Below are 72,089 nucleotides of genomic sequence, written 5' to 3'. Positions count from 1 at the left end.
ATAATAACAATAACAATAACAACAGCAACAACAACAACAACAAAACAGTAATTCTGTCTTCCTTTATTTAGAAGGGGGCTGGACTAGATGATCCTTGGGGTCTCCAAAAGTTTCCTAAAGGAGAGGAGCAGCAGCATAGTACTTCTCTCTCTTTATGTTGGAAGGGGGCTGAACTGCATTGCCCTTGGGAGTCCCAACTCTAGGCATACAACAACAACAACAACAACATAGTAATTCTATCTTCCTTTATTTAGAAGGGGGCTGGACTAGATGATCCTTGGGGTCTCCAAAAGTTTCCTAAAGGAGAGGAGCAGCAGCATAGTACTCCTATTTCTTTATGTTGGAAGGGGGCTGAACTGCATTGCCCTTGGGGGTCCCTTCTAACTCTAGGAATACAACAACAACAACATAGTAATTCTATCTTCCTTTATTTAGAAGGGGGCTGGACTAGATGATCCTTGGGGTCTCCAAAAGTTTCCTAAAGGAGAGGAGGAGCAGCATAGTACTTCTATCTCTTTATGTTGAAAGAGGGCTAAACTGCATTGCCCTTGGGGGTCCCAACTCTAGGCATACAACAACAACAACATAGTAATTCTACCTTCCTTTATTTAGAAGGGGGCTGGACTAGATGATCATTGGGGTCCCCAAAAGTTTCCTAAAGGAGAGGAGGAGCAGCATAGTACTTATATCTCTTTATGTTATTAGGGGGTTGAACTGCATTGCCCTTGGGGGTCCCTTCCAACTATAGGAATACAACAACAACAACAACATAGTAATTCTATCTTCCTTTACTACAGGGTTTCTCAACCTTCCTAATGCCGTGTCCCCTTAATACAGTTCCTCATGTTATGGTCACCCCCAAACACAAAAATTATTTTCTTTGCTACTTCACAACTGGGATTTTGCTCTTGAATCGTCATGTAAATATCTGATATTCAGGATGTATTTTCATTTATTGGACCAAATCGGGCACAAATTCCCGATACGCCAAAATTTGTATACTGGTGGGCTTGGGGGGGGGGGGATTTATTTTGTCATTTGGAGTTGCTGGGATTTATAGTTCACCTACAATCAAAGAGCATTCTGAACTCCACCAACAATGGAATTGAACCAAAGTTCCCACAAAGAATTCCCATAACCGAAAAAAAAAATACTGGAAGGGTTTGGTGGGCATTGACCTTGAGTTTTGGAGTTGTAGTTCACCTACATCCAGAGAGCACTGTGGACTCAAAACAACGATGAATCTAGACCAAACTTGGCATAAATACTCAATATGCCCAAAAGTGAACACTGGTGGAGTTTGGGGAAAATGACATTTGGGAGTTGTAGTTGCTGGGATTTATAGTTCCCAGACAATCAAAGAGCACTCTGAACTCCATCAGCGATGGAAGTGAACCAAAAATTGGTACACAGAACTCCCACTGACCTTGAGTTTTGGAGGTGGGCATTGACCTTGAGTTTGAGAGTTGTAGTCCACCTACACCCAGAGAATGCTGTGGACTCCAAACAATGATGGATCTGGACCAGACTTGGCACGAATACTCAATATGCCCAAAAGTGAACAGTGATGGAGTTTGGGGGAAATGACATTTGGGAGTTGTAGTTGCTGGGATTTATAGTTCCCCGACAATCAAAGAGCACTCTGAACTCCATCAGCGATGGAACTGAACCAAAAATTGGTACACAGAACTCCCACTGACCTTGAGTTTTGGAGGTGGGGATTGACCTTGAGTTTGAGAGTTGTAGTCCACCTACACCCAGAGATGGATCAATGATGGATCTGGACCAAACTTGGCACGAATACTCAAGATCCCCAAATGTAAACACTGGCGGAGTTTGGGGAAAACAGAGCTTCACATTTGGGAGTTGTAGTTGCTGGGATTTATAGTTCACCTACATTCAAAGATCATTCTGAACCCCATCGATGACAGAATTGGGCCAAACTTCTTACACAGAACCCACATGACTAATGGAAAATACTGTGTTTTCTGATGGTCTTTGGCGACCCCTCACGACCCCCCCCCCAGGGGTACTGACCCCCAGGTTGAGAAACACTGCTTTATTAGAAGGGGGCTGGACTAGATGGCCCTTGGGGGTCCCTTCCAACCTGATCATCGTAATAACATCCATTGAAACACTAAGAGCAAAATGTGCTAGAACAGGATGTCCTTCCTGCAAGGTATAAGAAGATAATAATATAATAATAATATAATCTAATAATATGGGTATAATATAATAGTGTTACATCGTGTACTCCTTTCATTCCTTAAATTTGAGTTTCAAAACATGATGTAAAGCACACGTATTTTTTAATGAAATACGTACATTGAAATGCACGCAGAGCAAAGATGAAAACATGCCTCAAACGAGAGCCTTGCATTGGCCTGCCAAGCCAAGGGCGTCTGCAATGATCGGCATGTCGGGAAATGGGAAGCGCATGTGTCAAGGTGAGTCACCAATGGCGGGAGGAGGAGGAGGAGGAAAAAAACAAGCTTGAGTGAGTGCGCCTTGAAACATGTACGCTCCTGTGCGTCAGAGGCACTCGGGCCGGGCCTGCCTGCCTGCGGGATGCCTTCCTTCCTGACTCAGTGATGATGATGATGATGATGATGGCAATAATAATAATAATAGCAAGTGTATCTTCCTGCTTGGCAGAATGAGGTTGGACTAGATGCCCCTGGGGGGTGTCTTCCAATTCTAGGAAAATAATAATAATAATAATAATAATAATAATAATGATAATAATAATAATATGAATCCATGCGCCTTTCTCATGTGCCCGCCGCATCCCATGCCTTTCTCTCTGGCACCTGCCTCCTCTCTGCCCTTAGCCTACATGCGCACAGCATTGCCCTGAGTGAGTGAAACCCAAGCACAGCTCATGCGCGCTCCCACACGGGCTGAGGATGTGTTTGCTTCACCGACTGGGCTTCTCTGTGTGTGGGAACTTGGGTGGCGGCCAAGCCGTCATAAAGGCCTCTGCCCCACATGCCATGCCCTTGCCATGCGCTCTCTCTCTCTCTCTGTCTCATCCCACACACCTTTGCAGGGCTTGGCAAAGAGGGTGCCGCCGGTTCCCACTCCCGCGCATGAGTGCCAGCGTCCGATGCCACGCCGAAAGGGCGCCACGGCACCACAACACACCCGCGCAGCATTGGCATGACCTATCTTCGGTTTGGGTTTGGCCTTCCCACGTGTATCTGTGCCCTACCAATGTGCAGTTATGTGACTGCCCAAGGGGAACATACACAAACACAGACCTAATAGAGCAGGGGTCCTCAAACTATGGCCCGGGGGCCGGATACGGCCCTCCAAGGACATTTACTCGGCCCTTGCTCAGGGTCAACCTAAGTTGGAAACAACTTGAACGCACACAACAACAATCCTATCTCAACAGCCAAAAGCAGGCCCACACTTCCCATTGAAATACTATACTAATCTATACATATAATAAAAGATCACTGAGACCCTAATCCAATGACTAATCAAGACCAAACTTAGCACACAGAGCCCCCATGACACACTCTACATCCTGCTGCAGGTTGAAGGAGGATGGACTTTGGATGATGGGACTTGCAGTACCTTCACTCACTTACTGAAACCACTACCACCCTCATCCAATGACTGATAAAGACCAAACTTGGCATACAGAGCCCCCATGACCCACTCTATATCCTGCTGCTGTTTGGAGGAGGGTGGACCATGGATGATGAGACTTCAAGTACCTTCACTCACTTCCTGAAAACAATGCAGCCGTTATCCAATGACCAATAAAGACCAAACTTGGTATACAGAACCACCATTACCCACTTTCTCTAATAACCCGGGCAGCGCTGGGTCCCCAAGCTAGTAAGTTTATATTTCTTAAAATTGTTCTTCATTTTAATTATTGTGTTGTTTTTAAGTGTTTTTTGCACCACAAATAAGATATGTGCAGTGTGCATAGGAATTCATTCATTTTTTTTCAAATTATAATCTGGCCCTCCAACAGTTTGAGGGACTGTGATCTGGCCCTCCATTTAAAAAGTTTGTGGACCCCTGTAATAGAGGAATCCTATTATTATTATTATTATTATTATTCTGACACAAAAGCACAGTATGTCACAGCAAACGAGATCTATATGATGGATTTCGTAGCACAAAAACACAAGTCGAACACTTCCCAAGCATCTACTATTATTTTCCCCATAGAGGGGACCCCAAGGACCATCCAGTCCAGCCCCCTTCAGCCAGGAAGGTAGAATTTATTGTATACTAGCTTGGGGACCCGGTGGTGCGTGTGTTCCCAGCTGGCAAGCTATTCAACATCAGCAGACTGAAAGCCAAAACCAAGGTTACAACAACATCTATTATAGAACTCCAGTATGCTGATGACAACGTCGTCTGTGCGCATTCAGAAGAAGATCTACAAGCCACTCTAAACACCTTTGCAGAAGCATACGAGAAGCTTGGCCTGTCATTGAACATTGAAAAAACCAAGGTGCTGTTCTAGCAGACACCAGCCATCCCCTCCCCAATGCCAGTGATACAGCTTAATGGTGTAACATTAGAAAATGTTGATCATTTCCACTACCATGGCAGCCACCTCTCCACAAAAGTCAACATCGACACCGAAATACAACACCGTCTGAGCTCTGCGAGTGCAGCATTTTCCCGAATGAAGCAGAGTGTGTTTGAGGACCGGGACATCCGTAGGGATACCAAGGTGCTTGTTTATAGAGCTATTGTCCTCCCAACCCTGCTCTATGCCTGTGAGACGTGAACTGTCTACAGACGTCACGTGCAACTCCTGGAACAATTCCATCAGCGCAGCCTCTGGAAAATCCTGCAAATCTCTTGGGAAGACAGGCGGACAAACGTCAGCGTGGTGGAAGAAGCAAAGACCACCAGCATTGAAGCGATGGTCCTCCGCCATCAACTCCACTGGACCGGCCACGTTGTCTGGATGCCCGACCACCGTCTCCCAAAGCAGTTGCTCTACTCCGAACTCAAGAACGGAAAACGGAATGTTGGTGGGCAGGAAAAGAGATTTAAAGATGGGCTCAAAGCCAACCTTAAAAACTCTGGCATAGACACTGAGAATTGGGAAGCCCTGGCCCTTGAGCGCTCCAGCTGGAGGTCAGCTGTGACCAGCAGTGCTGCAGAATTTGGAGAGGCACAAATGGAGGGCGAAAGGGAGAAGCGTGCCAAGAGGAAGGCACGTCAAGCCAACCCCGACCGAGACCGCCTTCCACCTGGAAACCAATGCCCTCACGGTGGGAGAAGATGCAGAGCAAGAATAGGGCTCCACAGCCACATACGGACCCACAAAAACACTGGAAGACAATCCTCGGAAAACGAGGGATTGCCTAAGTAAGTAAGTAAGTAAGGTGCCTGTGTTATTTGAAAAAGGCACTCTTTGTTTGGGGGTGTTAGGTCATATCATTTGATCAATTAGTAACAGTATTTATTAGGAAAAAGGGAGAATGTGATTTCATTTTTTATGAATGCTCCCATTAGAAAATACATAACAATGTGGGTGAACTACAATTCCCAGAATCGTGGGTCAATCCTCCCCAGGCCAGGCCTGTATGTACAGCTGGGCATGTTGGGTCTGTGTGCCAAGTTTGGTCCAGATCTGTCATCGGCTGGGTTCAGTGCTCTCTGGATAATGGTGAACTACAACTCCCATATGCCAAGAGTAGTCAAACCCAAATCCTGCCAGTATTTACAGTTGACTTCCGTCCCTCAAACGCCTCCAGTCTGTTGAGTTACAGATCAATACCTCTCTGTTTGCTGTGTACTATGGGAAAGGGTTAAAGGAGAGGCAGTGGGCGGGATCATGCAAATTCCACACCAATTGAGAGAGAAAGGAACCCTGGGATGCCTGCCTGTGGTGGAGGAAACACATCAAATCTAGGATGAAATTTTCCCAGAATGAAAGCATTCCTTGGGTGGTGGGCCATAGTGTTTGGGAAGGACATTGGCAGTGTTTGCGCTACATGTTCATGGCACTCGCTATAACCTGCAATGTCAGTGGAGGGAGTGCCTTTGGAGGTTTCTCAGCACTTGGAACTATTGCCCGTTTGTGGAGGTAGGAGGCTGCCCTCACAACAGATGGCCAACCAGTTGGAAGGGAGCCCTAAAGGCCATCCGGCCCAACCCCCTCCTTCCCTCCCTCCTTCCCTCCCTTTCTCTCCTTCCTTCCCTTCCCTTCCCTCACAACACAAGGAGTGACCATCACTCAAAAAATTATGATTTTGTCATTTGGCAGTTGTAGTTGCTGGGATTTATAGTTCACCTACAATCAAAGAGCATTCTGAACTCCATCAACAATGGAATTGAACCAAACTTGGCACAGAACTCCCTTGAGCAACAGAAAATACTGGAAGGGTTTGGTGGACACTGACCTTGAGTTTGGGAGTTGTAGTTCACCTACATCCAGAGAGCACTGTGGACTCAAACAATGATGGATCTGGACCAAACTTGGCACAAGCACTCAATACGCCCAAATATGAACACAGGTGGAGTTTGGGGCAAATAGACCTTGACATTTGGGAGTTGTAGTCACTGGGATTCACAGTTCACCTACAATCAAAGAGCATTCTGAAACCCACGAACGACAGAATCGGGGCAAACTTCCCACACAGAACACCCATGACCAACAGAAAATACTTAAGGCCCTCCAATCCAACTCCCTTCATCAGGGCAAGAAAACATAATCAAAGCCCTCCTGACAAAGAGCCATCCAGCCATAGATATAGACAGATATATATGATTCACACACACAGATATAGTATCATAGATTTGAAAGAGGCCCTTCAAGGACAATGATATATTGCATGTTCCAAAGTAGGCAAACCAGACACTCTCCACATCAACACTGACAAAGAAACCGCAAGAAATACTGTTTACCCACAAGCAGAAAGAAATTACATATATTAGAAACCAACACTTTCTCATTATTTTATTTTCCAGATCAACAGACTGGGCCACAGCAACGCGTGGCAGGGGACAGCTAGTATAATATAATGTTACTACTATATATTACTATATTAAATAGACTCATAGAATAGACTTAGAAGGGACTCTAACATGGTATTGGGGGAGAACAGACAGGAAGGAAGGAGAAAAGAAAGGAGGGGGGAAAAGAAAGAAGGAGGGAAAGGAGGAAGGAAGGAAAGAGAGAAGGAGGGAGGGAAAGAAGGAAAGAGGGAAGGAAAGAGGGAAGAAGGGAAGGAAAGAAAGAGGTACTGAAGGAAGGAAGAAGAGAAAGTAGTAAGTAAAGGAAAAGGGAAGGGAAGGCAGGAAAGAGGTAAAGAAGGAAGGAAGGAGAAAAGGAAATAAAAAGTGAAAGAAGGAAGGCAACAGGAAGGGAAGAAAGGAGACAAAGAATTAGAGAAAGGGGGAGGGAAGGAAGGAAAGAGAGAAGGAAGGATGAAACCAAAGAGTGAAAGAAGGAATGAAAGAAAGAGGTAGAGAAGGAAGAAAGGAGAGAAAGGGGAAGGGGAAGAAAAAGGGGGGAAGGAATAGGTAGGTACCTCTCTTTCATAATAGTTCAGATATCTATCTCTACTTCAAAAATTCTTACTATAGGCCACAGCAACGCATGGCAGGGTACAGCTAGTTTAGTATATTATTATTATTATTATTATTATCATCATTATCATCATCATCAACCTCAGAAGGGACCCCAAGAGCAATCCAGTCCACCCTCATTTTGCTATTATTATTTGTACCCAGCTCTTCTCTCCCCAATTAATGCAAAGCAGCTATGTACCTATTATTATTATTATTATTATTATTATTATCATTATTATTTTACTGACACAAAAGCACAGTGTGTCACAGCAAAGGACATCTATATGCTGGATTTCATATCACAAAATCACAAATCGAACACTTCCCAAGCATCTAGGACTGTGTGATGTATTTTCCAATTCAAAAATTATGATTATTGTTGTTGTTGTTGTTGTTGTTATTTGTACCCTGCTTTTCTCTCCACCAGGAGAAGCAACATGACCAATGACGTAAGACTTAATAGAAGTCCTCACGGAATGGATGTCTGCTTATGGACACCACCACGCACTTGTAAACATTCTCCCCTCTCACACAAAGAATTCTGGGAAATGTAGTTTGATTATATCAGGTGGCCAAATGGGGCGCCTATGGTTAGAACAAACCTTGGACAAGGGTGTATCTGACACTGTGGAATGAATACGGTGTAACCCCACTTTAGCCGCCATGGCCCAACGCTTTGGAATGATGAGTTGTAGTTTGGTGAAGCACCAGCACTCTTCACTAAGGAAGGCTAAGGCTCAAGGCTTTGTAAAACTACAACTCCCATACTTCCATAGTATAATATATATGTATGTATGTATGTATGTATGTATGTATAACAAAAGTCCAGATTTCGAATGACGAATTGAAACGTCTGTTCACACAACCCCACAAAGAAGCTCTTTGTGGTGGGGTCAGACTAGATGGCTCCTGGGGGTCCCTTCCAACACTGTTTTGGCAGGGATCCCAAGAGATGCCATGAATTCAAGGAATCCAGAGCCGAAAGGTTGAACTGGACGGATCTCTTGATCCCTTTCAATGTATCTCAATGCATGAGGGTAGGGCACGTGTGTGTTGTGACTTCCCTCATTCCCAGTTCACACAGCAGATAACCACAAGTGATTGGAGTTGTCGCTCAACGACATCTAAGCACCCAAACGGGGTAAAAACTAGAAGGCGAAATACCTCTGAATGAACTATGCCAAGGAAATGTTTCGATAGGTTTGCGTTAGGGTCAGAAATGACATGGAGGCACAAAGCAATATAAACAAACATAAAAACACAAACATAATCATGTTAAGAACAATAGGCCTTTGCTTACCTGCCCATAGTGGATCAATATGGACACCCAACAACCAAAAGAAAGACCAAACAATATTTTAATGTGTATGTATATATGTGTAAATATATATTATTATATGTATGTTAATGTGTGTGTGTGTATATATAGTATACTAGCTGTGCCCTGCCACGCGTTGCTGTGGCCTATAGTAAAACTTATCAAAGTTGAGGTAGATATCTGGACTATTATGAAAGAGAGGTACCTACCTATTCCTTCCCCCTTTCTCTCCTTTCTTCCTTCTCTACCTCTTTCTTTCTTTCACTACTTGGTTTCATCCTTCTCTCTTTCCTTCATTCCCTCCCCCTTTCTTCCTTTGCCTTTCTTCCCTCCCTGTTTGCTTCCTTCTTTCTCTTTTTATTTCCTTTTATTTTACCACCATCATAACAATAACAATAATGCAATGCATTGCCTCTGGGACCTGACACCTCTCCCATTCCCCCTAAAAGGGTCTCATAGGAACAATAGCATAATAATAATAATAATAGAAATAACAACCTTTACCCGCCACGTGTTGCTGTGGCCAATCTTCCCTCTTTCTCTCCTTCTTTCCCTCCTTCCTTCCTTCCTTCCCTCCCATCTTTCTTTCTCCTCTTCTTTCTCTATCTCTTTCCTTCCTTCCCCCTTTTTCTTTCTTTTCTGCTGTCTCTCTTTTCTTTCCTTCCATCTTTCCTTTTCTTTCCTTTTCTTCTTCCTTCTTTCTCTAACTTTCCTTCCTTCCCCCTTTTTCTTTACCTCCCTTTCTCTTTCTTCCTTCTTTCCTTCCTTCCTGTCTTTCCTAGATTTTGACAGGGTGGGAAGGGGCGGGGTGGGGTTTGGAGGGGGCGTGAAGTAAAAGGAGGTAAGATTGGGGTGGGGGAATGATGGAGCGTGGGGTTGCGTGTGTGTGTGCGGCGGCGGCGGGGGGGGGAGTGATGGAGCGTGGGGTTGTGTGTGTGTGTGCGGTGGCGGGGGGAGTGGGGTTGCGTGTGTGCGTGCGGCGGCGGGGGGAGTGGAGCGTGGGGTTGCGTGTGTGTGCGCGGCGGCAGGGGGAGTGGGGTTGCGTGTGTGCGTGCGGCAGCGCGGGAAGTGATGGAGTGTGGGGTTGCGTGTGTGTGTGCGGCGGCGGGGGGAGTGGGGTTGCGTGTGTGTGTGCGGCGGCGGGGGGAGTGATGGAGTGTGGGGTTGTGTGTGTGTGTGCGGCAGGGGTGTGTGTGTGTGCGGGAAGCGGCGCGGCGGGGCTTGGAGTGGGCATGGTTTCCGCAGAGGGAACGTTGGCCGGAAGGGCATGTGCGCGCGCCAGGGAACTTGCGGCTGGGCGCCAATGCGCATGCTCAGTTGTTTTGCCGTTTTGTGAGTGTGTTGTTGTGTTGTTTTTCATTTTGAGTAGATACGTTTGTACCTTGTGGGTTGTGTTATGGGCATGGGAATTTTGGTTAAGTTTCGTTGGGGGGTTTTTGAGTTTTGTTTTTTTGCCATTTTGAGTGTGTTGTTGTGTTGTTTTTCATTTTGAGTAGATATGTTTGTACCTTGTGGGTTGTGTTATGAGCATGGGAATTTTGGTTAAGTTTCGTTGGGTTTTTTTTGAGTTTTATTCTTTTTCCCGTTTTGTGAGTGTGTTGTTGTGTTGTTTTTCATTCTGAGTAGATATGTTTGTACCTTGTGGGTTGTGTTATGGGCATGGGAATTTTGGTTAAGTTTCGTTGGGGGATTTTTGAGTTTTGTTGTTTTGCCATTTTGTGAGTGTGTTGTTGTGTTGTTTTTCATTTTGCATAGATATGTTTGTACCTTGTGGGTTGTGTTATGGGCATGGGAATTTTGGTTAAGTTTCGTTGGGGGATTTTTGAGTTTTGTTGTTTTGCCGTTTTGTGAGTGTGTTGTTGTGTTGTTTCTCATTTTGAGTAGATATGTTTGTACCTTGTGGGTTGTGTTATGGGCATGGGAATTTTGGTTAAGTTTCGTTGGGGGGTTTTTGAGTTTTGTTTCCTCGTTGGATGCCCCTAACAAATTTATATATATAGATATTCATATAAGTATATATGTGTAAATATAATGTATTTATATTTTAATGTGTAGATATATTAACAGTATATATTATATTAATATATAATGTATATATATGTATAGGTAAAGGTTTTCCCCTGACATTAAGTCCAGTTGTGGTGATGACAGCATTATTGCCGTGGAGGTGGTGGAAGCGCAAGTCACTCCCGGAGGCGATGGAGGAAGGGCTGCTCTGGGGTGTGGTGCTCATCTCCATTTCCAAGCCAAAGAGCCGGCGTTGTCCGTAGACACCTCCAAGGTCATGTGGCTGGCATGCCTACATGGAGTGTCATTACCTTCCAGCCGGAGTGGTACCTATTGATCTACTCCCATTTGCATGTTTTTGAACTGCTAGGTTGGCAGAAGCTGGGGCTAACAGCGGGAGTTCACGCCGCTCCCCAGATTTGAACCTGCGACCTTTCAGTCAACAAGCTCAGCAGCTCAGCAGTTTAACCCACTGCGTCACCGGGGGCTCCGTATATACATTATATATATAATTAATGTATTTTAATGTATATTTTAATATTACATGTATATATATTAATATCACTGTATATACTTTAATGTGTACATATATTAATGTGTGTATATATAGTATATATGTTAATGTCTATATATTATATTAATATTTAATATATATGTATGTACATATCAATGTTTAAATCTATATATTAATATTATATAAAGCATATAAATATGTGTATATAGTAATGTATGTATATTAGTACATATTAATATTGATATAATAAAAATATAAATTACGGCATTAATATTATATGTGTATATATTTTAAGGTATCTACTTTAATGCATGTGTATAATATATATTTGTGTGTGTGTGTATTTGTATGTATATATATAGGGTTCCTGGTTAATTTGTTGCATCTTATAAATGCAACTTGGTGAAATCCAGCCCAAATGCAGATAGCGAAAGCAATGGAATAAATCAGACAGTTCTATTAAGTGACTTTTTCTTTGTAATTCTTTAATTAGGAAGAGCAGTTGTACGGACCGTGCCAAAGAGTGGTGAGGAGGAGGAAGCAGAGGAAGTTGTCGATGGCCGTTTTCCTTGCAGCCGAGGGCGGGACTTCCTGGAATAGACAGAGGAGGAAGGAGATGTTGACATATCTGGCAAGGAAGAGGCACACAATGGCTTCAAAGGCCTCCCCCACCCCATATGGCACCGTTACAAAATACCTATTAATAATAAGTATTATTATTATATTTAAGACCTGCCTCACTTTGCCGGAAATATTCTAGTATAGAAAATATATGCAAAGCTGTAAACACATCATGTATACACACACACACACACACACACAAGAAATACATATGCGTAAGTGTATACACATCATTCATATACACAAAATATAAATATACCCGCATACGTGTATACACATCATTCATATACACACACAATAGAAATATGTAAGTGTATACACATCATTCATATACACACAACAGAAAAACACACGCATATATACACATCATGTATATACACACACAATAGAACTATATGCGTAAGTGTATACACATCATTCATATACACACAACAGAAATATACACACATAAATACACATCATGTATATATACACACACAATCTATATAAATAAAAATGTAATGTCCGTTTGTGGGATTAACACAACTCAAAAACCACTGGGCGAATTGCCACCAAATTTTGACACAAGACACCTAATAACTCAATGTATGTCCTTCACTCAAAAAAAAACAAAACAAAACAAAACAAAACAAACGTGGCACACAGGACTCCCATGACAGAAAACACTGGAAGGGTTTGGTGGGCATTGACCTTGAGTTTGGGAGTTGTAGTTCACCTACATCCGGAGAGCACTGTGGACTCAAACAATAATGGATCTGGACCAAACTTGGCACGAATATTCCATTTGCCCAAATATGAACACGGATGGAGTTTGAGGAAAATAGACCTTGTCATTTGGGAGTTGTAGTTGCTGGGATTTATAGTTCACCTACAATCAAAGAGCATTCTGAACCCCAACAACGTTGGAATTGAACCAAACTTGGCACACAATTCTCCCATGCCCAACATAAAATAATGGAAAGGTTTGGTGGGCATTTACCTTGAGTTTTGGAGTTGTAGTTCACCTACATCCAGAGATCACTGTGGACTTAAACAATGATGGATCTGGACCAAACTCTACACAAATACTCAATATGCCCAAATGTGAACACTGGTGGAGTTTGGGGAAAATAGAATCTTGACATTTGGGAGTTGTAGTCGCTGGGATTTATAGTTCACCTACAATCACAGAGCTTTCTGAACCCCACCAATGATAGAATTGGGCCAAACCTCCCATACAGAACACCTACGTGGGCCACCGCAACGAGTGGCAGGGGACAGCTAATAGAACTATATATACCTAAGTGTATACATATTATTCATATACACACACATATACATGATGTGTATATACACACACAATAGAACTATATGCGTAAGTGTATACACATCATTCATATACACACATATATACACATCATGTATATATACACACACAATCTATATAAATAAAAATGTAATGTTCGTTTGTGGGATTAACACAACTCAAAAACCACTGGGCGAATTGCCACCAAATTTTGACACAAGACACATAACAACCCAATGTATGTCCTTCACTCAAAAAAACAAAACCCTGGTTTTGTCATTTGGGAGTTGTAGTTGCTGGGATTTATAGTTCACCTACAATCAAAGAGCATTCTGAACCCCAACAACATTGGAATTGAACCAAACTTGGCACACAATTCTCCCACGCCCAACATAAAATAATGGAAAGGTTTGGTGGGCATTTACCTTGAGTTTTGGAGTTGTAGTTCACCTACATCCAGAGATCACTGTGGACTCAAACAATGATGGATCTGGACCAAACTCTACACAAATACTCAATATGCCCAAATGTGAACACTGGTGGAGTTTGGGGAAAACAGAAACTTGACATTTGGGAGTTGTAGTTGCTGGGATTTATAGTTCACCTACAATCAAAGAGCATTCTGAACCCCACCAACAATGGAATTGAACCAAACTTGGCCCACAGTTCTCCCATGACCAACAGAAAATACTGGAAGGGTTTGGTGGGCAGTGTCCTTTGGTTTTGGAGTTGTAGTTCATGTACATCCAGAGATCACAGTGGATTCAAATAATGATGGATCTGGACCAAACTCTACAGAAATACTCAATATGCCCAAATGTGAACACTGGTGGAGTTTGGGGAAAATAGAATCTTGACATTTGGGAGTTGTAGTCGCTGGGATTTATAGTTCACCTACAATCACAGAGCTTTCTGAACCCCACCAATGATAGAATTGGGCCAAACCTCCCACACAGAACACCTACGTGGGCTACCGCAACGCGTGGCAGGGGACAGCTAATAGAACTATATATACGTAAGTGTATACATATTATTCATATACACACACATATACATGATGTGTATATACACACACAATAGAACTATATGCGTAAGTGTATACACATCATTCATATACACACAACAGAAATATACACACATATATACACATCATGTATATATACACACACAATCTATATAAATAAAAATGTAATGTTCGTTTGTGGGATTAACACAACTCAAAAACCACTGGGCGAATTGCCACCAAATTTTGACACAAGACACCTAACAACCCAATGTATGTCCTTCACTCAAAAAACAAACAAACCCGGTTTTGTCATTTGGGAGTTGTAGTTGCTGGGATTTATAGTTCACCTAAAATCAAAGAGCATTCTGAACCCCAACAACGTTGGAATTGAACCAAACTTGGCACACAATTCTCCCATGCCCAACATAAAATAATGGAAAGGTTTGGTGGGCATTTACCTTGAGTTTTGGAGTTGTAGTTGACCTACATCCAGAGATCACTGTGGACTCAAACAATGATGGATCTGGACCATACTCTACACGAATACTCAATATGCCCAAATGTGAACACTGGTGGAGTTTGGGGAAAACAGAATTTTGACATTTGGGAGTTGTAGTTGCTGGGATTTATAGTTCACCTACAATCAAAGAACATTCTGAACCCCACCAACGATGGAATTGAACCAAACTTGGCCCACAGTTCTCCCATGACCAACAGAAAATACTGGAAGGGTTTGGTGGGCAGTGTCCTTTGGTTTTGGAGTTGTAGTTCATGTACATCCAGAGATCACTGTGGACTCAAATAATGATGGTTCTGGACAAAACTCTACAGAAATACTCAATATGCCCAAATGTGAACACTGGTGGAGTTTGGGAAAAATAGAATCTTGACATTTGGGAGTTGTAGTCGCTGGGATTTATAGTTCACCTACAATCACAGAACATTCTGAACCCCACCAATGATAGAATTGGGCCAAACCTCCCACACAGAACACCTACGTGGGCCACAGCAACGAGTGGCAGGGGACAGCTAGTAGAACCATATATACGTAAGTGTATACATATTATTCGTTTACACACACCAGAAATATACACACATATATACATGATGTGTATATACACACACAATAGAAATATATGCATAAGTGTATACACATCACTCATATAAACACAACAGAAATATATACACATAAGTATATACACATAATGCGTATATACACAAAATATAGAAACATATAAGCATAAGTGTATACACATGTATTAGTGTAGACCTGGGGTCCTCAAACTTTTTAAACAGAGGGCCAGGTCACAGTCCCTCAAACTGTTGGCGGGCCGGATTATAATTTTTAAAAAAAATGAATTAACTCCTATGCACACTGCATATATCTTATTTGTAGTGCAAAAAACACTTTAAAACAATACAATAATTAAAATGAACAATTTTAACAAATATAAACTTATTAGTATTTCAATTGAAAGCGTGGACCTGCTTTTGGCTGATGGGATAGGGTTGTTGTTGTTGTTGTTGTTGTTGTTGTTGTTGTTGTGTGCTTTCAAGTTGTTTCAGACTTAGGTTGAGCCTGAGCGAGGGCAGGGTAAACGACCTTGGAGGGCCGTATCCGGCCCACGGGCCTTAGTTCGAGAACCCCTGGTGTAGACACATCATTCCTATACACACAACAGACATATACACACCTAAAAGTATACACATAATGCGTATATACACAATAGAAATATATACGCATACGTGTATACACATATATATACACACACAATAGAAATATATATGCGTAAGTGTATACATATCATTTGTATACACACAACAGAAATATGCACGTATTATTATTATTATCATCATCATACACACCATGTACATACACACACAATAGAAATAATGCATAAGTATATACATCATTCATATACAGACAACAGAAATATACATGCATAAGCGTATACACATAATGTGTATATAGACACAATAGAAATATATACGCATAAGTGTATACACATGTATACACACACAAAAGAAATATATATGTGTAAGTGTATATACATCATGTATATTAATATACAGCCTCCCTCCATTGACCTGTCCGTCTACGCCCTCTAGTGGCAAACACTGGTAGAAGCAACAGGCAGCATTGAATCTAATTCTTTCAATGGTTTTGTAAAAGGCATTAGTAAAAAAAAAAAAAACATGACACTGGTGGGCTTTGGATATTCACCCTTTTTTAATCTTGACTCTTCTTTGTGTATAATAGAGGAAGTGAACTACAGTGTAAGCACAGAGTTGGAGAAGCCCGATAAGGGCCACCCCGTCCAGGAACAGATGCATGATTCGTATTTATAATATTGCATTTATTTGCATTTAGATAAATGACCTCTAATTAGAATAGAAATGCCATAGACACAGGATGCCTGCCATAGATGCAGGCCAAACATCAGGAGACAATGCTTCTGGAACATGACCATAATGTTCGTTTGTGGGATTAACATAACTCAAAAACCACTGGATGAATTGCCACCAAATTTGGCCATAAGACACCTACTAACCCAAGGGGTGACCATCAGTAAAAAAAAATTGATTTTGCCATTTGGGAGTAGTAGTTGCTGGGATGTATAGTTCACCTACAATCAAAGAGAATTCTGAACTCCACCAATTATGGAATTGAACCAAATGTGGCATACAGGACTCCCATGACCAAAAAAAAAATACTGGAAGGGATTGGTGGGCATTGACCTTGAGTTTGGGAGTTGTAGATCACCTACATCCAGAGAGCACTGTGGATTCAAAAAATAATGGATCTGGACCAAAGAAAATACTGGAAGGGATTGGTGGGCATTGACCTTGAGTTTGGGAGTTGTAGATCACCTACATCCAGAGAGCACTGTGGATTCAAAAAATAATGGATCTGGACCAAACTTGGCTCGAATATTCCATATGCCCAAATATGAACACAGATGGAGTTTAAGGGAAATAGACCTTGACATTTGGGAGTTGTAGTTGCTGGGATTTATAGTTCACCTACAATCAAAGAGCATGCTGAACCCCACCAATGACAGAATTGGGGCAAACTTCCCACACAGAACCCCCATACTTAAGGCCATCCAGTCCAACCCCCTTCACCAGGGCAAAAAAATGTAATCAAACCCCTCCTGACAAAAAGCCATCCAGCCATAGATATAGATATATATGATTCACACACACACACAGATATAATATCATAGATTTGAAAGGGACCCCTAAAAGAAGGACAATTATATGATGCATATTTCAGAGTAGGCAAACCAGACAATCTCCACATCAACACTGACAAACAACAAGAAATACTGTTTACCCACAAGCATAAAGAAATTACATATATTAGAAACCAATACTTTCTCATTACTTTATTTTCCAGATCACCAGACTGGGCCACAGCAATGTGTGGCAGGGGACGGCTAGTTACAATAATAAAACCACAACTGAACATAAATCATAATTAAAAAAGAATACATCAGCAATCATTAAAACAGTAAAACAGTCTCATCAGCCATATCACCGTTCCAGTCAATGTCCCTCTACTGTCCTAAAGCCTGGTCCCAAAACCATGATTTTAATTTCTTTCTAAAAGCCAGGAGGGAGGGAGCAGATCTTACCTCATTTGGGAGTGTGTTCCATAGGTGGGGGGCCACATCCGAGAAGGCCCTGTCTCTCATCCCCATCAGACACATTTGTGCTGTTGACGGGAGCGAGAGCAGGGCCTCCCCGGATGATCTTACATTATGAGGTGGGACGTAGGGGTGGATGCGTTCGGACAAGTAAGCTAGGCCAGAACCGTATAGAGCAGTGGTTCTCAACCTGGGGTCCCCAGATGTTTTTGGCCTCCAACTCCCAGAAATCCTAATAGCTGTTAAACTGGCTAAGATTTCTGGGAGTTGTAGGCCAAAAACATCTGGGGACCCCAGGTTGAGAACCACTGGTATAGAGCTTAATAATAATAATAATAATAATAATAATAATAATAATCTTTATTTATACCCTGCCACCATCTCTCCAGTGGGGACTCGGAGCAGCTTATATGGGGTCAAGCCCAGACAACATATTACAATAAAATAAAAACCAAGGCATAACATCAAAACAACATCAACAAAATTACATAGGGAAAAAAAAGTATAAACACAATCATAAAACAACATTTCAATAAGGTCAAAACCTAGGTACCACTCTGGCAGGAAGGTAATGGCACTCCATGTAGTCATGCTGGCCATATGACCTTGGAGGCGCCTACAGACAACGCTGGCTCTTCGGCTTAGAAATGGAGATGAGCACCAACCCCCAGTTGGACCCAACTGGACTTAATGTCAGGGGAAAACCTTTACCACTATTTATTAGCAAAAAAACAGTTTTTTATTTTGGTTTTTATGAATGCTCCCATTAGAAAATACATAACGATGTGGATGAACTACAATTCCCAGAATCGTGGGTCAACGCAGGGTGAACTACAACTTCCATCCTGTTGAGTCAGTCCCCCAAATCCCTCAATTCCTCTCTGTTTGCTGTGTTCCATAGGAAAGGGTTAAGGGAGAGGCGGTGGGCAAGATCATGCAAATTCCACACAAGGAACCCTGGGATGCCTGCCTGTGGTGGAGGAAGCACCTAAAATCTAGGATGAGATTCTCCCCGCATGAAAAAATTCCTTGGGTGGTGGGCCATAGTGTTTGGGGAGGACATTGGCTACATCTTCCTGATGCAATGTCAGTGGAGGGAGTGCCTTTGGAGGCTTCTCAGCACTTGGAACTATAGCCTGTTTGGTGGAAGTGGGAGGCTGTCTGTGTAAATAGACACCTCCGAAACATACACATTTTTCACTTTTAGTGTATAGATAGATATTTGTGCTTCAATTTCTATTGTATTATGTTGTGAATCACTTTGGGTTCTATTAGGGAGAAAAGCAGAATATAAAAAAATATTGTTGTTGTACATTATTGTATTATTGATATATATTACATTATACCTTATTATTACATTATTTTAATATTATTATTGTACATTATTATTATTTCACATTATTATTATTAGTATTATTATTGTATTATTGATATATATTACATTATACCTTATGATTACATTATTTTAATATTATTATTGTACATTATTATTATTAGTATTATTATTGTATTATTGATATATATTACATTATACCTTATTATTACATTATTTTAATATTATTATTGTACATTATTATTATTAGTATTATTATTGTATTATTGATATATATTACATTATACCTTATTATTACATTATTTTAATATTATTATTGTACATTATTATTATTTCACATTATTATTAGTATTATTATTGTATTATTGATATATATTACATTATACCTTATTATTACATTATTTTAATATTATTATTGTACATTATTATTATTTCACATTATTATTATTAGTATTATTATTGTATTATTGATATATATTACATTATACCTTATTATTACATTATTTTAATATTATTATTGTACATTATTATTATTTCACATTATTATTATTATTATTATTATTATTTTTATATACCCATATTTACTCGAGTCTAATGTGCCACTGAATCTAATGCGCACCTCAATTTTCAAATGTATTTACCATAATACGTGAATCTAATGCGCATCCTAATTTTGGGAAGGTAATTTAGTCAAAAAGGTGAACATTAGAATTGAGTAAATATGGTATAATTATTACACTATACATTATTACCTTATTTTAATATTATTGTTGTACATCATTATTAATTTACATTATTTGACATTATTTTTATTATCATATATTATTTATAATATCATTATAACAATTATAACTGAATTGAGAATGCTGCCAACTGAAAACAGATCCTGTAAGAGACAGAAAAGGAGGACGGTGTGGTGCAAAGCTCACATGCAAAACATATCGACTTGCTTACCTTCCTCCTCACTCCAGTGCCTTCACCAGGGCTTCATTGGCCTCCACGCGTATCTGGGCCTCTGCTTTGGAAGATTCGTCGGAAGTGGCGGCCAACTCAGACAAGGCCTTCTCCAGGTTAGACTTGGCTGCCTGCGAGAGTCAGACACGGAAGTTGATGTGAAAACTCCAAACTCATTCTCTCTCAATATATATACAAATTCAGCAGCCCATTCATGGGGATGAGGGAAGCAAAATCATAGAGTTGGAAAGGACTCTAAAAAGGCCATCTAGTCCAACCCCCTTCTGCCATTATGCAGGAAAAGCACAATCAAAGCACCCCGACAGATGACCATCCAGCCTCTGAATCACAACAACAACAGTACTCCTGACCATAATAACAACAACAACAACACTCCTGACCTCATGATTGTGTTAAAAAACAAAGTATGGATTGTCGATGTTGCAATCCCAGGTGACAGAAGGATTAACGAGAAACAACTGGAAAAGACGACATGATATGAGGATTTAAAGATCGAACTGCAAAGATTCTGGCACAAGCCAATAAAGGTGGTCCCAGTGGGGATCGGCACACTGGGTGCAGTGCCTAAAGACCTTGGCTTGCACTTAAACACAATCGGCGCTGATAAAATTACCATCTGCCAGCTGCAGAAGGCCACCTTACTGGGATCCGCACGCATTATCTGCCGATACATCACAGTCCTAGACACTTGGGAAGTGTCCGACGTGTGATCTAATACAACAGCCAGCAGAGTGTCTGCTGTGGATTCAACTTGTGTTTCTAATAATAATAATAATAATAATAATAATAATAATAATAATAAATGGAGCTGGAAGAGACCCCAAAGACCATCCAGTCCATCCCTTTTCTTCCATGCAGGAAAAGTAAAATGAAAGTACCCCTGACCACAACACCAACAGAACCTGCATAATAACGGCAACACCAACAACATAGTTCTATCATCCTGCTTGGAAAAATGGGAGTGGACTGGATTGCCTTTGGGGTCTCCTCTGACTCTATGATGACGACGATGATGATAATAGTAATAATAATAATAATAATTATTATTATTATTATTATTATTATTTCTATCTTCCATCCAGTCTGAAATAGATGGCCTTTGGAGGTCTCTTCCAACGTTAGGAATATAATAACAACAATAATATAGAATGGAAAGAGATCCCCAAAGCACTGAGACCTTGAACATCACTAAGACCCTCTTCATGGCACCCAAATAGTTCTTTCCAGGATGAAAAGGAACCATTGGAGAGAAGCGCCCTTTGGGTTTGGCTCCTTAACCACCAACAAATAACAGTAACTGTATTGTTTTATTAATCTTAACAATTTTATTATTCATTAATTATATAAATTATATAAATTCCAAGGAAGCCCCCCAGATCCTAGACCAGTGCCTGGCTGCTGTGATGGGCTGGATGAGGGTTAACAAGCTGAAACTTAATCATGACAAGACAGAGGTTCCCCAGGTCAGTTGCTCGGCCGATCGGGGAACCTGTGCTGATGGGGTTACCCCCCCCCCCCCCGAGGACACAGGTCCGCAGTCTGGGGGTCCTTCAGGACTAAGTGCTGACACTTGATGCTCAGGTGTAAGAGGTTGCTGAAATGGCCTTTAGCTCGTGCACCAGCTGCAACCATACCTTGAGAAGTCTGACTTGGCCATGGTAGTCCATGCCTTAGTTACCTCCAGGTTGGATTACTGTAATACACCCTGCGTGGGACTACCTCTGAAGACGGCCCGGAAACTGCAGCTAGTGCAAAGGTCAGTGACCAGGTTGTTAACTGTAGCAAATTATAGGGAGTGGTCAACCCCCGTTCAACCAGCTCCACTGGCTGCTGATAAGTTTCCGGTCCCAATTAAAGTTGCTGGTTATTACCTATAAAGCCCTAAACGGTTTGGGACCTGTCTATCTTTGCGACCGCATTTTCCTTTATGAATCTGCACAATCTATAAGATCTCTTCTCTCGCTCCCACCTCCGTCACAGGCATGGTTGGTGGGGATGAGAGAGAGGGCCTTATCGGTGGTGGCCCCTCAGCTCTGGAACTCCCTCCCGAGGGAGATTATTGGTTCGATGGTTGCTCTTATATTTTGTTATAATGTTGTTTTATTCTGTTTTATGCTGTTGTTTATGTATTTTACTGTGTTATATTTCAACTATGTTGATTGGGCTCGTCCCCATGTAAGCCGCCCCAAGTCCCTGGAGGCAGGGTACAAAATATAAAGTTGTAGTTGTTATTATTACTAGCCGTCCCCTGCCATGTGTTGCTGTGCCCCAGTCTGGTGATCTGGAAAATAAAGTAATGTGAAAGTGTTGGCTTCTAACATATGTAATTTCTTTATGTTTATAGGTAAACAGTATTCCTTGTTGTTTCTTTGTCAGTGTTGATGTGGAGACTGTCTGGTTTGACTACTCTGGAACATGCAACATATAATTGCCCTTCTTTAGGAGTCCCTTTCAAATCTATGATACTATATCTCTCTGTGTGTGGATCATATATATCTATATCTATGGCTGGATGGCTCTTTGTCAGGAGGGCTTTGTTTACGTTTTCTTGCCCTGGTGAAGGGAGTTGGACTGGATGGCCTTAAGTATTTTCTGTTGGTCATGGGAGTCCTGTGTGGGAAGTTTGCCCCAATTCTATCGTTGGTGGGGTTCAGAATGCTCTTTGATTATATGTGAACTATAAATCCCAGTAACTACAACTTCCAGATGTCAAGATCTATTTTCCACAAACTCCATCCGTGTTCATATTTGGGCAAATTGAATATTCGTGCCAAGTTTGGTCCAGATCCATTATTGTTTGAGTCCACAGTGCTCTCCGGATGTAGGTGAACTACAACTCCCAAACTCAAGGTCAATGCCCACCAAACCCTTCCAGTGTTTTCTTTTGGTCATGGGAGTCCTGTGTGCCACGTTTGGTTCAATTTAATCATTGGTGGAGTTCAGAATACTCTAGATGTGCTATAAATCCCAGCAACTACAACTCCCAAATGACAAAATCCTTTTTTTTAGTGATGGTCACTCCTTGGGTTAGTAAGTGTCTTATGGCCAAATTTGGCGGCAATTCGTCCTGTGGTTTTTGTGTTATGTTAATCCCACAAACGAACACTACATTGTTATTTATATAGACTAGCTGTCCCCTGCCAGGCATTGCTTTGGCCCAGTCTATGTATATGTGTTTTGTTATATGTTGTTGTTCCAGTCGCTTCCGACTCTTTGTGACTTCATGGACCATCCCACACCAGAGCTCCCTGTCGGTCGTGGCCACCCCCAGCTCCTTCAAGGTCAATCCAGTCACTTCAAGGATGCCTTCCATCCATCTTGCCCTTGGTCGGCCCCTCTTCCTTTTTCCTTCCATTTTCCCCAGCATCATTGTCTTCTCTAAGCTTTCCTGTCTTCTCATTTGTGTCAGTAAAATAATAATAATAATAATAATAGTAAACCTGGATCTATACTGCCATATAATGCATTATAAGAGTCCAGGTAAGGGTGAGATTTTGCCTCGGATCTGGCCACGGTGGTCTACGCTCTTGTTACATCCCGATTAGATTACTGCAACGCACTCTACGTGGGGTTGCCTTTGAAGACTGTTCGGAAACTCCAACTAGCCCAGCGGGAGGCAGCCAGACTGCTCACCGGAGCATCATACAGGGAGCATACCACCCTCCTGTTGTGTCAGCTCCACTGGCTGCCGATCCAATTCCGAGCACAATTCAAAGTGCTGGTTTTGACCTACAAAACCCTATCCGGTTCCGGCCCAGTGTATCTGTCCAAACGGATCTCTCTCTACGTCCCACCCCGGAGTCTAAGATCTTCTGGGGAGGCCCTGCTCTCGGCCCCGCCTCTATCACAAGTGAGATTGGCGGGGAAGAGGAGCAGGGCCTTCTCAGTGGTGGCCCCTCACCTATGGAATTCACTCCCCGGGGAAATTAGATCAGCGACAACCCTCCTTTCCTTTAGGAGAAAATTGAAAACATGGATTTGGGACCAGGCATTCGGATAATCGGGCAGATAAAGAAAGGACTTTGACGATTGACAAGAATGGACAACGTGGAATGAAATTTTGGAACTCTGAAGAACGAACACTGAGCATGAGATTAGTTTTATTGATTGTGTTATATATTGACTGTTTTAATTGTTATAATTGTTTTAATTGCTGTTTTATATGTATGTGTATTACTGTGCAGGCATCAAATTGTGCCGTTTGTAAGCCGCCCTGAGTCCCTCCTCGGGGGTTGAGAAGGGCGGGGTAGAAGTACCCGAAATAAATAAATAAATAAAATTTTCTTCTCGTGATGTGGCCAAAGTACTTCATCTTTGCCTCTACTAGCCTTCTCTCCAATGAGCAGTGTGTATATGTGTGTGTGTACGTGTATATATGTGTGTGTTCGCGTATATATATGTGGTTTTGCCCATGCGTTGTAATATAATTTTTGGGGTTTTTTTTTGCTTTTTAAGTCTCTTCTGCTGTATTTTTCAGTGTTTTTATGAGTGATGGTCACTCGTTGGCCTGGTAGGTGTCTTGTGTCCAAATTTGGTGTCAATCCGTCCAGTGGTTTTTGAGTTCTGTTAATCCCACAAACTAACATTGCATTTTTATTTATATAGATTATTAATGATTAACAGTAGCATTGCCTAGCCCACATTTGAGTAGTTTGTTTGCAATGTCATGGGGGAACCTTGTCGAAGGCTTTACTGACATTGTTTTTTTCACTCTGAGAGAACCCTCTTAAGATCTTCCACCGAGACTCTGTGCTCTGGACGGCCCTTAGAAAGGCCTGCACCATGTGGAAGACTGACCACATTAAGGCTGCCTCGAAACCAGGCAGTCCGGGTAACTCTCAATCATAATAAGATGAGGTTGAAGAGGCCACAATGAAGGAAAACAGGGACTCACCGCTAGATCGAGTTGATCCAAGAGTGCGACTTCCTCTGCGAGGAGTTGGACGGAAGAGTCTGCGTTCACTGTCACAGAGCCACTGCTGACTGCAAAGGCAAAGCAAGAAAAAAGATATGTGTTAATGAGGAGTCCTACAAATCCCATTGTCTTGATTCAAATACAGGGATATTTGACCCATAACTGCAGAATCATATCCTGGGCTCTGCAAGGTGTGAGCAGGTCCTTTAGGCTGTTCTATGGCATGTTTCCCCTTGGTTGCTTCTATGAGAATAATAATAATAATAATAATAATAATAATAATAATGGGAAAGGAGGCAAACGCACGCAAGTTGAACAAATGATAAAAAGAAAGAGCTACGGGAGGATACCATAAACTGAAAGGAATAACCAGCAAATTGTACAAGGTGATAATTGATATTAAGGAGGAAAAAATAAAAGACGCAACACTAAGAGAGATATGGAAGGAAGACCTAGGGATTAGAATAAAAGAAGCGGATTGGGTACAATTATGGGATCAAAGATATTTAAAGAATTTATCGATACGTGTTAAAGAAAATGATTATAAATTGGTTTGGAAATGGTACTTAACACCAGTGAAGATTGCAAATATTAATAGGAATGTCACAAAAAAATTGTTGAAGAGGTTGCCAGGAGGTGGGTACATATATACATATGTGGTGGCAATGTAAATATGTAAATGAATTTTGGGGGAAGGTATTTGGAGAGATAAAAGCTATAATGGATATGAAGATAGGGGAAAGTGCAAGCATTGCATTGTTGTCACTAAATAATGTTAAGAAATTGAAAAAAACAGAGAAATATGCAATAGATAACATGTTAACCGCAGTAAGATCAGTGATAGCGAAGAACTGGAAAGGTAAATTAAATATATCAATTGAAGAATGGTAAAAAGAACTATGGAAAATAGCAAAAAATGATAAATTGACATGTAGGTTAAGAGTCAGGAAAGGGGTATGGAAGGAAAACGACTTTGATGAAGTTTGGTGAAAATTTATTGAGAATGGCTTAATAGAAGTAGATGGAAAATTACCTCCACAAGAAGAAATGGTATTTTGGAAAGAGAATGTAAATTGAAGTGGCTCGGAAGGGGGGGGGAGGGCACAAAGGTGAAATATATATATATACAAGGTACATATACACTTATAGTTGATGTAATGAATTAAGGATGGAATATAAGAGTATTGTAGGTATTGATGTATTCTAAGAAAATCAATAAAAAATATATATTTTAAAAAAGAGAATAATAATAATAATTTTATTTCTTACCTGCCTCTCCTCGAGGCAGGCCACAGCATAATTAAAACACATACGATTTGCAAACACAGCTTTCATTGCAGCTAGAATGATAATAGCGATATCCCGGAAGGGTGAAAGTACAGCAATCTCAAGGGAGATTGGAGAGAAAAGTTACAGGGGGAGGGGGGGGGTATTTAGTCAGATACCAATTGTACAAGTTCTCATGCTTAAAAAGATAAGAGAAGCCTGTAATTTACATCATAGGTAGACCTCAACTATGGGGGACAACATGAGAAAATACATCCAGAAAATCACATTGTCTGATTTTTAACGAATTTATTTGCAAACTAGCAGTCTCCTGCCATGCGTTGCTGTGGCCCAGTCTAGTGATCTGGAAAATAAAATAATCAGAAAGTGTTGGCTTCTAATATATGTAGTTTCTATATGTTTGTGGGTAAACATGAGGGTTCTGTGTGGGAAGTTTGCCCCAATTCTGTCTTTGGTGGGGTTCAGCATGCTCTTTGATTGTAGATGAACTATAAATCCCAGTAACAATCACTCCCAAATGTCAATGTCTATTTCCCTCAAACTCCATCTGTGTTCATATTTGGGAATATGGAGTATTTGTGCCAAGTTTGGTCCAGATCCATCATTGTTTGAGTCCACAGTGCTCTCTGGATGTAGGTGAACTACAACTCCCAAACTCAAGGTCAATGCCCAACAAAGCCTTCCAGTATTCTCTGTTGGTCATGGGAGTTCTGTGTGCCAAGATTTGTTCAATTCTATCACTGGTGGAGTTCAGAATGCTCTTTGATTGTAGGTTAACTATAAATCCTAGCAACGACAACTCCCAAATGACAAAATTAATTTTTTGAGTGATGGTCACTCCTAGGTGTCTTGTGGCCAAATTTGGCGGCAATTCGTCCAGAGGTTTTTAAGTTATGTTAATCCCACAAACGGACATTACATTTATATATAGAGAGATTATAGTAGAAAATTAAGTATTGAGTCACCTACAAACAAGCAAGATTTCTGAGTCCCACAGGCAGGCTCCTCTGCCCTCCACTCATTACCTGTAGTAATGGCACCTATTTGAACTTGGTATCAGTCTAAAAGACACCTGTCCACAACCTGAAGCAGTCACACTCCAAACTCCACTCTGGTGAAGGCCAAAGAGCTGTCGAAGGACACCACAAACAAAATTGTCACCCTGCACCAGACTGGGAAGACTGAATCTGCAATAGGCAAGCGGCTTGGTGTGAAGAAATCAACCGTGGGAGCAATAATCAGAAAATGGAAGCGATACAAGACCACTGATCATCTCCCTCGATCTGGGGCTCCACACAAGATCTCACCCTGTGGGGTCAAAAGGATCACAAGAACGGTGACCAAGCATCCCAGAACTATACGGGAGAACCTAGTGAATGACCTGCAGAGAGCTGGGACCAACGTAACAAAGGCTAAAATCAGTAACACACTACGCCACCGCCAGGGACTCAGATCCTGCAGTGCCAGACATGTCTTCCTGTTTAAGCCAGTACATGTCTGGCGCTGACTGAAATTTGCTAGAGAGCATTTAGATGATCCAGAAGAGTATTGGGAGAATGTCATATGAATGTCAGATGAAACCAAAGTAGAACTGTTTGGCAGAAACACAACTCGTCGTGTTTGGAGGAGAAAGAATGCTGAGTTGCATCCAAAGAACGCCATCCCTACTGTGAAGCATGGGGGTGGCAACATCATGCTTTGGGGCTGTTTCTCTGCAAAGGGACCAGGGCAACCGATCCGTATACATGAAAGAATGAATGGGACCATGTATTGTGAGATTTGGAGTGCAAACCTCCTTCCATCAGCAAGGGCACTGAAGATGAAACATGGCTGGGTCTTTTAGCATGACAGTAATATTTATTTTATTTATTTCACAGTTTTCTATACCGAGCTTCTCAACCTCATTGAGGGACTCAGCCCGGTTTACAGCCATAAAAAACACCAAGCACACCGTAATACCAAGCACACTGCCAGGGCAACGAAGGAGTGGCTTCGTAAGAAGCATTTCAAGGTCCTGGAGTGGCCTATAGAAAACCTTTGGAGGGAGTTGAAAGTCCGTGTTGCCCAGCGACAACCCCAAAACATCACTGCTCTTGAGGAAATCTGCATGGAGGAACGGGCCAACATACCAGCAACAGTGTGTGCCAACCTTATGAGGACTTACAGAAAACATTTGACCTCTGTCATTGCCAAAGGATATATAACAAAGAATTGAGATGAACTTTTGTAATGGACCAAATACTTATTTTCCACCACAATTTGCAAACAAATTCGATAAAAATCAGACAATGTGATTTTCTGGATGTGTTCTCTCATGTTCTATCTCATAGGTCTACGTATGATGTCAATTACAGGCCTCCTTCATCTTTTTAAGTGGGAGAACTTGTACAATTGATATCTGACTAAATCTCCCCCCCCCCCCACTGTATTAGAAAATATACAAATGGCCAAGTTGTCTAACGGACTTCAAGTTAAACATTAATAGAAGTTTCTAAATATACGGAGCCTGGCTTTTTGCATATATATTGAAAGGAAGGCAAAAGTGGATTTTAGGGAAAGCTGCAAGGAGAAGAATTTAAGGAACATACTAGGGTAGATATAATAATAATAGAATTTATTACATAAATAATAATAATTATTATTAATATTATTATTATTATTATTATTAATAATAATAATAATAATAATGCTATCTTCCTGCTTGGCAGAATGGGGATGGACTGGATGACTCCTGGAGTCCCTTCTGGCTCTATGAGAATAACAATCATAGTTATATTTCTTACCCACCCCTCCTTGTGGCTCGAGGTGGGTCACAGCATAATTAAAACATATAGAGGTTGCAAAAATTCTAAAAATACACATATTAAAATGTACTTCTATAAAAGATAAATATTAAAGTGTATTACGTAACTTCCTGGCCCCAAAACATTTGCTAATCCCAACAAAAAATATGTGTGGTAAAAGCAGTACATTCCATGGCATTGGCCCCACTCTGCAGACCCACCGAAGTACTTTGTGGAGGCCCCGTCCTCAGCGAAGACCGTCACCACACCGGGCCTCAGGACTTGCAGGGTTGGGACATGGGCGGCCAAGATGCCAAAGGCCCCGCTGAGCGTGGGGACATCCACCTGTTTCACGGGGGCTGCGTTGTAGAAGACCTGTGGAGGGGAATAATAACAATAATAGTTATAATATCCATGTAGTGGAGGTTCCACATTCCCACCTCTAACAACAACAACAACATTAATGTGGGTGAGGTTGCACATTCCCACCTCTAACAATAACACAATAACAATAATATTCATGTGGGTAGAGGTTCCACACTCATACCTCCAATAATAATAATAATAATAATAATAATAATAATAATAATAATAATATCAGTCACAAAATCCTTTTGCCAATTAACTGACACAGCTATCTCTTAGTTCACTGTTTAACATTTAAAATGGATAGACATGTTACTCCTTTAGAGTTTCACCCACAAGAACATTTCAAATAAATGTCTTTATTTAGATTTTGCTTATGTTTATTAAGTCTCTATTCTACTTTGGTTAGACCACACCTGGAATATTGTATCCAATTCTGGGCACCACAACTGAAGAGAGGTATTGGCAAGCTGGAATGTGTCCAGAGGAGGGCGACTAAAATGATCAAGGGTCTGGAGAACAAGCCCTATGAGGAACGGCTTAAGGAGCTGGGCATGTTTAGCCTGAAGAAGAGAAGGCTGAGAGGAGATATGATAGCCATGTATAAATATGTGAGAGGAAGCCACAGGGAGGAGGGAGCAAGCTTGTTTTCTGCTTCCTTGGAGACTAGGATGCGGAACAATGGCTTTAAACTACAAGAGAGGAGATTCCGTCTGAACATGAGGAAGAACTTCCTGACTGTGAGAGCCGTTCAGCAGTGGAACTCTCTGCCCCGGAGTGTGGTGGAGGCTCCTTCTTTGGAAGCTTTTAAACAGAGGCTGGATGGCCATCTGTCGGGGGTGATTTGAATGCAATATTCCTGCTTCTTGGCAGGGGGTTGGACTGGATGGCCCATGAGGTCTCTTCCAACTCTTTGATTCTATGATTCTTGGAATATGTGGTCTCGCAATTCCAGGCGTTCTTGGAAGAAACTGATTATCTAGACCTGTCACAGTCTGGCTTCAGACTGGGACATGGAACTGAAACAGCTTTGGTCTCCTTGGTGGGTGATCTGCATAGGGAATTTGACAGGGGGAGTGTTGGTTCTCCTGGGCCTCTCAGAGGCCTTCGATACTGTAGATCACAGTATCCTTCTGAGACGTCTCACGGTTAAGGGGCTTGGTGGCACCGTTTTGCAATGGCTCTAGTCCTTCCTGGAGGGTTAGTCTCAGAAGGTGTTGTTGGGGGACACCTGCTGGGCCCCACAGCCTTTGTTCTGTGGTGTCCCGCAGGGCTCAGTACCGTCCCCCATGTTGTTTAACATCTACATGAAGCCGCTGGGAGAGATCATCCAGAGTTTTGGTCCACGCCTTGGTTACATCCAGACTGGACTATTGCAATGCCCTCTACATGGGGCTGCCCTTGAAGAAGGCCTGGAAGTTTCAATTGGTACAACGGGCAGCAGCCAGGCTCCTTACAGGGGCAAACTATAGGGAGCATACAACACCCCTATTAAAACAGTTTCATTGGCTGCCGATAAGTTGCCAAGCCAAATTCAAGGTGCAGGTTATGACCTTATAAAGCCCTAAACGGTTCAGGCCCCGCATATCTTCGCGACTGCATCTCCTTCTATGAACCAGCGCAAAATCTAAGATCTTCTAGGGAGGCCCTCCTTTCGCTCCCACCACCGTCACAAGTACGGTTGGTGGGGACGAGAGGGCTTTCTCGGTGGTGGCTCCCCGCCACCGTCACAAGTACGGTTGGTGGGGACGAGAGGGCTTTCTCGGTGGTGGCTCCCCGCCACCGTCACAAGTACAGTTGGTGGGGACGAGAGGGCTTTCTCGGTGGTGGCTCCCCGCCACCGTCACAAGTACGGTTGGTGGGGACGAGAGGGCTTTCTCAGTGGTGGCTCCCCGCCTCTGGAACGCCCTTTCAAGGGAAATAAGACAGGCCCCATCCCTCCCCTCCTTTCGTAGGACCTTAAAGACCTGGTGGTTTCAACAAGCCTTTTTTTTTTGTCGTGTCAGGAGCGACTTGAGAAACTGCAAGTCGTTTCTGGTGTGAGAGAATTAGCCGTCTGCAAGGACGTTGTCCAGGGGACGCCCGGATGATTTGATGTTTTTATTATCCTTGTGGGAGGCTTCTCTCATGTCCCCGCATGGGGAACTGGAGCTGATAGAGGGAGCTCATCCACCTCTCCCTGGATTTGAACCTGCGACCTGTCGATCTTCAGTCCTGCCGGCACAGGGGTTTAACCCACTGTGCCACCGGGGGCTCTCAAACAAGCCTTTGAGAATGACCAGTTCTAGCCCAGCCCCAAACATTGCTTAATTCTATTTTAAAATATTGGTTTTAAAATGTACTTTAAAAAAAAACATTCACAGTCCCTTTGAGTCTCTATTGTTGTTGTTATGTTTCTTTTTCTCAATTGCTAGGATTGGCAGATTGCTCAAAAGGATGCCATATACAATTCAAATCTCAAGACTATAAGCACTAAAGCTAGAGCTTTCAAAAAAGGAAGAAACTAAAATATACAATACTTATATATTGTTATATTATCATATGAATTCCCCAATGAGTTCCCTCTTGGATGGCATTGGTTCTAATGGCTTGTTCTTAGGCTGCAAGAATCAGGCCCTCCATTTTTTTTCCAAAGTTCCATTTGTGAGTCACATTCATGTTTTTTCTTTGTCAAATTTGCTCTCAATTTTTTCCCAGGAACTGTCCAGGGAGAGCCTTCTTTTGCCAGTTCTCTCTTCTCCTCTACATTGTATTTCTATGGTACTCCCTCTTTGTCTTTTGCACTTCAAGCAGTAGAGCCCCCGGTGGCACAGTGGGTTAAACCCTTGTGCCAGCAAGACTGAAGACTGACAGGTCGCAGGTTCGAATATGGGGAGAACGCAGATGAGCTCCCTCTGTCAGCTCAGGCTCCCCATGTGGTGACATATGAGAAAGCTTCCTACAAGGATGGCAAAACATCAGGACAATGTCCTTGCAGACAGCCAATTATCTCACACCAGATGAGACTTGCAGTTTCTCAAGTCACTCCTGGCACAAAAAAATTACATTATTATCGTTTACTTTATTCTAATGATAAATTATTATAATTACGTTGTTGTTGTTGTGGCAAAAGTATGATAGCTGGGACCCAATGACAAGACAGCGCAGCGAGTGGGAGACACAGGTGAGACAGAGTTATGGCAAGATAGCTCACCAGAAAGGGGGGGGGGCAGGAAACAGTCTGTCGGCCCCCCAGTCCAGCCTGTCCGGATTTGTTGTTGTTCATTCGTTCAGTCGCTTCCAACTCTTCGTGACCTCATGAAGAAACACACGCCAGAGCTCTCTGTTGGCTGTCACCACCCTCAACTCCTTCAAGGTCAAGCCGGTCATTTCAAGGATGCCATCCATCCATCTTGCCCTTGGTCGGCCCCTCTTCCTTTTTTCTTCCATTTTTCCCAGCATAATTGTCTTCTCTAAGCTTTCCTGTCTTCTCATGATGTAGCCAAAGGACTTCATCTTTGCCTCTACGATCTTTCCCTCTAATGAGCAGTCGGGCTTTATTTCCTGAAGTATGGACTGGTTGGATCTTCTGGTGGTCCAAGGCACTCTCAGAACTTTCCTCCAACACCACAGTTCAAAAGCATCTATCTTCCTTCACTCAGCCTTCCTTATGGTCCAGCTCTCACATCCGTAGGTGACTACAGGGAATATCATTGCTTTTACTATGCAGACCTTCCTTGTCAGTGCGATGTCTCTACTCTTCACTATTTTATCGAGATTGGTCATTACTCTCCTCCCAAGAAGTAAGCATCTTCTGATTTCCTGGCTGCAGTCTGCATCTGCAATAATCTTTGCACCTAGAAATACAAAGTTTGTCATGGCCTCCGCATTTTCTCCCTCTAATTGCCAGTTATCAATCAGTCTGGTTGCCATAATCTTGATTTATTTGATGTTTTTGTAATTCTAATGATAAATAATTATTATTATTACGTTGGTGTTGTGGCAAAAGTATGATAGCTGGGACCCAATGCCGAGACAGCGCAGCGAGTGGGAGACGCAAGTGCGACAGAGGCGTGGCAAGATAGTTCACCAGAAAAGGGGGGGGGGGGAGACACAGGAAACAGCCTGTCACCCCCCCCCTCTCCAGTCCGGCCTGTCTGGATAGCTTAAGGCAGGGGTCCTCAAACTTTTTAAACAACGGGCCAGGTCAGAGTCCTTCAAACTGTTGGAGGGCCGGATTATACTTTGAAAAAACATGAATGAATTCCTATGCACAATGCACATATCTTATTTGTAGTGCAAAAAACCACTTAAAACCAATACAATAATTAAAATGCAGAACAATTTTAACAAATATAAACACATTAGCATTTCAATGGGAAGTGTGGGCCTGCTTTTGGCTGATGAGCTAGGATTGTTGTTGTTGTTTGCTTTCAAGCCGTTTCAGACTTAGGTTGACCCTGAACGAGGGCCGGGTAAATGACCTTGGAGGGCCATATCCGGCCCCCAGGCCTTAGTTTGAGGACCCCTGGCTTAAGGCTATCCAGATATCGTATGCAAACACGTTCAAAAATGTAACATTTTCGCTTCTCTCATTCTGACCCGCATTGTGCAACCAGCATTGGGCCCCAGCTATGGTTTTAAGAAAGACCTAAAAACCTGGCTCTTCTGTTGTGCTTTTGGAGAATGACCACTCACCCCATCCGGTTGTCTTAGCCTACAGCTGCCCTCAGAATCAAGCATCTTCCCACCCCTAAAATGGCTATTTTTTTTTCTCTTTTTCTATGCAATTTTGATGTTGTTGTTTGTTGTTTATGTTTTGGTTTTATTTTGCTGTAACATGTTGTCCGGGCTTGGCCCCATGTAAGCCACTCCGAGTCCCCATTGGGGAGATGGTGGAGGGGTATAAATAAAGTATTATTATTATTATTATTATTAATCCCATGGTTCCTCCCTGTTGGGCTCCTACTCCTCCTTTTATCCCTATCTCACCCAGAGTTTTAACATTTTATTATTTATTTATTTATTTACCTTACTTATATACCACTGTTCTCAGCCCGAAGGCGACTCACAGTGGTTCACAACAAATACGAACAGCAAAAATTCAGTGCTACAGTATAGAAACAGTTAACAACCTAACACATTACACAATTAATAAACAGTTACTACAATACCCATTCACTGTCGCCTCGTCATCAAAAACATGTTTACCTCATACATTTGGCTCGCCCTCCGTGTCTGGTTTTACTATGCTGTTTTATATTGTTGATTTTGTTATTTCATATTTTGTTATGATGTATTTTCCTATTGTGTGTTTATTATGTTGTATTGTATTTTGGGCTTGGCCTCATGTTAGCCATCCCGAGTCCCCTTTGGGGAGATGGTGGCAGGTTATAAATAAAGTGTTTTATTATTATTATCATACTTTCGCCATTGTTAATCTCAAGTCGCTCCTGACACCAAAAAAAACCCCAAACCTTTAAGCAGTAGCTGTTGCTGTTATTATCATCATCTTATTCTCTGCCTTCCCCAATACGTTTCTCCCCTAACAATCCTATATTATCTATATAAATAAAAATGTAATGTTGGGAGTATGTATGTTGGGAGGGCCTGAGGCTGTGAGGAATGGTGGGAGTTGGAGTCCAAAACACCTGGAAGGAAGGAGGGAAGGCCCAAATTGGCCCAGGCCTATGATGTTCTGATCGCTACAATCACAGAGTATTCTGAATCCCACCAACGATAGAATTGGGCAAAACCATCCACACCGAACCCCCATGTGGGCCACAACAACGCATGGCAGGGGACGGCTAGTCTATATAAATAAAAATGTAGTGTTCATTTGTGAAATTAACAGAACTCATAAACCACTGGCCGAAATGACACCAAATTTGGACACAAGACACCTAACAACCCAATGTATGTCCTTCACTCAAAAAACTGATTTTGTCATTTGGGAGTTGCAGTTGCTGGGCTTTATAGTTCACCTACAATCAAAGAGCATTCTGAACCCCACCAACGATGGAATTGAACCAAACTTGGCACACAGTTCTCCCATGACCAAGAGAAAATACTGGAAAGGTTTGGTGGGTAGTGTCCTTTGGTTTTGGAGTTGTAGTTCACCTACATCTAGAGATCACTGTGGACTCAAACAATGATGGATCTGGACCAAACTTGGCACAAATACTCAGTATGTCCAAATGTGAAAACTGGTGGAGTTTGGGGAAATAACCTTGACACTTGGGAGTTGTAGTTGCTGGGAGTTATAGTTCACCTACAATCAAAGAGCTTTCTGAACTCCAGCAACAACGGAATTGAACCAGTCGTGGCACAAAGAACTCCCATGACCAACAGAAAATACTGGAAGGGTTTGGGTTAGCGACTATCACTAAAAAAAAAAAAAGGATTTTGTCATTTGGGAGTTGTAGTTGCTGGGATTTATAGTACACCTACAATGAAAGAGCATTCTGAACTCCACCAATGATTAAATTGAACCAAACGTGGCACACAGTTCTCCCATGACCAACAGAAAATACTGGAAGGGTTTGGTGGGCAGTGTCCTTTGGTTTTGAAGTTGTAGTTTATCTACATCCAGAGAGCACTGTGGACTCAAACAATGATGGATCTGGACCAAACTTGGCACAAATACTCAGTATGCCCAAATGTGAACACTGGTGGAGTTTGGGGAAAATAACCTTAACACTTGGGAGTTGTAGTTGCTGAGAGTTATAGTTCACCTACAACCACAGAGCATTCTGAATCCCACCAACGATAGAATTGGGCCAAACCTCCCACACAGCACCCCCATGTGGGCCACAGCAACGCATGGCAGGGGACGGCTAGTCTATATAAATAAAAATGTAATGTTCGTTTGTGGGATTAGCATAACTAAAAAACCACTGGACGAATTGACACCAAATTTGGACACAAGACACCTAACAACCCAATGTATGTCCTTCGCTCAAAAAATTGTCATTTGCGAGTTGTTGCTGGGATTTATAGTTCACCTACAATCAAAGAGGATTCTGAACCCCACTAACAATGGAATTGAACCACACTTGGCACACAGTTCTCCCATGACCAACAGAAAATGCTGTAAGGGTTTGGTGGGCACTGACCTTGAGTTTGGGAGTTGTAGTTCACCTACATCCAGAGGTCACTGTGGACTCAAACAATGATGGATCTGGACCAAACTCTACAGGAATACTCAATATGCCCAAATGTGAACACTTGTAGAGTTTGGGGAAAATATAATCTGGACATTCGGGAGTTGTAGTTGTTGGGATTTATAGTTCACCTACAATCACAGAGCATTCTGAACCCCACCAACGATAGAATTGGGCCAAACCTCCCACACAGAAACCCCATGCGGGCCATAGCATCGCGTGGCAGGGGACGGCTAGTTACTACATATAATTATTCTGCAACGGGCCTGGGCCAGCTTGGTCCTTCCCTCCCTCCCTCCTTCCAGGTGTTTTGGACTCCAACTCCCACCATTCCTCTCAGCCTCAGAATGAGGGGGGAAAAGCAAGGGCCTGAGGCTGTGAGGGTGAAAATTGCTGGAAGAAACATTAACAACCTCAGATATGGAGATGACACCACTCTGATGGCCAAAAGCGAGGAGGAGCTGAGGAGCCTTCTAATCAAGGTGAAAGAAGAAAGCGCAAAAGCTGGGTTGCAGCTAAACGTCAAAATAACCAAGATTATAGCAACAAGAATGATTGACAACTGGGAAATAGAGGGAGAAAACGTGAAGGCCGTGACAGACTTTGTATTTCTAGGTGCAAAGATAACTGCAGATGCAGACTGTGGCCAGGAAATCAGAAGACGCTTACTTCTTGGGAGGAGAGCAATGTCCAATCTCGATAAAATAGTAAAGAGTAGAGACATCAGACTGGCAACAAAGATCCGCCTAGTCAAAGCCATGGTATTCCCTGTAGTAACCTACGGATGTGAGAGCTGGACCTTAGGGAAGGCTGAGCAAAGGAAGATCGATGCTTTTGAGCTGTGGTGTTGGAGGAAAGTGCTGAGAGTGCCTTGGACTGCGAGAAGATCCAACCAGTCCATCCTCCAGGAAATAAAGCCCGGCTGCTCACTGGAGGGAAGGATACTAGAGACAAAGTTGAAGTACTTTGGCCACATCATGAGGAGACAGGAAAGCCTGGAGAAGACAATGATGCTGGGGAAAGTGGAAGGCAAAAGGAAGAAGGGCCAACCAAGGGCAAGATGGATGGATGGCATCCTTGAAGTGACTGGACTGACCTTGAAGGAGCTGGGGGTGGTGACGGCTGACAGGGAGCTCTGGCGTGGGCTGGTCCATGAGGTCACGAAGAGTCGGAGACGACTGAACGAATGAACAACAACACCAACGAGGCTGTGAGGAATGGTGGGAGTTGGAGTCCAAAACACCTGGATGGAAGGAGGGAAGGCCCAAATTGGCCCAGGCCTATAATGTTCTGATCTCCCTCCCATCTGCCCCTGGGGTGCCTATCTTGCGGCAAGGTCCCGCTGGCGAGTGGCCCGGATGTGCCCCCTCCTTGCCTGGCCGCCATCTTGCTCCCTTCAGCAACCCCGTCCTGACCTGTGAGGGTGAGGCGAAGGTGAAGGCCATCTGGGCCTGGGAAGCGGAGGCAGGGGCGGCGGCCTCTGCGTAGCACCTGGCGGGGGCCCGGGCGGACAGGGAGAGGGCCCGGAGGCGGAGGAAGCAGCGCCCGGCTTGGAAGACCATGATAGCTGGAAGGGCAAGCGGTAGGAAGACAAGCAGTAACCGGAAGTACAACCCCGCCAGGACCGGAAACCCCTCCTCCTCCGCCATTTTGGAGTGACGTCACCCCTGGAAAGCTTGCTGTATTTACTACCATCCCCATCAGGCACCGCGGCGCAATCACCCGCATTCCATGCCTCCGCGCGCTGCAATGCCCCATGGGAAACCGAGTACAACTTTACTATTACTTACTTAGGCGATCCCTCGTTGGCCAATTAGGATAGTCTTCCGGGATCAGTATTCTTGTGGCTGTGGAGCCCTATTCTTGACCTGCATCTTCTCCCGCAGTGAGGGCATTGGTTTCCAGGTGGAAAGTGGACTTGGGGTGGGCTTGACGCGCCTTCCTCTTGGCACGTTTTTCTCTTTCGCCCTCCATTAGTGCCTCTTCAAATTCTGCAGCACTGCTGGTCACAGCTGACCTCCAGCTGGAGCGCTCAAGGGCCAGGGCTTCCCAGTTCTCAGTCTCTATGCCAGAGTTTTTAAGGTTGGCTTTGAGCCTGTCTTTCATTCTCTTTTCCTGCCAACTAACATTCCGTTTTCCGTTCTTGAGTTTGGAGTAGAGCAACTGCTTTGGAAGACGGTGGTCGGGCATCCGGACAACGTGGCCGGTCCAGCGGAGTTGATGGTGGAGGACCATCGCTTCAATGCTGGTGGTCTTTGCTTCATTCTCCTCCATTCCTGCCTCTTCAAATTTTGCAGCACTGCTGGTCACAGCTGACCTCCAGCTGGGGCACTCAAGGGTCAGGGCTTCCCACTTCTGTGTCTATGCCACAGTTTTTAAGGTTGGCTTTAAGCCCATCTTTCAATCTCTTTTCCTGCCAACCAACATTCCGTTTTCCGTTCTTGAGTTTGGAGTAGAGCAACTGCTTTGGAAGACGGTGGTCGGGCATCCGGACAACGTGGCCGGTCCAGCGGAGTTGATGGTGCAGGACCATCGCTTCAATGCTGGTGGTCTTTGCTTCATTCTCCTCTATTCGAGCCTCTTCAAATTCTGCAGCACTGCTGGTCACAGCTGACCTCCAGCTGGAGCGCTCAAGGGCCAGGGCTTCCCACTTCTCAGTGTCTATGCTAGAGTTTTAAGGTTGGCTTTGAGCCCATCTGGGCAAGGTGGTTGAGAGGGCAGCAGTGGAACAGTTGCAGCAGTTCCTAAATGACACAGCCGGACTCGATCCCTTCCAGTCCGGCTTCCGTAGGGGGCACGGGACGGAGACTGTACTGGTTGCCATCACAGATCAACTGCTTGTGTTATTGGACCTCACAGCAGCATTTGATACGGTCGATCACAATCTATTGACCCACCACCTAGCCATGACTGGGGTTAGGGGGATACCCCTTAAGTGGGTGTCCTCCTTCCTCCAGAATCGGGGACAGCGTTAGGTGAGGGGAGGGATGGTTTTCGAGAGATCTCCGCTAACTTGCGGGGTCCTGCAGGGAGCTATTCTCTCTCCTCTATTATTTAACATCTATATGCGACCGCTTGCCCAACTGGTGCGGAGCTTTGGTCTTGAGTGCCACCAGTATGCTGATGACACTCAGCTCATTCTGAGGATGGAGGGCCGGCCGGACTCTGTACCCGAAAATTTCCATCAGTGCCTTGAGGCCGTTACTGGATGGTTGCATGCCAGCAGGTTGAGGGTGAATCCAGCGAAGACAGAGATCCTTTGGCTGGGCCGTCCGGGTGGGAGGGAGATCCAGCTGCCTACCCTGGATGGCGAGACACTACGTCCGTCATCTTCTGTAAAAAGCCTTGGTGTCTTATTGGACCCGCTGCTCACAATGGAGGCCCAGGTCTCTGCTGTGAGCAGATCTGCGTTGTTTCTAGCACCCACTTTTTGCTTGATGTTCAGACAGTGCTTCTTGTAGGTCAGAGCACCTTCAGGATGAGAATCAATATCTCTTTTAAACTGGTTTGCCCAGAATCGGACACAGTGTGGTTCCAGGTAAAGAGGTCTGACCAAAGTGGAATGGAGCAGCACCAGGGCTTCCCTCGATCTGGGCACAAGCCTCCTTTGGATGCAACCTAGTTTCCCACTGGATTTTTTGAGCTGCTGCATCTCACCCTTGGCTCATGTTCAGCTTGTTCCCCACAAAGATTCCAAGATCTTTCTCACCTGTATCTCTGTTGTTGAGCCAGGCATCACCCAACCTGTCTCTTTGCATTTCATCTTTTCTGCCTAAATCTGTGTCGTATCTTACATTTGTCCTCGTTGAAATTCATGTTGTTCGTTTTCGCCATTCAGCATTGCCTACTCAAGGAGGACACCATCTGATCCCTCCTGACAGAGGGACATCTAGACCCCTCCCCACCAAAGGAAAAAAGAATGCAAAATCCAACACAAGAGGAAAGTTTCCCCAGATGCCTTTATTATTTTGGGAATCACAGTTTTGCCTGAGGATCGGGGTTGGAGCGAGGCAGAAGTGGGGAGGGGGCTATAAATATAAATAAATAGGCGGTCAGTAGTTGGAAGCCCCCTCCCTCCAGTGGCTATTGTTGGGTCTCAGAGCATCTGGGCACTCTGGGCATGCTCAGAAACCCTTGAATTATTGAGTTGGAAGAGACCTCGTGGGCCATCCAGTCCAACCCCTTTCTGCCAAGAAGCAGGAAAATCGCATTCAAAGCACCCCTGACAGATGGCCAGGGGCCACCCTCAGATTCGGGGGCCACCCTCAGAGTTGGGGGGCACCCTCAGGGTTAACCAGCCAGGCAAGGAGAACCCATCCGAGCCCTCCCAACAGATGGCCATAGACATGATCAATAGAATTCCAGAGAGAGAAGTGATAGATGTATCATAAAAGTCAGGGGAGACCTCAAGGGAAAACACCATCCAATCCCTCCCGACAGATGGCCATCACTCTGCTTCAAAACCTCCATAGAAGCAGAAATCTCTACTTCTCTGTTCCAGGAGAGTTATTATTATTATTATTATTATTATTATTATTATTATATTAAATAATAATAAGGGAGGCTCTTTGAGTATCTCATTTCAAGAGCATCCAATAATAATAATAATAATAATAATAATAATAATAAAGAGGGCTCTTTGGGCATCTCATTTCCATACAAGGTGAGGAGTCATAGCCCCATCCAGGGATGGGTGTTTTTTGCTTTTTTTGGAGGGGGGTCTTCCTGGGCAAAGGGCCTTCCTCATTCGGCCTTCTTGGCCTTGCGCTTGCGGGTGCCCTCGTTCAGCTCCTCCCGGGACTTGGCTGGTGGCTCGTGCTGGGCATGCTGACTGGGCTCATGGTGGTGCTGGTGGGGGTCTTCGTGGGAGGGGGTCGCCGAGCCAAAGAGGATGGAGCAGAGGGCGCCTTCCACCAGGGCAAATGGGGAGCCATGCGAGTGTGTGGCCGTCATGAAGACCTGCAAGAAAAGAAAATCCCTGTCGTAAGCCCAGCAAAGGGCATCTAGTCCAACCTCCTCCTGCCAGGCAGGGAAGGTGGCCAGAACGGCATAAAAAAACCTCCAAACAGTATCAGGCCAGACTTCGAATGATGCAAGAAAGGGCAAAGATATCAAGAGCGGCCATCCAACCTCTGAATAATAATAATAATAATAATAATAATAATAATAATAATGGCCATCCAGCTTCAATATTGATGATGATGACGACAGTTAGAAGAGTCCACATGGGCCATCCAACCTCTGAATAATAATAATAATAATAATAATAATAATAATAATAATAATAATAGAGTAGGAAGAGACCCCAAGGACCATCTAGTTCTGCCCCCTTCTGCCTTCATGCAGGAAAAGCATAATCAAAGCCCTCCTGACAGATAGCCATCCAGCTACTGATGATGATGATGACAGTTGGAAGAGACCACATGGGCCATCCAACCTCTGAATAATAATAATAAGAATAATAATAATAATAGTAGTAGTAGTAGTAATAATAAAATAATAATAATAATAGAGTTGGAAGAGACCCCAAGGACCATCTAGTTCTGCCCCCTTCTGCCTTCATGCAGGAAAAGCACAATCAAAGCCCTCCTGACAGATGGCCATCCAGCTTCAATATTGATGATGATGATGATGACAGAGTTGGAAGAGACCACATGGGCCATCCAACCTCTGAATAATAATAATAATAATAATAATAATAATAATAATAATAATAATAATAATATAATAATAATAATAGAGTTGGAAGAGACCCCAAGGACCATCTTGTTCTGCCCCCTTCTGCCTTCATGCAGGAAAAGCACAATCAAAGCCCTCCTGACAGATGGCCATCCAGCTTCAATATTGATGATGATGATGCCAGTTGGAAGAGACCACATGGGCCATCCAACCTCTGAATAATAATAATAATAATAATAATAATAATAATAATAATAATAGAGTAGGAAGAGACCCCAAGGACCATCTAGTTCTGCCCCCTTCTGCCTTCATGCAGGAAAAGCATAATCAAAGCCCTCCTGACAGATAGCCATCCAGCTACTGATGATGATGATGACAGTTGGAAGAGACCACATGGGCCATCCAACCTCTGAATAATAATAATAATAATAATAATAATAATAATAATAGAGTTGGAAGAAACCCCAAGGTCCATCTAGTTCTGCCCCCTTCTGCCTTCATGCAGGAAAAGCACAATCAAAGCCCTCCTGACAGATGGCCATCCAGCTTCAATATTGATGATGATGATGATGATGCCAGTTGGAAGAGACCACATGGGCCATCCAACCTCTGAATAATAATAATAATAATAATAATAATAATAATAATAATAATCTATATAAATAAAAATGTAATGTTCGTTTGTAGGATTAACAGAACTCAAAAACCATCGGACGAATTGACACCAAATTTGGACACAAGACACCTAACAACCCAATGTATGTCCTTCACTCAAAAAAAATTGATTTTGTCATTTGGGAGTTGTAGTTGCTGGGATTTATAGTTCACCTACAATCAAAGAGCATTCTGAACCCCACCAACGATGGAATTGAACCAAACTTGACACACAGATCTCCCATGAACAACAGAAAATACTGGAAGGGTTTGGTGGGCAGTGTCCTTTGGTTTTGGAGTTCTAGTTCACCTACATTCAGAGATCACTGTGGACTCAAACAATGATGAATCTGGACCAAACTCTACACGAATACTCAATATGCCCAAACGTGAACACTGGTGGAGTTTGGGGGAAATAGAATCTTGACATTTGGGAGTTGTAGTTGCTGGGATTTATAGTTCACCTACAATCACAGAGCATTCCAAACCCCACCAACGATAGAATTGGGCCAAACGTCCCACACAGAACCCCCATGTGGGCCACAGCAACGCGTGGCAGGGGATGGCTAGTAATAATAATAATAATAGAGTTGGAAGAGACCCCAAGGTCCATCTAGTTCTGCCCCCTTCTGCCTTCATGCAGGAAAAGCACAATCAAAGCCCTCCTGACAGATGGCCATCCAGCTTCAATATTGATGATGATGACGACAGTTGGAAGAGACCACATGGGCCATCCAACCTCTGAATAATAATAATAATAATAATGGCCATCCAGCTTCAATATTGATGATGATGACGACAGTTAGAAGAGTCCACATGGGCCATCCAACCTCTGAATAATAATAATAATAATAATAATAATAATAATAATAATAATAGAGTAGGAAGAGACCCCAAGGACCATCTAGTTCTGCCCCCTTCTGCCTTCATGCAGGAAAAGCATAATCAAAGCCCTCCTGACAGATAGCCATCCAGCTACTGATGATGATGATGACAGTTGGAAGAGACCACATGGGCCATCCAACCTCTGAATAATAATAATAATAAGAATAATAATAATAGTAGTAGTAGTAATAATAAAATAATAATAATAATAGAGTTGGAAGAGACCCCAAGGACCATCTAGTTCTGCCCCCTTCTGCCTTCATGCAGGAAAAGCACAATCAAAGCCCTCCTGACAGATGGCCATCCAGCTTCAATATTGATGATGATGATGACAGAGTTGGAAGAGACCACATGGGCCATCCAACCTCTGAATAATAATAATAATAATAATAATAAAATAATAATAATAATAATAGAGTTGGAAGAGACCCCAAGGACCATCTTGTTCTGCCCCCTTCTGCCTTCATGCAGGAAAAGCACAATCAAAGCCCTCCTGACAGATGGCCATCCAGCTTCAATATTGATGATGATGATGCCAGTTGGAAGAGACCACATGGGCCATCCAACCTCTGAATAATAATAATAATAATAATAATAATAATAATAATAGAGTAGGAAGAGACCCCAAGGACCATCTAGTTCTGCCCCCTTCTGCCTTCATGCAGGAAAAGCATAATCAAAGCCCTCCTGACAGATAGCCATCCAGCTACTGATGATGATGATGACAGTTGGAAGAGACCACATGGGCCATCCAACCTCTGAATAATAATAATAATAAGAATAATAATAATAGTAGTAGTAGTAATAATAAAATAATAATAATAATAGAGTTGGAAGAGACCCCAAGGACCATCTAGTTCTGCCCCCTTCTGCCTTCATGCAGGAAAAGCACAATCAAAGCCCTCCTGACAGATGGCCATCCAGCTTCAATATTGATGATGATGATGATGACAGAGTTGGAAGAGACCACATGGGCCATCCAACCTCTGAATAATAATAATAATAATAATAATAATAATAATAATAATAATAATAAAATAATAATAATAATAATAGAGTTGGAAGAGACCCCAAGGACCATCTTGTTCTGCCCCCTTCTGCCTTCATGCAGGAAAAGCACAATCAAAGCCCTCCTGACAGATGGCCATCCAGCTTCAATATTGATGATGATGATGCCAGTTGGAAGAGACCACATGGGCCATCCAACCTCTGAATAATAATAATAATAATAATAATAATAATAATAATAATAATAATAATAATAGAGTAGGAAGAGACCCCAAGGACCATCTAGTTCTGCCCCCTTCTGCCTTCATGCAGGAAAAGCATAATCAAAGCCCTCCTGACAGATAGCCATCCAGCTACTGATGATGATGATGACAGTTGGAAGAAACCACATGGGCCATCCAACCTCTGAATAATAATAATAATAATAATAATAATAATAATAATAGTAATAGAGTTGGAAGAGACCCCAAGGTCCATCTAGTTCTGCCCCCTTCTGCCTTCATGCAGGAAAAGCACAATCAAAGCCCTCCTGACAGATGGCCATCCAGCTTCAATATTGATGATGATGATGATGATGCCAGTTGGAAGAGACCACATGGGCCATCCAACCTCTGAATAATAATAATAATAATAATAATAATAATAATAATAATAATCTATATAAATAAAAATGTAATGTTCGTTTGTAGGATTAACAGAACTCAAAAACCATCGGACGAATTGACACCAAATTTGGACACAAGACACCTAACAACCCAATGTATGTCCTTCACTCAAAAAAAATTGATTTTGTCATTTGGGAGTTGTAGTTGCTGGGATTTATAGTTCACCTACAATCAAAGAGCATTCTGAACCCCACCAACGATGGAATTGAACCAAACTTGACACACAGATCTCCCATGAACAACAGAAAATACTGGAAGGGTTTGGTGGGCAGTGTCCTTTGGTTTTGGAGTTCTAGTTCACCTACATTCAGAGATCACTGTGGACTCAAACAATGATGAATCTGGACCAAACTCTACACGAATACTCAATATGCCCAAACGTGAACACTGGTGGAGTTTGGGGGAAATAGAATCTTGACATTTGGGAGTTGTAGTTGCTGGGATTTATAGTTCACCTACAATCACAGAGCATTCCAAACCCCACCAACGATAGAATTGGACCAAACGTCCCACACAGAACCCCCATGTGGGCCACAGCAACGCGTGGCAGGGGATGGCTAGTAATAATAATAATAATAGAGTTGGAAGAGACCCCAAGGACCATCTAGTTCTGCCCCCTTCTGCCTTCATGCAGGAAAAGCACAATCAAAGCCCTCCTGACAGATGGCCATCCAGCTTCAATATTGATGATGATGACGACAGTTGGAAGAGACCACATGGGCCATCCAACCTCTGAATAATAATAATAATAATAATAATAATAATAATAATAATAATTTTCATGTCAGGAACAACTTGAGACTGATAGGTCGGAGGTTCAAATCTGGGGAAAGCACAGATGAGCTCCCCATGCAGGGACATGAGAGAAGCCTCCCACAAGGATGGTAAAACATCAAAAACATCAGGCGTCCCCTGGGCAACGTCCTTGCAGACGGCCAATTCCCTCACACAAGAAGCTACTATAACAACAACAATAATAGAGTTGGTAGAGACCCCAAGGGTCATCTAGTCCAACCCTGCCTTCACACAGGAAAATCACATTCAAAGGCCCCCTACAGATAGCCATCTAGCCTCAATTAATTTTAATGATGATGATGATAGAGTTGGAAGACCCGCATGGGCCATCCAATCTCTGAATAATAATAATAATAATAATAATAATAATAATAATAATAATAGAATTGGAAGAGACCCCCCAAAGGCCATCTAGCCTCAATTAATTTTAATGATGATGATAGAGTTGGAAGACCCGCATGGGCCATCCAATCTCTGCATAATAATAATAATAATAATAATAATAATAGAATTGGAAGAGACTCCCATCCCCCAAAGGCCATCAGACTCAATTAATTTTAATGATGATGATGCTAGAGTTGGAAGACCCGCATGGGCCATCCAATCTCTGCATAATAATAATAATAATAATAATAATAGAATTGGAAGAGACTCCCATCCCCCAAAGGCCATCAGACTCAATTAATTTTAATGATGATGATGCTAGAGTTGGAAGACCCGCATGGGCCATCCAATCTCTGCATAATAATAATAATAATAATAATAATAGAATTGGAAGAGACTCCCATCCCCCAAACGCCATCAGACTCAATTAATTTTAATGATGATGATGCTAGAGTTGGAAGACCCGCATGGGCCATCCAATCTCTGCATAATAATAATAATAATAATAATAATAATAGAATTGGAAGAGACTCTCATCCCCCAAAGGCCATCAGACTCAATTAATTTTAATGATGATGATACTAGAGTTGGAAGACCCGCATGGGCCATCCAATCTCTGAATAATAATAATAATAATAATATTGAAAGAGACCCCCCAAAGGCCATCAGCCACAATTAATTTTAATGATGATGATGCCAGAGTTGGAAGACCCGCATGGGCCATCCAATCTCTGAATAATAATAATAATAATAGAATTGGAAGAGACTCCCATCCCCCAAAGGCCATCAGCCACAATTAATTTTAATGATGATGATGCCAGAGTTGGAAGACCCGCATGGGCCATCCAATCTCTGCATAATAATAATAATAATAGAATTGGAAGAGACTCCCATCCCCCAAAGGCCATCAGCCACAATTAATTTTAATGATGATGATGCCAGAGTTGGAAGACCCGCATGGGCCATCCAATCTCTGAATAATAATAATAATAATAATAATAGAATTGGAAGAGACTCCCATCCCCCAAAGGCCATCAGCCACAATTAATTTTAATGATGATGATGCCAGAGTTGGAAGACCCGCATGGGCCATCCAATCTCTGAATAATAATAATAATAATAGAATTGGAAGAGACTCCCATCCCCCAAAGGCCATCAGCCACAATTAATTTTAATGATGATGATGCCAGAGTTGGAAGACCCGCATGGGCCATCCAATCTCTGCATAATAATAATAATAATAGAATTGGAAGAGACTCCCATCCCCCAAAGGCCATCAGCCACAATTAATTTTAATGATGATGATGCCAGAGTTGGAAGACCCGCATGGGCCATCCAATCTCTGAATAATAATAATAATAATAATAATAGAATTGGAAGAGACTCCCATCCCCCAAAGGCCATCAGACTCAATTAATTTTAATGATGACGATGCTAGAGTTGGAAGACCCGCATGGGCCATCCAATCTCTGAATAATAATAATAATAATAATAATAATAATAGAATTGGAAGAGACTCCCATCCCCCAAAGGCCATCAGACTCAATTAATTTTAATGATAATGATGATAGAGTTGGAAGACCCGCATGGGCCATCCAATCTCTGAATAATAATAATAATAATAATAATAATAATAATAATAGAATTGGAAGAGACCCCTCTACAGATGGCCATCCAACCTCAATTAATTTTAATGATGATGATGATGATGATAGAGTTGGAAGACCTGAATGGGCCATCCAATCTCTGAATATTATTATTATTATTATTATTATTAATAATAATAATAATAGAATTGGAAGAGACCCCCCCAAAGGCCATCAGACTCAATTAATTTTAATGATGATGATCGAGTTGGAAGACTCGCAAGGGCCATCTAATCTCTGAATAATAATAATAATAATAATAATAATAATAATAGAATTGGAAGAGACCCCCCTCCCCCCAAAGGCCATCAGACTCTTGAATAATCATAACAACAACAACAATAGAGTTGGCAGAGACCTTTAAAGGTCATCAAAGCCAACCTCTTTTCTTCTGCCTTCATGCAGGAAGAGCACAATCAAATCACCTCTGACAGATGGCGATCCAGCCTCAACATTAATAATAATGATGTTGATCATAATAGTTGGAAGACACCCCCAAAGGCCATGCAGTCCAACCCCCTTTCTTCTGCCTTCTTGCGGGCTCCGCCCATTGCTCACCTTGCAGACCATCATGAAGAGGGTGAAGGAGAAGAGGAGGGTGGGCTTGGAGACGGGCAACCAGTGGGTCTGTTGGAGGGTAAAGAGCAGGGCGCCGTAGAGGCTGGCTTTGGAAGGGCTGCAGAAACAGGGAGAGAGAGAGAGAGAAAGAGAGAGATGAGGGCAGGGTGGGCTAGATGGCCTTTGGAGGTCCCTTCCCAACTCTAAGAGGCTGTGTTCCTCCCATCCCATTGACAAACTGGGCTGGGCAATGTTACTCATAGGCAATGGCCTCTTAGGTCCATAGAGGACTGAGACCCAAAATGGTTTGGATGGCCTCATGTTGCCCCCCAAAAGGAGGAAAAAAACTCACAAGGTCATATGGAGGAGCTCATTGGTCTCCGGCTTCCAAACGCCGCGTAGAAGCTGCTCAAAGTTGGACATTAAGGCCACGCCGGACCCTGCGGGGACAGGAAGCACATACTGTACGTTAGGCATGTGTAAGCGATAGAAAGATGGTTCGAAGGCCATCTAGTCCTACCACTTTCTTCCAGGCAGAAAGGCACCATCAAAACTCTCCTGAGAGATGGCAAAGCAGTCTCTAAACTAATTGATATGCTTCCCCTAGTGAGTTGGAGGGGACTCCCAAGGGCCATCTAGTCCCATTACCTTCAAGGCAGAAGGGCACCATCAAAACTCTCCTGACAGATAGCCAAGCAGTCCCTAAACTAATTGATATGCTTCCTCTAGTGAGTTATATTTATTATTTTACTCTATTATTGATTTTATTATTACATTTATTATTTTACTCTATTTATTATTATTATACTCTATTGTTACTGTTATTTTAGTTATTATTTTTCTCAATTATTACATTTATTGTTTTACTCTACTTCGTATTGTTATAATATTTATTATTTTACTCTATTGTTATCTTTATTATTACATTTATTGTTTTACTCTATTGGAAGGATACGTAAGCACATTTGCATTGAAGAAGGTTAGAATGATGGTTTAATCAGAATTGGAAAGTATTATTTTATATTAGAGCTTTATGTAAATATTAAAAACATTTTACCTACTGATGCCTCAATTAATGTAATTTTATTGGTATCCATTTTTATTTTGAAATTTGCCATTCGCGGCTGCATTTTCCACCCTCGGCTTATACTCGAGTCAATACATTTTCCTAGTTTTTTGAGGTCAAATTAGGTGTCTCGGCTTATATTCGGGTCGGCTTATACTCGAGTATATACGGTAGTTATTCCGTTATTATATCCGTTACTCTGTATTCTCAAATGCCCGCTCAAATCTTAAGATTCTTCCGGAATGATAGGAGCGAGGAAGCCGATCTAATCTCCCTAGGAAGGGCGTTCCATAGCCGAGGGGCCACCACTGAGAAGGCCCTGTCTCTCATTCCCGCCAACTGTACTTGTGTTTACCCTCTGTTGTTTTGCTGTTGTAATTTTTGAGTTTTTTAATACAACCTGGACACAGCATATTATTTGAGAACACAGAAGTGCTGGACCACTCTCACAACCACCATGTCAGACTACAAAGAGAAGCCACTGAAATCCACAAGCATGTGGACAATTTCAACAGAAAGGAAGAAACCATGAAAATGAACAAAATCTGGCTACCAGTATTAAAAAACTCAAAAATTACAACAGCAAAACAACAGAGGGGAAACAAACAGGCACATAAAATCACTCTCAACAAAAGATTCCCCCCAGGCACTTCCAAGCCATTGAATGCTAATCAAGGTGATCAGTTGAAACATTCACACCTAGCCCCAGCAGACAAAAGTTCTTTGTCTCACCCTGGTCATTCCACAGATATATAAACCCATTTTTCCTACTTCCAACAGACCTCACTACCTCTGAGGATGTTTGCCATAGATGCAGGCGAAACGTCAGGAGAAATGCCTCTAGAACATGGCCCTATAGCCCGGAAAAACCCACAAGAACCTAATATATTTATTATTTATTTACAACATTTATATGCTGCCCTTCTCACTCCGAAGGGGACTCAGAGTGGCTTACAAGTTATATGTAAATACAATATATTATATTATTAACATAGCACAATATTAGTACCAAACGTTCCCATATACCACTATATTATTATAAATAATTTAATACTAAAATAAGTAATAAATAAAATAAAAGTATAATAAATAGTAATATAATAAATAAAATATGAATAATTTTAAAAGTTCAAAAAAAGAAAAGATCACGGGGTGGCGCATGAGATCCAACGGCGGGCACCTTTGACAAAGCCGATTATGACCATGACGACCCATCCGTGGTGGTAGGCGTGGTGGGCATGGTGGACGCCGGCGGCAATCTTGCGCACCCGCACCACCTCCTTCATGGCCACGAAGACCAGCTTGATGGGCAGGAAGCTGACGCATTTGTAGAAGAGGTTCAGTGGGCAGAAGAAGGTCAGGTACCTGCAAGGCAAGGCAAGGCAGGGTCAGCATGCGAGCCAGGCACACACCCTTCTCTGGAGGATGCCTGGCCCTCTGGTGGGAGGGATCGGGTGGCGTCCTCCTGCCTGGCAGAAAGAGGTTAGACTGGGTGGCCTTTGAGGGGGTCCCTCCCAACTCTAGGGTCCTTTGAATCTAAATCCGTATTTCTCCATGAACCTTCTAATAGACATTAGAAGGTTCATGGAGAAATACGACTTTATAGTGGTATATTACAATATATTTTTATATAGTAGTATAGTACAATATGGGAATGTTTGGTACTAATATTGTGGGAATGTTTGGTACTAATATTTGGTACTAATAATATAATATATTTTACTTACATATAACTTGTAAGCCACTCTGAGTCCCCTTCGGAGTGAGAAGGGCAGCATATAAATGTTGTAAATAAATAATAAATAAATATATTTATATTTATTTTATTATCTTTTATCTATTATTTATTACTTATTTTATATTTATGTAATCTATTTATATTTATTCTATTCATATTTATCTGTTTCACTTATTCATATTTTATTCACGTACAAATCACACAAAACTAGCATTTATTTTATCTATTATTTTATTTATTTATTATTTTATTACTTGATTTATTCATTCATATTTATTCATATTAATTAATCATATTTTATTCATCTGATTAAACAAATCACACACAACTAACATTTATTTAATCTATATTTTATTTATTTACTTCTTTTATTTATTCATATTTATTATTCATATTTTATTCGGCCTTAGTTTTAAATGCGTCATTGTGTTATTGTTCTAATGTTTATTGTTACTGCTTTAATGTTTATTGTTTTGCTTTATCAGTTTTATTGTTGTATTGTTATGCTGTTGTTTTATTGAGGGCCTTGGCCTTTTGTAAGCCACACCGAGTCCTTCGAGAGATGTTAGCGGGGTATAAATAAAGTTAATAATAATAATAATAATAATATACAAATAATAATAGACAAATAATAATGAGGCTGATGGCCATCTGTCGGGAGAGATTGGAGTGTGTCTATGGAGTGTTGTTATCCTTAATATTTATTGTTTTGCCTTGGCCTTTTGTAAGCCGCACCGAGTCCTTTGGGAGATGTTAGCGGGTATAAATAAAGATAATAATAATAATAATAATAATAATAATAATAATAATAATATACAAATAATAATGAGGCTGATGGCCATCTGTCGGGAGAGATTGGAGTGTGTCTATGGAGTGTTCTTATCCTTGCCTATTCCACCTTTATCTCCCACTTGTGTTTATCGATTTACACCCCGCAACCCATCCTCTGGGAACAGTACTAGCCTTCATTCAAATATTATTTTAATTGAACAATCATAGAAAGAGAATGGTTCAGCTCTTTATATCTATGTCTATGGAAGGAGGATGGACTGGGTGGCCCTTGAGGGTCCCTTCCAGACCTCTCATGTCTATCCATGTACCTTCCAACGTCTATGTGGCAGGGTGGCCCTCTGTCAGGAGGGATCGGATGGTGTATTTCTGTCTGGTTTGGATGGACCTTAGGGTAGTCTTCCAACTCTAGGATTCCATAGCCCCCTTATGTCTATCCATGAACCTTCTAAAGTCTGTGCACAATTCAAAATGCTGGCTTTAGCCTATAAAGCCCTAAACGGTTCTGGCCCAACCTACCTGTCTGAACGAATCTCCCCTTATGAACCTGCGAGGACTTTAAGATCAACTGGAGAGGCCCTGCTCTCGGTCCCGCCATCATCACAAGTACGGTTGGCGGGAACGAGAGACAGGGCCTTCTCAGTGGTGGCCCCTCGGCTATGGAACGCCCTTCCTAGGGAGATTAGATCGGCTTCCTTGCTCATATCATTACGGAAGAATCTTAAGACATGGCTATTTGAGCAAGCATTTGAGAATACAGAGTAACGGATATAATAACAGAAAACTACCTATATACTCGAGTATAAGCCGACCCGAATATAAGCCGCGACACCTAATTTGACCTCAGCGGTGACCAGGGGAGCGTTTGCACAGCTAAAGCTCGTGCGCCAGCTGCGCCCGTACCTTGGGAAGTCTGACTTGGCCACGGTAGTCCATGCTCTGGTCACATCCCGCCTAGACTACTGCAACGCTCTCTACGTGGGGTTGCCCTTGAAGACGGCCCAGAAGCTTCAATTAGTCCAACGTGCGGCAGCCATGATTCTAACAGGAGCGGAGCGCAGGGAGCATACGACCCCCCTGTTGCGCCAGCTCCATTGGCTGCCGATCTGCTACCGGGCTCAATTCAAGGTGTTGGCGCTGGCCTATAAAGCCCTAAACAGTTCCGGCCCAAGATACCTATCTGACCGCATCTCGGCCTATGAACCCACCAGGACTTTGAGATCTTCCGGGGAGGCCCTGCTCTCGATCCCGCCTGCTTCTCAAGCACGGCTGGCGGGGACGAGAGATAGGGCCTTCTCGGTGGTGGCTCCTCGGCTGTGGAACGCCCTTCCTACGGACATTAGGCTGGCACCATCTCTCATAGCATTCCGAAAAAAGTTGAAGACCTGGATGTTTGTGCAGGCGTTCGAGTAATCTAGTGCAATATTGGTAATTGAACATAGGAATGGAACAATGGACGACGAACCTGGGCTACGCTTTGATGATGAGACGATTGGATTGGTTATTGTAATAATTGTTTAGTGTAATTGCTTGTTGTTTATTAAGTGGATAATGTGTTAAGTGGTCAGTTGTTATATGTGCATTGAATTATTGCTGTTTTTATTGGGTGTAAACCGCTGTGAGTCGCCTTCGGGCTGAGAACAGCGGTATATAAGCAAAGTAAATAAATAAATAAATTTTAAAAAAACTAGGAAAATGTATTGACTCGAGTATAAGCCGAGGGTGGGAAATGCAGCCGCGAATGGCAAATTTCAAAATAAAAATAGATACCAATAAAATTACATTAATTGAGGCATCAGTAGGTAAAACGTTTTTAATATTTACATAAAGCTCTAATATAAAATAATACTTTCCAATTCTGATTAAACCATCATTCTAACCTTCTTCAATGCAAATGTGCTTACGTATCCTTCCAATAGAGTAAAATAATAAATGTAATAATAAAGATAACAATAATCGAGTAAAATAATAAATATAATAACAATACTAAGTAGAGTAAAACAATAAATGTAGTAATAGAGAAAAATAATAGCTAAAATAACAGTAACAATAGAGTATAATAATAATAAATAGAGTAAAATATAATTGTAATAAAAAAATATCAATAATAGAGTAAAATAATAAATATAATAACAATACGAAGTAGAGTAAAATAATAAATGTAGCAATAGAGAAAAATAATAACTATAATAACAGTAACAATAGAGTATGTTAATAATAATAAATAGAGTAAAATAATAAATGTAATAAAAATAATAGAGTAAAATAATGTAAGTGTAATAATAATAATAAATCTAATAAAAATAATACTAATTGCAGAGTAAAATAATAAATAACATTGACTCGATTATAAGCAGAGGGGGGCTTTTTCAGCCTAAAAAAGGGGCTGAAAAACTAGGCTTATACTCGAGTATATACAGTATATGACGGAAGTGGACATTGTTTTAATAAATATCGATTGAAGTATGTCTCATTACAATGTTTGATTTTATTGTTGCTGATGTTTTATATTGTATATTGTAATCTGTGTCCTTAGTGGCATTGAATCTTTGCCGAGTCGCCGAAAGGCTGAGAGGGGCGGTATAGAAATATACTAAATAAATAAATAAATATGTGGCACAGTGGCCCTCTGTCGGGAGGGATCGAATGGTGTATTTCCACCTGCATTGGATGGCCCTTAGGGTCCCCTTCCAACTCTAGGATTCGATAGCCCTCTTTTGTCTATCCATGAACCTTCTAATGTCTATGCGGCAGGACAGCCCTCTGTCAGGAGGGATCAGATTGTGTCCTCCTGCCTGATTGAAGTTTGGGCAAGATGGCCTTTGCGTGGTCCTTTCTGACACTTGCTCCCAAAGGATGCCTCGGAGCTAAAAGTGGTCACGCAGGACTGTTTGCCCTCCTCCTCCTCCTCCGTCCGACCGTGGCTTTCGATAGGGATCAGCCTGTTTTTGTTTTTGAGATGAATGAAAAGATTGTGTGTGTGTTTCTCACCAGACGGCGGTGGCCAGGAGGATGCTGCCGTTGTTGCTGAAGCAGTCAAGGGGGGCTCCCCCCAGGAGCAGGTCGGCCAGGATGTAGCTGCCAAAGCAGTAGAGCATGGCGCAAGCCCAGGAGGCCACGGGGCTGCTGCGGGAGAGCTCCAGCGCACCTGCAAGAGACACAGCCGAGAAGGAAGACGTGGCACAGAAGCCCTGCACAGGTGCCCCAAAGGACAAGTAAGAGGAGGGCTATGTAGGGCAAAACCAGCATCATCATCAGCATTGTCATTATTATTACTATCTGTCCCCTGCCACGTGTTGCTGTGGCCCACATGGGGGTTCTGTGTGGGAGATTTGGCTCAATTCTATCATTGGTGGGGTTCAGAATGTTCTGTGATTGTAGGTGAACTACAAATCCCAGCAACTACAACTCCCAAATGTCAAGATTCTATTTCCCCCAAACTCCACCAGTGTTCACATTTGGGCATCTTGAGTCTTCGTGTAGAGTTTGGTCCAGATCCATCATTGTTTGAGTCCACAGTGCTCTCTGGATGTAGGTGAACTACAACTCCCAAACCAAAGGACACTGCACACCAAACCCTTCCAGTATTTTCTGTTGGTCATGGGAGAACTGTGTGACAAGTCTGGTTCGATTCCATCATTGGTGGGGATCAGAATGCTCTTTGATTGTAGGTGAACTATAAATCCCAGCAACTACAACTCCCAAATGACAAAATCAATTTTTTGAGTGATGGTCACTCCTTGGGTTAGTAGGTTTCCTGTGGCCAAATTTGGTGGCAATTCATCCAGTGGTTTTTGAGTTCTGTTAATCCCACAAACAAACATTATATTTTTATTTATATACATTACTAGCTGTACCTGCCACGCGTTGCTGTGGCCAACCTTGCCTCCTTCTTTCCCTCCTTCCCTCTCTCTTTTTCTTTCCCTTCCACTTTCTCTTCTTCTTTCTTCCTTCTCTACCTGTTTCTTTCCTCCCTTCCTTTGCTCTTTGGTTCTATCCTTCCTTGTCTCCTTCCTTCCTTCCTTCCTTCCTTCCTTCCTTCCTTCCTTCCTTCCTTCCTTCCTTCCTTCCCTCCCTCCCTCCCTCCCTCCCTCCCTCCCTCCCTCCCTCCCTCCCTCTTTCATTCCTTCTCTCCTTCCTTCCCTCTCTCTTTCCTTCTTTCACTTTTTTATTTCCTTCTCTCCTTCCTTTTCTACCTTTCTTTCCTTCTCTCCTTCACTCCTTCTTTCCCTCTTTCTCTTCTTCCTTCCCCCTTTCTGTGTGTATGTGTTTTGTGTGTGTATATATGCATATATGTGTATATATTTGTGTATATATGTTTATATGTGTGTTTGCGTGTATATATGTGGTTTTGCACATGCGTTGTTATATATACAGAGTTTTCTGTTAGTCATGGGGGTTCTGTGTGGGATATTTAGCCCAATTCCATCATTGGTGGGGTTCGGAATGCTCTTTGATTGTAGGTGAACTATAAATCCCAGTAACTACAACTCCCAAATGTCAAGGTCTATTTCCCCCAAGCTCCATCTGTGTTCATATTTGAGCATATGGAGTATTCTTGCCGAGTTTGGTCCAGATCCATCATTGTTTGATTCCACAGTGCTTTTTGGATGTAGGTGAACTACAAATCCTAAAAAAGGAGAAGATACCACTGGGCATGCGTACTGGGACGGGGGTGGGTGGGGTGTGCGCGCACTCGCACACACAGGAGAGCTCCATGTGGCGGAGCCTGTGCCGGCAACGGCCTGGAGTCAGCCTTGGCTCTCTCCCTCCTCCTTCTCTCCCTTCCTTCTCTCTTCCCCCATTTTCTCCCTTAATGCCTTCCCTGCCTCCTCTCCTCCCTCCCTCTTTCCCTCATCCTTCCCCTCTTTCCTCTTTCCTTTCCTCCCTCCCTTCTATCATTCCTCCTTCCCTTCTTCCTCCGTCTTCAGCTCTCCCCTTGGTGCCGCCATCAAGGGGCTCCAGTACGCATGCCCAGTGGTATCTTCTCCTTTTTTAGGATTTGTAAGTTCTTTTTTTTTGTTTTTTATTATTGATGGTCACACCTTGTATGGTGAGGAGTTTTGTTGCCAAATTTGGTGGGTATTGGCCTAGCGGTTCTTTTGTTTTTAAGCCACTCATTACGACATGAGCATTTTTATATATATAGATTACATTTATTATTATTATCATTACAATTATTATTGTTATGTTTATTGTTACTATTGTTATTATTAATGGGTATCTCAAAAGACAAGTAAGTGTGTGACGGAGAATCTCTGACCACAGCTTTGTAGGGCAAAACCAGCACTATCTATATAAATAAAAATGTAATGTTTGTTTGTTTGTGGGATTAACATAGCTCAAAAAACACTGGACGAATTGACACCAAATTTGGACAGCATACACCCAACAACCCAATGTATGTCCTTCACTCAACCCCCCCCCCCAAAAAAAAACAGTGAAAGTGACTTTAAAATCCAAACATGATTAAAAAAAAGGTACAGCGCATGCGTGAAAATGACCCACTGGTCCCTCCTGCACGAGCAGGGAGTGTTGGCTGCTCTGGTGGCCTGGGCAGCTAGACCCTCGGCTTCCCCAGATCCCCAATTTAGTGTCTCCCCACTCTTTCTCCCACTCACCACCCCCATGGGACCCCTACCTTCCTCGCCTTTGGGCCTACCCTCCCCCACCACGCCAGGGCCTCGCGTGGGCCTTCCTTCCTTCCCTCCCAGTCTCCTTCCTCTGTTTCCTCTTTCCTTCCTCTCTTGACTCTGAGTCTGAAGCTGAGGACGCTGGCCTGTTTGGGCCTTCTGAGCCTGACTTTGGCCTGCAGGATGACAAGGGGCCTGATGGGTGACAGATTCCTGTACATGTTTCAGACGGGGCTTATAGTGTGGCTGCTGAAGGAGAAACAGCAAGTCAGTTCTCAGGGGAAAAGAATGTTCCTGCAGTTAGAGAGACTGATAGCGAGAGTGAAATCCCACACGGCCAGGTGGAGGATCCGTCCCAGCTGGACCCAGATAAGGGGTTGCATAGCCTTGAAGATAATGAATTAATGAGCAGACTAGATTGTTTGCAATTAAGGCTTCGGAGAAGCATTCGCTTGGCCAGCAAGTGAGAAGCCAAAGGTGCCAAAGGTCAACGCAATGCTTTCATGTTCACAAAGGGTATTTAGTCTTGTAGCTGACAGGCAGTTTTTGTCAGACCAACATTGTTCTTCCCATGTTAACTTCTGGAGATTTTCCTTGGCTTTTAGCAGTGTGCTTCTGGCTTCCTGAGTCTGGGATTTGGGTCTTGTTTTCCACTGTTTACCATGGACTTTTGTTTGACCATTGCTAAAGGATTATGCTTCATGTTTTTGCCTTTGGTTCTTGGGAACTTTGCCTTTGCATTTAAGTCTCTGTTTAGCCTATGGACCTACTGCATTTCTATTTCTTTGTTTTGATTTTGCTTTTTTCAATAAACTACAAAAACCTACAGCTTTGGTGTGGTGGTGTCTGGAGCAAGGTGAATACTATCCTGAGTTGCAACAGGACCCACCAAACACGGATCTCCTTCCCGTCTGCCTCTCCAGGGGGAAAAGAAGGAGGCTGGTTGCTCCGTGTGGACACTACTCGCCAGGCGTCAACTTCCCTTGCCGGGACGCCGACGGGAAGGGAGCTTTGCAGCCCTCAGCCTTGCTGGGCCCAGCGGGGGCGGGAGGGATTTTTCGAAGTGGGCCTTGCTCACCCAGCACTGGCCCTTTCTTCCTGCCGCAGCCGTAGGGCGCCTTTAATGTGACCCTGCCTGCATGCCTACCCACCAAACAGGGAAGGTGCCCCGCAGCCATGGCAGAAAGAAGAAGGGGCAACACTGGGTGAGCAAAGCCTGCCTCAATAAGCACGTCCCGCCTGCCCTGCGCCCGGCCCAGCAAGGCTAAGGGCTACAGCAAGGCTCCCTTCCTGCCGGTGCCCAGGCAAGAGTTAGAGAAGGGAAGGAAAGAGAGAGAGAAGAAAGGATTGAACGAGGGCAGGGAAGAAAGAAGGAAAGAAAGAAAGAGAGAGAGAAGTAAGGATGAAAGCAAAGAGCAAAGGAAGGAAGGGAAGAAAGAGGTAGAGAAGGAAAAAAGGAGAGAAAGAAGGAAAAGAAAAGGGGGGAGGAAGGGAGGAAAGAGAAAAGGAAAGGAAAGAAGAAGGAATGAAAGAAAGAGGGAGGGAAGGTTGGCCACAGCAATGAGTGGCGGGTACAGCTAGTTATCTATATAAATAAAAATGTGATGTTCGTTTGTGGGATTAACATAACTCAAAAACCAATTGATGAATTGACATGATATTTGGAAACAATACACCTATCAGGCCAACGAGTGACCATCACTCATAGAAACACTGAAAAACACAGCAGAAGGGACTTGAGAAGCCAAAAAAGCAAAAAAACAAAAACAAAACGCTACAGTACATGCTCGACATGACTCCCCCTGGCAAACAAAATCCACGCTCTTTTCTGGACTACAGTTCCCAGCATCCCCTAGACCAGGCCCTTTAGGAGAGGAGGATGATGCAAATGCACCGCTTCCAAGATGCAAGCGTTCTTCTTCTTGGATTTCTTTGAGAGCATCCCAATCCCTGCATATTTCCAATTTCCTATTCCTGGACTGCAACTCCAAGCAATTCTCCAGATAAATAAGATAGATTAGACAGAGGTAGGTAGGTAGGTAGGTAGGTAGGTAGATAGATTGATCAGGAGGACTGCTGGGAGTTGCAGTCCAAGAATACATAGAGAAGGAAAAATTGGGGAGAAAGAAGAAAGGAAAGAAAAGGGGGGAGGGAAAGAGGAAGAGAAGGAAGGAAGGAGAGAAGGAAAGAAAAAAAGGGAAGTAGAGAACAAAAGGAGAGAAAGAGGAAGGTTGGCCACAGCAACACATTGCGGGTACAGATAGTTATTGTTATTATTATTATTATTATTATTATTGTTATTGTTATTATCATTATAGGGTATATCAAAGGACAGGTAAGTTTGTGACAGAGAATAATATGACTGTTCCATTGTCTCGAAACAGAGCTGTGTACAGAAAAACCAGCGTGACTACTACTACTACTATTATGATTATGATTATTATCATTAGCATGTTTATTATTATTATTATTTGAAACACAACAAGATGAGTCCACGGCAGACAAGATCACTCTGCTGGCTGTTGTATCACTCGTCGGACACTTCCCAAGTGTTTATTAATTATTATTATTACTACTACTAGCTGTCCCCTGCCACGCGTTGCTGTGGCCCCGTCTGGTGATCTGGAGAATAAAGTAATGAGAAAGTGTTGATTTCTAATATATGTAATTTCTTTATGCTTGTGGGTAAACAGTATTTCTTGTTGTTTCTTTGTCAGTGTTGATGTGGAGATTTTTTTTTTAGTAATAACAACAACAATCTAATATATATATATATATATATATATATATATATATATATATATATATATACGCTCTGTGCATAATGAGTTCCTTAAAAACAAAAGAACCAATGAACGAAATCACACCAAATTTGGCAACAAAACATCTCACAACACAAGGAGTGACCATCACTCAAAAAATTATGATTTTGTCATTTGGGAGTTGTAGTTGCTGGGATTTATAGTTCACCCTACAGTCAAAGACCATTCTGAACTCCGCCAGCGATGGAATTGAACCAAACTTGCCACACAGAACTCCCATGACCAGCAGAAAATACTGGAAGGGTTTGGTGGGCAGTGTCCTTTGGTTTTGAAGTTGTAGTTCACCTACATCTAGAGAGCACTGTGGACTCAAACAATGATGGATCTGGACCAAACTTGGCACGAATACTCAATATGCCCAAATATAAACACAGTTAGATTTTGGGGGAAATAGACCTTGACATTTGGGAGTTGTAGTTATTGGGATTTACAGTTCACCTATAATCAAGGAGCATTCTGAACCCCACCAACAATAGAATTGGGGCAAACTTCCCACACAGAACCCCCATGACCAACAAAAAATACTGTATTTTCTGATGGTCTTTGGTGACCCTTCTGACACCCCCTCGCAACCCCCCCCCCCCCCCCAGAGGTCCCAAACTCCATCCAGTCCAACTTCCTTCACCGGGGCAAGAAAACATAAAGCCCAACAAAGAGCCATCCAGCCATAGGTATAGATAAATATATATGATTCACACACACAAACACACACACACACACGTTAATGACAGATATAGTACCATAGATTTGAAAAAGATCCCTAAGAAGGATCCATAGTAGGCAAACCAGACAATCTTTACATCAGTACTGACAAAGAAACAAGAAATACTGTTTACCCACAAAGATAGAGAAATTACATATATTAGAAACCAACACTTTCTCATTAATTTATTTTCCAGATCACCAGACTGGGCCACAGCAACGCGTGGCAGGGGACGGCTAGTAAAATAATAAATTTAATAATATCAACAACGTAAAATAATAAATAATATTGACTCGAGTATAATAATAATAAATAATAATAATATTGACTCGAGACATTTTCAGCCTAAAAAAGGACTGAAAAACTAGGCTTATACTCGAGTATATAGATCAGTGTTTCTCAACCTGGGGGTCGGGACCCCCATGGGGTCACAAGGGGGTGTCAGAGGGGTCGCCAAAGACCATCAGAAAACATAGTATTTTCTGTTGGTCATGGGGGTTCTGTGTGGAAAGTTTGGTCCAATTCTATCGGTGGGGTTCAGAATGCTATTTTATTGTGGGTGAACTATAAATCCCAACAATTACAACTCCCAAATGGCAAGGTCTATTTTCTCCAAACTCTACCAGTGTTCACATTTGGGCATATTGAGTATTTGTGCCAGGTTTGATCCAGATCCATCATTGCTTGAGTCCAGGTGAACTACAACTCCCAAAAACTCAAGGTCAATGTCCACCAGACCTTCCCAGTATTTGCTCTTGGTCATGGGAATTCTGTGAGGAGGAAGCATTCAAATCCTATTTACCCAGTTTGATTTATAGGTGAACTATAAATCCCAGCAACTCCAGCATTACCAAATGACCAAATCAATCACCCTCAATCTCACCAGTATTCAAATTTGGGAGTAATGGGTATTTGTGCCAAATTTGGTCCAGTGACTGAAAATACATCCTGCATATCAGATATTTAGATTACCATTCATAACAGTAGCAAAATTACATTGTGAAGTAGCAATGAAAATAATATTATGGTTGGGGGTCACCGCAACATGACGACCTGTACTAAGGGGACGCGGCATTAGGAAGGTTGAGAACAGACCCGTAGCCAGGATTTCGTTTCGGGGGGGGGGGGGGGGCTGAATTTTTTTCAGGGGGGGTTTCTGGGGGGGCTGAGTTTCGGGGGGGGGCTGAGTCTGAGTGAAAGAGGGTCTACCCTAGCAAACCTTTTGTATCATTACCCCAATACCCCCATGCATATGGGATATATTGAGTATGGTGATCAGATCATGATATGAATAAACATAACAGTTTAAGTAATGCACCAGTAAGGCCTTTTCGCGAACCACCATGAGAATTTCGGGGGGGGGGGGGCTGAAGCCCCCCGAGCGCCCCCCCCCCCCCCCCGGCTACATGCCTGGTTGAGAACCACTGATATAGATTATTATTATTATTGCAGATATCTAAAAGGACAAGTACGTTCGTGACGGAGAATAATATGACTTCCAATGTCTTGGGCCAGAGCTGCATAGGGCAAAACCAGCACTGTTATTATTTTTCTGCTGTAAAGGAAGGCACCATCGGATCTCTCCCAAGAGAGGGCCACCCAGCCTCTTAGACATGAAAAGGTGCATAGGGCCAGAGTTGGAAGGGACCCCAAAGGCAGCACCCGATCCCTCCCGACAGAGGGCCACCCAGCCAATGCTATACCAGCATTCCAAAACGGGACGTCTGAAATACTCCTGGTCTTAATCAAGCTTTTCAGATGAGGGCAAACTCCAATTCTGTTGCTTCCGTGGCCTTAAGTGGCGTGTCCTTGCAAAGCAGCCAACATTTAATCCCCCAAAGCAGCTGCCCTCGCCCAGGAAACCGATCCCCTTCTCCCCCATCACCAGCCGCTTTCTAATTTGGGAAAGGAATGGTGAGCAGTGGGGCCCCCATGTCAGTAATCCGAGAAGCGGCTGGCTTGCTCCTTGCCTCTCGAAGCAGGTTTAGATAAGCTCTTCGGACCCATTTTGGACATTTGAGGGGCAAAGACCCCCCCCCCATGTCTAGGGCACCCAATGCAAAGCCTGATGTGACCTGATGTGACTGTTTCAGGAGACCCCCTGCTATCCACTCCAATAGGTTTCTCCTGTCTCTTCCTAACTAAGAAAATGGGACCCTTCCCTCCCCTCTTGGGAAAACAGAGGGAACCCAAAAACAGTGTTATTGTTGTTATTATTATTATTAAAGCCTCAATTTGCTTAACGTATTATTATTATTATTATTATTATTATTCAAGCTTTGCCTTGCTGAATTATTATTATTGACTTGCCTTGCTTAATAATAATAATAATAATAATAATAATAATACATTAAGCAAGGCAAGTCAATAATAATAATTCAGCAAGGCAAAGCTTGAATAATAATAATAATAATAATAATACATTATTAGGTTCTTGTGGGTTTTTTCGGGCTATAGGACCATGTTCTAGAGGCATTTCTCCTGACGTTTCGCCTGCATCTATGGCAAGCTTCCTCAGAGGTAGTGAGGATGCTTGCCATAGATGCCTCTGAGGATGCTTGCCATAGATGCAGGCGAAACGTCAGGAGAAATGACTCTAGAACATGGCCCTATAGCCCGAAAAAACCCACAAGAACCTAGGGATTCCAGCCATGAAAGCCTTCGACAATACATTATTATTATTATTATTATTATTAACACCATTCAAGCCTTGCCATACTTTATTTATTTATCTGTGACATTTCTACCCAGCCGGCTTTACGTACAGCCAATGATTCGATGCCTTAAAACACAATGTACACATTGTGTTTTATGTACACTTAAATAAATATTAAAATAGAATTTTAAAAGTACATTAAAAAGAATTAAAACAGTTAAAAACAATACTTTCTGAGTTAAACACGTAATCCACGAGCGTAATCCGGGTCACACTGCACACTGTTCCAAGTCTATCTATTGCATAAGTTCTCTAAAGCCACATTTTCACTCTCTTGCAGAAGATCAGGAGGGAGGGGGCTGATCTAATAACCCTGGGGAGGGAGTTCCACAGCTGAGGGGCCACCACCAAGAAGGCCCCGTCTCTCGTCTCTGCTAATCACACCTGCCAAGAGCAGGACCTCCCCAGATGATCTTAAATGCTGTGGTGGTTTATAGGGGTTTATAGTTTCTATCATCATCATCATCATCATCATCCAAGCCTTGCTTTGCTAACTGTATTATTATCACCATCATTATTCAAGCCTTGCTGATTATTATTATTATTATTATTATTATTATCATTCAAGCCTTGCTTTGCTCAATATATCATCATCATCATCATCCAAGCCTGGCCTTGCTGAAAGTATAATAATAATAATAATAATAATAATTATTATTATTATTATTATTATTCAAGCCTTGCTTTGCTGAATGTATTATTATTATTATTATTATTATTATTATTATTATTCAAGTCTTGCCTTGCCTAATGTATTATTATTGCTGTTATTGTTCTTACTATTATTCAAGCCTTGCTGAATGTATTATATTATTATTCATATTATTATTATTCGAGCCTTACTTAATGTATTATTATTATTATTAAAGCCTCACCTTGCTTAATGTATTATGATGGTGATGATTCTGCACGCCTTGCTTGCTGAATGTATTTATTATTATTATTATTATTATTATTATTATTATTATTATTATTATTATTATTATTATTCAACCCCACACATATTGCAATAGGGTTGGACTGGATGGCCTTTGGGGTTTCCTTCTGATTCTAGGTAAAAGTAAAGGTAGTCCCCTGACATTAAGTCCAGTCATGTCTGATTCTGGGGTGTGGTGCTCATCTCCATTTCTAAGCCGAAGAGCCAGCGTTGTCCGTAGACACCTCCAAGGTCATGTGGCCGGCATGACTGCATGGAGCGCCGTTACTTCTGATTCTAGGCTCCTCTAAATAACAACAACAACAAAAATACATGTAGCACAGCAAAGCTTTAATAATAATAACAGCAACAACAACATCAACATCAACAACAATACATTAAGCAAAGCAAGGCTTAAATAATAATAATGATAACAATAATAATAATAATAATAATAATAATTTATTTATTTATTTAGGGTACTTCTACCCCGCCCTTCTCAACCCCCTAAGGGGGACTCAGGGCAGCTTCCAACTGGCATGCGTTTGATGCCTACAATTCAACATAATAAAATACATAGTAACAATAATTATAAACAGTTAAAAACATTACATTAATACAATAAAAGCCAGCCTGGCGGCCATCGTTTCACCAAGTCCTGTGGACTCAAACAACGATGGACCTGGACCAATAATACATACAGCAAGCAAGGCTTGAATAATAATAATAATAATACTAATAAAAAATTAAGCAAGGTGAGGCTTGAAGAAGAATAATATTCTTCTTCAACCCCGCAAATATTACAATAGGGTTGAACTGGATGGCCTTTGGGGTTCCCTTTTGACTCTAGGATCCTTTGTATAACAAAAACAACAACAACACATTAAGCAAGGCAAGGCTTGAATAATAATAATAATAATAATAATAATAATAATAATAATAATAATACATTAAGCAAGGCGAAGCTTGAATAACAACAACACATTAAGCAAAGTAAGGCTTAAATAATAATAATAATAATAATCATAATAATAATAATACATACAGCAAGCAAGGCTTGAATAATAATAATACTAATAAAAAATTAAGCATGGCGAGGCTTGAAGAAGAATAATATTCTTCTTCAACCCCACAGATATTTCAATAGGGTTGAACTGGATGGCCTTTGGGGTTCCCTTTTGACTCTAGGATCCTTTGAATAACAACCACAGCACATTAAGCAAGGCAAGGCTTTAATAATAATAATAATAATAATAATAATAATAATAATAATAATACATTTAGCAAGGCGAAGCTTGAATAATAATAATAATAATAATAATAATAATAATAATAATAATAATAATAATTTATTTATCGTGTCAGGAGCAACCAGACATTTGTATTACATTTTTAACGAAACAAACAAACAAAACACAAAGTTTGCAAGCTTGGTAGTTGATTAAATGTCCTTTGACCAGTATCTGGCCACTTGGAGTGCCTCTGGTGTTGCCGCAATAATAATATAATATTTATTTTATTATTTATTTATTTATTTGACTTGTATACCGCCACTCCCAATTTGGCTCGGAGCGGTTTACAGAAGTAGATTAAAACAACACAGCGAACTTTAAAAGACAATAAAAACGGGAACCGACATAGTCCTGAGTTATTCACCCATCGAAAGCTTGTTGGAAAAGAAAGGCTTTCCGAATATAATAATAATAATAATAATAATAAATAACATAATTTTTTTTGTCATGTCAGGAGTGACTCCTGGTGGGAGAGAATTGGCCGTCTGCAAGGACGTTGCCCAGGGGACACCCGGATGATTTGATGTTTTTATCATCCTTGTGGGAGGCTTCTCTCATGTCCCCGCATGAGGAGCTGGAGCTGATAGAGGGAGCTCATCCGCCTCTCCCCGGATTTGAACCTGCGACCTGTCGGTCTTCAGTCCTGCCGACACAGGGGTTTAACCCACTGTGCCACCGGGGGTGCCTAATAACATAATAATAATAATAATAATAATAATAATAATAATAATAATGTATATAAATAAAAATGTAATGTTTGTTTGATTCTATGTTTTTATCATCCTTGTGGGAGGCTTCTCTCATGTCCCTGCATGAGGAGCTGGAGCTGATAGAGGGAGCTCATCCACCCCTCCCTGGATTTGAACCTGCGACCTGTCGGTCTTCAGTCCTGCCGGCACAGGGGTTTAACCCACTGCGCCACCGGGGGCTCCTAATAACATAATAATAATAATAATAATAATAATAATAACAGTACATTAAGCAAGGCAAGGCTTGAAGAATTATTTATTTATTTATTTATTTACGGCATTTATATGCCACCCTTCTCACCCCGAAGGGGACTCAGAGCGGCTTATAATATATATTCTCGTGCAATGTATATTATTAGCATAGTATAATATCAGTACATATTACTATATTGCACTATACCGTTATATTGTAATATTATTAGTAATATGACATGTAATGTAAATATATAATTATAATTATAATATTGAATTATTATTACTAGTATTATATTGTATTGGTAAAGGTAAAGGTAGTCCCCTGACATTAAGTCCAGTCATGTCTGACTCTGGGGTGTGGTGCTCATCTCCATTTCTAAGCCGAAGAGCCAGCGTTGTCCGTAGACACCTCCAAGGTCATGTGGCCGGCATGACTGCATGGAGCGCCGTTACCTTCCCGCCGGAGCGGTACCTATTGATCTATTCACATTTGCATGTTTTCGAACTGCTAGGTTGGCAGAAGCTAGGGCTGACAGCGGAAGCTCACGCCGCTCCCCGGACTCGAACCTGCGACCTTTCGGTCAACAAGCTCAGCAGCTCAGTGCTTTAACCCACTGCGCCACCGGGGGCTCCAATATCAGTATATATTACTATATTGCACTATACCGTTATATTGTAATATTATTAGTAATATTACAAGTAATGTAAATATATAATTATAATATTGAATTATTATTACTAGTATTATATTGTACTACATTATACACAATAATATTCTTCTTCAACCCCACAAATATTGCAATAGAGTTGAATCTTACAGAACAGGCATGGTACAACTTGGGCCCTCCAGGTGATTTGGACTTCAACTCCCACAATTCTGAACAGTAGGCTGTTCGGAATTGTGGGAGCCGATGTCCAAAAGAGCTGGAGGGCTGAATTTTGTCGTAGAACAATAAGCAGTGCAATGAAAACACAAAGGATCCAAGCGGCTTCCTTTTTCCTTAGGGAAAGGATTTCCAAAGGGGAAAGTGGGGGAGGAGCCCTGTGATGGATCTGCTGCTTCCCTGTCTATTCGGATTGAACCTACTTACCTTTCTCATAGCGCAGGTAGAGGAGGGAGACCACAAAGTAGCCCAGGTCGAAGAGCGGGAAAAGCGGGAGCCGGGCAAAGGCAGCAGCCAAGTCGCCCACGTCCAGGGGGCCCAGCAGGTCCATGGCCGGAGAAAGAGGAGGAGGAGGAGGAGGAAAGGGACCCAGGAGAAGCAGCAGCAGCAGCAGGAAGAGGAGGAGGAGGAGGAAAGCAGCCCCAGAGGAGGTGGGCCCTCCCCATCCTCATCCCCCAAGGAAGAAGAGGAGGAGGAGGAGGAGGAGGAAGGAGGGCGCAGCACCAAATTGGGAAGGACAGCGAAAGCCTTAAAGGGGCCCTCCCCACTCCTTCAGCATCCTCTGCAGGTGAAGCTCCACAGGTGAGCTCTAGGTCATCCTCGCTGGCAGGCATGGGACCGCCCTCCAGGTGCTTTGGACTTCCGCTCCTACGTTTCCTATAACAACAACAACAATAATATAACAACCATCAAGAAAATATGAATAATACAATGCAATAACATAATAAACTACAATAATACAGTGGTTCTCAACCTTCCTAATGCCGTGACCCTTTAATACAGTCCCTCATGTTGTGGTGACCCCCAACCATAACTTTGTTTTTGTTGCTACTTCATAATAGTCATTTTACTACTGTTATAAATCATAATGTAAATGTCAGATATGCAAGATATATTTTCATTCACTGGACCAAACTGGGCACAAATACCCAATGCACCCACATGTAAATGCTAGTGGGGTTGGGGGAGGATTGATTTTGTAATTTGGGAGTTGTAGCTGGGATTTATAGTTCACCTATAATCAAAGAGCATTCTGAACTCCACCAGCGATGGATTTGAACCTAATTTGCCACACAGAACTCCCGTGACCAATGGAAAACACTGGAAGGGTTTGGTGGGTATTGATCTTAAGTTTGGGAGTTGTAGTTCACCTAAATCCAGAGAGCACTGTGGATCTGGACCAAACTTGGCACAAATACTCAATATGCGCAAATGTGAACACTGGTGGAGCTTGGGGAAAATAGACCTTGACTTTTGGGAGTTGTAGTTGCTGGGATTTATAGTTCATTACAATCAAAGAACATTCTGAACTCCACCAACGATAGAATTGGCTCAAACTTCCCACATGAATCCCCATGCCCATCAGAAAATACTGTGTTTTCTGATGGTCTTTGGTGACCCCTCTGACACCCCAGGTTGAGAAACACTGCAATAATATAATATAACAATAATAGTAGTAATCGCCCCAGCAGACAAAAGTCCTTTGTCTCACCCTGGTCATTCCACAGATATATAAACCCATTTTTCCTACTTCCAACAGACCTCACTACCTCTGAGGATGCTTGCCATAGATGCAGGCGAAACGTCAGGAGAAAAATTGCCTCCAGAACATGGCCATACAACAACCCAACAACAACAATAATATAACAACCATCAAGAAAATATGAATAATACAATACAATAACATAATAAACTATGAATCATACAATACAATAATATAATATAACAATAATAGTAGTAATCTATCTATCTATCTATCTATCTATATATATATATATATATATATATATATATATATAAATTCTCTGTGCATAATGAGTACCTTAAAAACAAAAGAACCAATGAACGAAATCACACCAAATTTGGCAACAAAAGTCTCACTACACAAGGCGTGACCATCACTCAAAAAATTATGATTTTGTCATTTGGGAGTTGTGGTTGCTGGGATTTATCGTTCACCTACAATCAAAGAGCATTCTGAACTCCACCAAGATGGAATTGAACCAAACTTGGCACACAGGCCTCCCGTGACCAACAGAAAATACTAGCAGTATTTGGTGGGCATTGACCTTGGGTTTTGGAGTTGTAGTTCACCTACATCCGGAGATCACTGTGGACTCAAGCAATGATGGATCTGGACCAAACTTGGCACAAGCACTCAATACGCCCAAATATGAACGCAGATGGAGTTTGGGGAAATAGATCTTGACATTTGGGAGTTGTAGTTACTGGGATTTATAGTTCACCTACAATTAAGGAGCATTCTGAACCCCACCAACGACAGAATTGGGCAAACTTCCCACACAGAACCCCAATGACCAACAGAAAATTCTGTGTTTTCTGGTGGTTTTTGCCGACCCTTCTGACACCCCCCTGGTGACCCCCCACCGCCGGGGTCTTAACTTCCGAGGTTGAGAAATGCTTCCTTCACCAGGGCAAGAAATCAAAGCCCTCCTGACAAAAAGGGCCATCCAGCTATTCACACACATACATATATGCATATGACAGATGCAGTACCATAGATTTGAAAGGGACCCCTAAAGAAGGACAATGATATGTTGAATGTTCCAGGGTAGGCAAACCAGGCAATCTCTACATCAACACTGGCAAAGAAACAGCAAGAAATACTGTTTATCCACAAGCAGAAAGACATTACATATATTAGAAACCAACACTTTCTCATTACTTTATTTTCCAGATCACCAGACTGGGCCACAGCAACGCGTGGCAGGGGACCGCTAGTAAATAATAAAATCACAATAAAAGACAATAATAGTAATAGTTATAATATAATAATTGTAATAGTAATAATAGATCCTCCGCCATCAACTCCACTGGACCGGCCACCTTGTCCGGATGCCCGACCACAGTCTCCGAAAGCAGTTGCTCTACTCCGAACTCAAGAACGGAAAACGAAATGTTGGTGGGCAGGAAAAGAGATTTAAAGATGGGCTCAAAGCCAACCTTAAAAACTCTGGCATAGACACGGAGAAAAGCCAACCTTAAACACTGTGGCATAGACACTGAGAACTGGAAGCCCTGGCCCTTGAGTGCTCCAACTAGAGGTCAGCTGTGACCAGCAGTGCTGCAGAATTTGAAGAGTCACGAATGGAGGGTGAAAGAGAGAAACGTGCCAAGAGGAAGCCAACCCCGACCGAGACCATCTTCCACCTGGAAACAAACTGACCACCTTGATTAGCATTTGATGTCCTGGCAGTGCCTGGGGCAGTCTTTTGTTGAAAGGGGATTAGATGTCCCTGATTGTTTTTCCTCTGTTGAAATTTTAGAGTTTTTTTAATACTGGTAGCCAGATGAAAATTACAACAGCAAAACAGAGAAGAAACAATCTGGGACATCTAATCACCTCTCAACAAAAGTTTGCTCCAGGCACTGCCAGGACATCAAATGCTAATCAAGGTGGTCAGTTGAAACATTCACACCTAGCTCCAGCAGACAAGAGTTCTTTGCCCCACCCTGGTCATTCCACAGATATATAAACCCATTTTCCTAATTCCAACAGACCTCACTACCTCTGAGGATGCTTGCCATA

The 72,089-nt window shown here is 42.2% G+C and overlaps 2 protein-coding genes across 2 annotated transcripts; both read right to left on the bottom strand.

Annotated features, from left to right (window-relative positions):
* Positions 1-11,863: 11,863 nt before the first annotated feature.
* On the bottom strand, positions 11,864-38,417 carry ATP5F1D (ATP synthase F1 subunit delta). Its single transcript, XM_060784819.2, has 5 exons — positions 38,178-38,417; positions 29,476-29,629; positions 25,164-25,252; positions 20,249-20,379; positions 11,864-11,990 (listed from the first exon to the last, which is right to left on the bottom strand). The coding sequence occupies exons 1-4, from the start codon at positions 38,409-38,411 to the stop codon at positions 20,257-20,259; spliced, it is 600 nt and encodes a 199-aa protein (XP_060640802.2). The 5' UTR covers positions 38,412-38,417; the 3' UTR covers positions 11,864-11,990; positions 20,249-20,256.
* Positions 38,418-40,702: 2,285 nt separating this feature from the next.
* Positions 40,703-69,132, bottom strand: TMEM38A (transmembrane protein 38A). Its single transcript, XM_060784820.2, has 6 exons — positions 68,747-69,132; positions 55,621-55,777; positions 51,283-51,467; positions 49,389-49,476; positions 49,037-49,154; positions 40,703-41,721 (listed from the first exon to the last, which is right to left on the bottom strand). Exons 1-6 carry the CDS (start codon positions 68,868-68,870, stop codon positions 41,506-41,508), a joined length of 888 nt encoding a protein of 295 aa, XP_060640803.2. The 5' UTR covers positions 68,871-69,132; the 3' UTR covers positions 40,703-41,505.
* Positions 69,133-72,089: the final 2,957 nt, after the last annotated feature.

Source organism: Anolis sagrei, chromosome X (assembly GCF_037176765.1).
Source record: "Anolis sagrei isolate rAnoSag1 chromosome X, rAnoSag1.mat, whole genome shotgun sequence".
Lineage (NCBI taxonomy): Eukaryota > Metazoa > Chordata > Lepidosauria > Squamata > Dactyloidae > Anolis > Anolis sagrei.
Note: the sequence above shows the minus strand (reverse complement) of the source record. Positions and strands in the feature narration are given on the sequence as shown.

Coding starts and splice junctions, on each gene's coding strand:
- TMEM38A (XM_060784820.2), bottom strand. CDS start 68,870: ATGGACCTGCTGGGCCCCCTGGACGTGGGCGACTTGGCTGCTGCCTTT. Junction 51,468..55,620: donor CTCCTGGCCACCGCCGTCTG/GTGAGAAACACA, acceptor CTTGCCTTGCAG/GTACCTGACCTTCTTCTGCC. Junction 41,722..49,036: donor TCTTCATGATGGTCTGCAAG/GTGAGCAATGGG, acceptor CTTTTCTTGCAG/GTCTTCATGACGGCCACACA.
- ATP5F1D (XM_060784819.2), bottom strand. CDS start 38,411: ATGGCGGAGGAGGAGGGGTTTCCGGTCCTGGCGGGGTTGTACTTCCGG. Junction 25,253..29,475: donor GGCCTCCACAAAGTACTTCG/GTGGGTCTGCAG, acceptor TTGCCTTTGCAG/TCAGCAGTGGCTCTGTGACA. Junction 20,380..25,163: donor TGGATCAACTCGATCTAGCG/GTGAGTCCCTGT, acceptor TGACTCTCGCAG/GCAGCCAAGTCTAACCTGGA.